General features: G+C 34.5%; 3 protein-coding genes across 5 annotated transcripts; all 3 read right to left on the bottom strand.

Moving 5' to 3' along the window:
• Positions 1 to 557: 557 nt before the first annotated feature.
• clta (clathrin, light chain A) lies at positions 558 to 14,224 on the bottom strand. Of its 3 annotated transcripts, NM_213045.1 has the most exon segments (7): positions 558 to 1,274; positions 2,300 to 2,335; positions 5,167 to 5,220; positions 7,240 to 7,351; positions 7,440 to 7,557; positions 9,813 to 9,841; positions 13,960 to 14,207. In NM_213045.1, coding segments are annotated over 7 exon segments (708 nt in total). In that variant the 5' UTR covers positions 14,147 to 14,207; the 3' UTR covers positions 558 to 1,102.
• A 1,106-nt stretch (positions 14,225 to 15,330) lies between these two features.
• nansa (N-acetylneuraminic acid synthase a) lies at positions 15,331 to 25,563 on the bottom strand. Its single transcript, NM_206829.1, is given in 6 exon segments — positions 15,331 to 15,733; positions 18,681 to 18,947; positions 19,568 to 19,722; positions 20,273 to 20,372; positions 22,620 to 22,835; positions 25,374 to 25,563. Coding segments are annotated over 6 exon segments (1,080 nt in total). The 5' UTR covers positions 25,506 to 25,563; the 3' UTR covers positions 15,331 to 15,523.
• A 1,323-nt stretch (positions 25,564 to 26,886) lies between these two features.
• On the bottom strand, positions 26,887 to 66,359 carry gne (glucosamine (UDP-N-acetyl)-2-epimerase/N-acetylmannosamine kinase). Its single transcript, NM_200883.3, is given in 12 exon segments — positions 26,887 to 28,408; positions 31,382 to 31,498; positions 31,762 to 31,944; positions 33,784 to 34,005; positions 35,465 to 35,594; positions 36,115 to 36,325; positions 38,277 to 38,364; positions 38,521 to 38,733; positions 43,085 to 43,237; positions 46,253 to 46,707; positions 52,782 to 52,990; positions 66,220 to 66,359. Coding segments are annotated over 11 exon segments (2,178 nt in total). The 5' UTR covers positions 52,952 to 52,990; positions 66,220 to 66,359; the 3' UTR covers positions 26,887 to 28,172.
• Positions 66,360 to 72,089: the final 5,730 nt, after the last annotated feature.

Below are 72,089 nucleotides of genomic sequence, written 5' to 3'. Positions count from 1 at the left end.
TTAGGACACAGGGTTACAGTGTAACCTGCTCACCTAATGCTTATGTTCAAATTTTTATATTATTTGCTAAATAATAACCTCATGTGGAACTCTGAATCTGCGTCTCATTTAGGAGTCTGCTACTGTCCACCAGACATTTGGTCACAGGCACATGCTCTGAGAGCCTTCCTGACTGAATGAATGAAATATTTGGTTTTCCACCGAGGCAACCCGGGGTGCTGAATTATAATTGGCTAAACTGGCAATGTGCAGGTTAAAAAACCCAAAACAAAGAGTCGTTTTGGCACGTAATGCACAATTATAAAAGCAGAATATCTGACTTCAGCATTGTTTTTCAGATAAACAAGTATATTTACTTGGCATGTTTCTCAAATATCTGCAACATATTATGGTATTTTGATGCTTTAGACGAGTCAAAAATGTATATACAGCAACTTTAAAATTAAACCTACATTTCTTCACTTTAAGTAAAGGATTTTTAAGAAAACTTAAAGAAAAAGCAGATCTCACGTTTTCCTCCAAACAGTGCAAATAAAATGGTGGCGACACACAAACACTTACCATTTCAAATGTGTTTAATCAAACTGAAACAGAATGGACAACATGAGTTAACGTTTACCGGGGTACAGCTCTGTTTAACAACAACAACAACAACAACTTGTGCCATAATCTCACAATGAAGTGTAGAAGACCAGTCTTTATGTACAGTCACACACACGCACACCATCTGTATACAACATACACAAGACGTCAGTACTGGATTCCCCAACAGATTCACGAGGGAAATGCATAGATCGATAGTGTCACAATGCCACACGCTGGCTCTACACGGCGAGGGGAAAAATGGGTGGAACATGGAGTTTGGTCCATAAAATAGACACCAAAAATAAAAACATTGTTATATATATTTATGTATGCATGTATATATTTATAGATGAAATATTTATAGACATAACTATATCATATTACACATACATATAATATAATATAGATTATTCATATATGGAGCTCAAAGCCATTGGGATAGGGCCACAAAGGAAATCGATGTTGTGAAACCCAATGGTTGCTGGGATTGTTGGATTTTCGTTTACTTTGAAGCTGTTTAGCGGACGAGCGGAGCCTGTTTAAGAGAGATGAGCACTGAACGCATGCGGGACACATCCTTTGCCTGCTTGCTGGATTTAGGGTTGAAATCGCAAAGACGCGCCACACGTTCCCATTCTGTGCCAGGACTGTTTTCATCCAGCTCCGACACCATGGCTTCCTCAGCCGCCCTGCCGATGACAAACCAAAATCAGCTTCAGATAGACACGGGGAACACTCGCAGACCCGTCCTGCTTGAGCGCAGCACCGCTGACCTCCTTCAAAGCCTCCAGAACTTCAAACGATCAATTTCCAAAGAACTCAGTAAGGAGTTGTCTAAAATCTGAAATGTTTCACCAGGAGCTTTTTGGTTAGGAGGTTAGAGGTGTGAGCCAAAAGCAGGAGCGTCCAGGTGCTTATTTTCCATCCATCGATACATTCAGAGACATTCTCCAAGTGACCACATCCAAAACAGATGGTAGTTTGAGCATCATGCCCCCAACCCACCATTACCAGAACTAGTCTCCATCTTGAAGGCAGGAAAAGGTTTCCAGAACAGCCATAATTAAAAAGTTTTGCAGCGATTCAGTCGGTTAAAACAATTGGTCGCACTTTGAATTAAGGGATGTTCCTCGTCTCTTGAGGGTCAGAGGAACGGCGTACGCTAATGAGCCTTCAATGTATCTATTGACAGGCCCATTGGCTTATTTTAACCACTAAATCTTTGCGCAAAGGCTGAACGTGCCATGCGTTTGGCAGTGACCAAAAGCGGGGCCTTCTGCTGAGCATGGGGGAGGGGAACTAAACCAAGTTTCTGGCAAGCCAAACACACTAAAGGTTTTTGAAACCATATTGGACTATTCCCGTTACCAACCCTTTCCGCTGCCGTGGACTCAGTCCAGTAGAGTTGCATTAGCCTCTCCACTATATATACACACACAGTATACACAGCAAAATGGGTATGAAAAGCCAATGAGGTAAATCACGGTCACAATCAATTACATCAACGCACAGGACTAGTGCACCAACACATCACCACAAAATGACATCCAGAATCTTAGAAACTTTAGAAGAGAAACATCTTGATGGTAATAAAGACAGCAATTCATTGGTGTATATCAATTTGCAGTCAGTGGCTTGTTTCCTGAGCATATTTGGATTTCTTGTCTTGTTTTAAGATTTTTTTGGTTATTGTCATTTTCTTTTTTTACTTAACTGGTCTAGGCGGTAGCAAGGATGGTTAATGTGAGTGCTTAAAGGTGCATAGAGAAAAGAAAAACAAGGAGAAACAGATCACAAGTCAGATATATAGAAAACCAAAAGAAATGAGATTTATGCAGATGACCAAAGCAGGCATGCACTGTTCAAAACCCAAGTCATCTTAGGGGTGTTGTTCTAAGTGCGCTTAGCTTGCAGCCGTCATTGAGGTGTGTGTATGTGTGTGTGTGAGCCGCTTATATGGCATTCAGCAATCTCAACTGGCGCTTCAGTTGAGAGATGTTTACCAAGCAAAAAAGAAAAGCAGCTAGTGTTTGTGCTAGTTCTGCAGAATAGGCAGAAGCAGTAAGAGGTCTGTGATGAGCATGAGGGCTGCAGAACTAAGAGGACAGTTACAGTTCTAGCCTGGGACAGCTCTGCTCAACCTATGCACAACATACTTCTAAATAAAGAAAACTGTCTAACTGAAGCAACTAGGTGTCCGGCCGAAGTGCCAGTTATGAGATAAAAGGTGCACAAAGACTTTTTTAAATAACAATAATAATAACAAAAACAATAACAACAAAACAATTTTAAATATACCTAAATGTATTAAAAATGTAATGTTAATGTAATTTCTATTAACCAAAATTTTGTAATAAATTGAAAACTAACTTTTATTACAAGCAGTTTTACATTTAACAATTAAAATTATGTTTTTATTATATAAATTTATAAGTTATATAAATTTAATTGTTAAATGTATAAAAGTTTCAATTTAAATTATAAACATAAAATTCCATACAATTATATATATTTTTTATGAAATTTGTCGTCATGATACAACTTTGCGTTCACAAAAAAAGTGGCAATAGCGTCAAAGTCGCCGCAAGTCATTCGTTTTTGATGGGAGTTGCCGACGATAAGTGAGGAGGCGCATCTTCGCTGGTGTGGATGTAAAGGAGAGTTGGAACAAAGACTATAGAAAACACAAGACGCGTCACTCATATTTTTGAATGAGGAAAAGTGTAACGTCAATATGGCAAATAAAGCCCCGCCTTCTACTACAGTAGCCAATCAGTGATCTCTATAGACTGAGGATTCTCAGAGGGAGGGGCTCGGACCAGGCGTGACTTTCTGCAGATTTTATGTGATTCAAATGTTTAGAAATGAAAGTAAAGCGATAGTTGTTGTTTAATTTTAGTGGTTATTTGTAATATGAAATTTTATCATAAGCTTGGCGAGCAATTTTGGAGAACTTAACGTTTCCCTGTTTAAACACAAAGCCCAAACATTTCAAAGATGGCCGCCAAGTGAAATGACTTGCCTTAAAAAGACTTTGGTTGAAATCAAGTGAACTCCATGGTAATGAGCTTTGACACTGTTCAGTGGCAACCAATCAAAATGTAGACAGACCGCTACAGAGAATTCAAGAGAACACAGTCATGTGAACTTTGGTTCCGACGACAATTGTTCCCATGGGTTTGATTGTCTCTGTCGCCAGATTTCTGATAGTTAACGATAATTTCTTACAGGAATTTACATTAAAACAACATTACTGGCGAGTTGGTGCATTAATGTTTTTTTTTTTTTCTTTAAAAAAGCGGAAATCTCATGCTATCTGTAATGACAATACAAAACAGTATTGCTGCTTCAAAATATTTCTGACATTAAGACACATATTGAATAAGTAGAGCAAAGCCACACCACGTGCAACAACTTGATCTTCCAGTTATGTGAATTTGATAAAGCATGTTTTTTATGCGGTAAGGTAACCGATTCGCTGCAGCGGACCCTTTAAATATGAGATCAACGCAGCGAATTTTGCCGCTCTTGCCAGTGGAGCAGTAAACCCAGACAGTGTTTATCACCAGACCAAACTAAACGCTCTCACCGCCTTCGGTGTGAACACACAGTTAATATATACAAATATACATTTTGCCATTTATAATTTGTCAAACTTGATTTAATGAGGTATACTTTTCGACTTTTGATCCAAAATTTGTACATTTATTTCATTTTGCACAGTTTTGACAGGATCTCTTCTACATTTTCCACATCACAGATATCTTAAAGCCCTAAAAGCAATTTAATTCAACAGTTTGTTTATAGAGAGAGCTTTTATAGTATATTCTAATAATAAACCCATTACTATTATTTATACTAAAAGAAAATAAAAGGCCTAGTGCACCTCTAAGACACCCAAAACACAAATATATCCAAAAACATATCAGACTTAGTTTTAGAAAGCATTAAAAAACATTTTTGTTTTTTAGCATTCAATATCTGGCTAGTTCACTGATCTGCTGGTTTTAAGATCAGCCAGAGACGTAGTTGCTTGAAAATTCACTAATACTTAGTGAAGAAATTCACTGGATTACAGATAACACTACTACTTCTACTACACTAAATAGCACTAACATATTGAATAATCTAAATTAATATTAATAAAAGACAATAAACAGCATTGACTAATCATCATCTATACAAATGTTTACACAGTATATCTTCAATATCGGAATAATTCACACAATATGAAAAAAAGCACAACACAAATGACAGAAAAATAATGAGTTAAACGTTTTATGAATGACCATGGAAAAAAAAAAAAGATCTTGATTTAAAAAAAAAAAAATGTTGGACAAGACAAATAAAAAAATCTATGAAACTAAAACAAAAATATACAAATGAACAACATGCATAGTGTGCAACAATATTGGTCTGATTAGTTGAACAAAAACTATCTGGCTTCAAACATGAAGTGAACGAAGAGTTTAGTTAGAGATGTGTGAGATTAACAGGTGATGGAAAAAAAGATGGGATGCGGGGAAACGAGGGAATGAGAGATGCATGTGAAAAGAAAGGATGTTAGTTTTAGCAACATACACATAACCAATCAGATCAGCGAAGGGTTGTTTGTAGAAATCCTCATCCAGCACCCTGGAAGTTCCAGAGGAGAGCAGCGAAGCAGGAGAGAACAGAGAGAGTGGTAAAAAGGAGAAAAACCACACTCATACAGAGCCAGTGTTAACACCAGGCCAAGAACATACAAGATGACAAACCGTGAACACATGAGAGAGACAGACAGAGACAAAGAACTCAGACAACCGTTTCACATTGACAGGAATTAAGACAGATATTCTGAAAGAGATTTAAGAAGACGTGGCATTTTCATTTGTACCAAAACATTTGTGAATTTTCCACTGGGACTGAATGGGAAGCACAAAGCATGTGACTGAAGTTACATTTGATTTCTGACTTAATACCTGTTCTTGTAATATAGTTCTCAGATGCTTCACCAACTGATAAAGAGTTTCTCATCACTTTTTCCCCCCATTCTAACACAACATCCTAAAGCGATGATGGATACAATACCTGCTCCTGATTGGACCAGCTATGATTATGTGACCTCACATGACCATTGAACAAGGTCAGACTCTCAGATCTGCTTCTTCAGTGTGCTTTTCGGATCATAAAATGGCTACAATTGTACTTGGAGTACTTGAAGGTGTGCTTTTGTGCTGGAACATTAGCTTGACCTATCCTGTCAAGGATAAATACACATGGCACTTAAACCAGCAGTAGGTGGCAGCAGTGAGTAATAAGTCATTATTATTAATAGGGCTGCACGATATTGGAAAAACATTTTGTTTTCCTGCAATATGTATTGCGATATAAATACAACTTCACCAGATAGCTTTAATAGCTCCATTTGGAACGAAATTGTTTATTTAGACTGATTGGGGATTATTCTGGGTGTGAATGATGAATAAAATATCATTTAAAAGTATGACTAAATTAAAGCTAGTGCTTTATGTTTCTTTGGGGAGTCAAACAGTATTCAGATACAAAAATTGAATAATCATATGCAAGATAACGCTGTATAGTCATTTATTTGTTGAATAAATAGGTAAATACAAGGAATCTGTATTATGGCCACTGAGTGGTACAGCACAATACAGTATGGATGGGTATGGGTCACCTTTATCAGGCTTGCTTTTTCACTTATTAACACATGCAGATGACAAACTTTGTTATGGTTCGAATCCACAAGTTTCATGTTTTCAGGATAATCGCTCTTACTAAAATATAATACCAACATATACACAGCTATGTGCAGATGCACACATTGCAATATCGATGCTAAAACTGTATGTTGTGCAGCCCTAATAAATCATTACATTAAATCTAATCAAACGGTTATGATAATTCTATAAAATACAAGAATGTAATACGATTCAAGCCTATTTTTGTGCCATAGTCAACATCAAAAAACCTACAATATTATTGAAGATGATAAATCTTTACAATCACTCATGCTGGGAGTGTCCAAAGAGTTGCATTTTATTTATTTATTTTTTTTAAACTGTCTATTTAACTTTTTACATTTTTATTTATCTTATTTATTTTAAGTATTATGGAGTTGTGTATTCAACCTATGCATACACTTGCTGTGCATTTGTATGACGATTGAGGACTTGATCAAACACCATTTGTTTGCGGACTGTTTGAATGTGCCTCTTCTGGTATAATATCTCGGCTGTGTATTTAAAAATGGAGCTTCTTTGTTTGGGGATGTTTGTTTGTTTGATGTTGATTGTTTTTCTGTTTTGTGCAAATTTATTAAAAAAATATATATATATTTTTTTTTAAATGCTGTGTAAAACTTTTTTTTAATATACAAATGGAGTAATAAAGGGAGCCATGCACTGTCTAGTGCACAGGTGTCAAACTCAGTTTGTGGAGGTCCTTAGCTCTACATAGTTTAGCTTTGACCCTTATTAAGCACACTTAATCAAACTAATGGAGTCCTTGAGGCTTGTTTTACACCTCTGGGTAAGTGTATTGAAGCAGGGTTGAAACTAAACTGTGCAGGTCTTGTGCTCTTGTAATCGCACAGCAAAAGCCAGAAACTAGGCCTGCCTTGTTGATTTCTTCTGCCCGAACAGTGTCTTGTACCTGTTGTTGACTTTGGTTTTCTCCAGCTGCTCGTTCTGCCTGGTGTGCCATTCCTCCAGCTCCAGCTTTGCCTTCTCTTTCCACTCGGCCTCCTGTTTACGCGAGTTCGCATCTGAAGAGAAACATTCGTCAACCCTAAATGAACTTCAAACTTTAAATGCATCTATATAAAAGCATCCAGGGGTCAGGTTTGCGTTTACCGAGCTCCTCCAGCCTATCTCGCTGCTCCTCTCTCCACTTCCTCAAGCTCTCCGGCTCAGCCTGCAACCGATCCACACTGGAGATGGCCGCATACACATCTGAAGGGCCATTACTCTCCTACAGAACACACACAGCCAAGCCACACAATTCCAGAACGCAAGTTAGTTGATAGATTTTAATTTTGGTATCTGGATCAGGGATTTGTCCATTAGGTTTATGAATTTTATTATATATTTGAATTGGAAAAACAAAACTGGCTTTTTAAAATAGGAGTCACTGGTAAAACTGGGCATTCAGAATTCTGCTCAGCATGTAAAGCCTGACAACTTATTTGATTTGGAGTCAAAATTATTTGTTCATCCATCAAGCATTGTATCATATTTGACACAATACATAGACATATACACACATTGTGTGTCATATATAAGTAATATACTCTTATAGCATATGAAGAGCACCAAGCAGAAGAAAATTACACAATTGGGTTGACTCTGGAAAAAAAATTTAATATCTAAAAGCTTGTCATGGAAATTAGTGAGAAGAGTGCGGAAGACAATTTAGATACAATGCAAAAATCAATCTCAGTTATTCTGTAATTAATCATTTAAATCTGATAGGTTAAAGTAAGATGATGTTTAAATGTATTATTTTATTGAGGGGGCAAATTGTGTAACTAAAGACATTAAATGAAGACTTAAGCCTGATTTTTACTTTTGCCTGAAGCGGTGTCGCAACTTACGAAATGGACAAGGTTTTTAAACTTGACGCGTTTGCCATTGAGATATTCTTTAAAACGACATGAGGCGGTCAAAAGAAACACACCGTAAAATCAGACAGACAAAACAGAGAAGTAGAAAGTTTCCGGAACCATGTCAGAGCATTAATATCATTCAAGATTTTGAAACTAATTATTCTAATAAATTATTTTAATGATTATAAAAATTTTTATAACCATTCAAGAATTTTTTTAATCAAACTTTGATGCATCACATGCTTTTGTTAATATCTCAAACATTTTTACCTATTAACGTTTATTAAAATGTTAATGACAGAGCATGCGTTGCTCTTCAAATACGTTTTATATTATGGCCAGAATAAAAGCAGAAAAAAAATATAATATAATAATATAATAAAAAAATACTGTTGATTTAGCCTAGTCCAACATTTCTGACCATTATCACCAATAAAGCCTAGTAAAACAGGGCATCAGTATATTGTAAACTGACAGGTTCGAATATTTTTTTTCCAGTTATTAAAGAAATAATTTGTTTCCCTAATTACAGTTTTGTAACTATTACATTGTTTTAAATTTAAAATTGTAATATATGCATCAGTGGAAAACCTACGAATGGTGGAAAAATATATTTCTGTAATTGTGTACCCGAGTCTTCACTTTTGCCATGGCCTCTTTTGGCTAAAACAAACTTATCCCTCAGGTTTTTCCAAACGTTTTAATAAAAACTTTCTTTCCCATGGCTGTTGCAATTTCTAGCCAATAATCATTGTCCACCTGATAATCCCTACGATCACTTATGGACGGATCATGAAGATGTCTGTACAGTCGTACTGTTTCAGACAAAATCTCTTCAAAGTGTTTCATATTCAACTTAAATCAAACGCAGCGCCGCTCAAACTGTTCGCTCGAGTGTCAAAAAAAAAAAAAAAAATTGTGCACTCCGCCAGCCGAAATTGTCACGCACCCAAAGTGAACCTACACAAACACAGAGATAACATCTCATTCATTCGCCACGCACACTCAAGCGAAGGCGGAGCATAAACCAGGCTTAAGAGATGATCAAATTAAAAACAGATGCGTCACATATGATCCAGATATTAAATATTAAATTTATTCAACACTGCTGATGCATAACAGCACAAAAGTAAAACAAACCTACAGTAGGCTTCATAAGGCTAATGATCACATATTGGCTAAATATACAAAAGTCATTTTTCAGCTATTTAAACCAGTGCTTCAACTGAAACAAAAGTTCAAAGAAGGTTTAGATTTAGTCTTTTGTTCATTTGCTATCATCAACACTAGCAAAAACTAAAACGTACTACAGATGTATTTACACTGCAGTATAAAAACATGCAAGAGAAACTCACACGTACAACTACTATGTATTAAAACTAAAACAAGGTTGGTTTGGCACTAGGTAACCCTTTAAAGGGCACTCATTGAAATAAATATTAAAAAAAAAACACTAGATTGTTGTCTGGGTTTATTACAAGACGCTGTGAGACATGCATGTTTACTTTTTTATTGTAATAAATATGAAATGACCATATATGGTTCTTATGTAATGCAGGTTTGTTCAATAGTGCTTGTACTATTGCATTGAGCATTCAAAATACAGCATTCAAGGCCTTACCCCATGCAGATCTCCATTCATTGCTCCACCTGCAAGGATAAAAGAAAAAGAACATGTTAATAAATAACTACTGTCTAGTCAAACTGTCATGCAGATCTCATAATTCATCAAATCACCCAAAGTACAGCCATAGACAGAATTTTTTAAAGAAACATACACTGGCAATTCACTTCCAAGGTAAACAGAGAAAGACATAACTAGAAAGCAATGCAAGTTACTTTGGATAAAACTATCTGCTGAATGCACAGTTGTAAAAGAATAGCCATTTTCCAAGAATGTATACTGAATTTGAGAGCAGGATATGGAGTCTTTCCGCCTGCCTGAGACTCTGGTTTTGCTGACTTCTTTTCCTTTCTTCCTGAATCAGTGGAAAACATCATGTAGCTAACTTTTCTTTACTAGAAGCGAGTTAAACATTTTCATTAGGCAATCAGAGTTTTACATCAGAAATAATCAAAATGTTCAATTCATGCAAATTGATTTTAAAGCCTGATTTTATGCTTTTCTGCACAGTGCCATGGATATTACTTCCAAGACTGCCGTCTTCAGTCATTCTAGACTCAAGTCAGACTGTGCCTTTGTGCCAGTGAAACAACATCCCTATCATCATTTATTCAAACCTTTCGACCAGGGTAACATTCAAGCCAACAGCCAGTGAACAGGGAATATCGGACACATGTGCGATTAGTAATACTCTTGTTTTTGTAACTAAACAAAAAAAGACTAAAATCTACATATTTAACATCAAAAAGTTTAATTGTTTAATGTTTGGTTACTGTAGGGCACAGGTGTCAAACTCCTGGAGGGCCACAGCTCTGCACAGTTTAGTTGCAACCATGCTTCAACACCTGTAAATTTCAAACAAGGTTAAAGAACTAAATTCATCTGATCAGGTGTTTTAATTAGGGTTAAAGCTAAACTGTGCACAGTTGTGGCCCTCCAGGACCTGGATTTGACACCTGTGCTGTAGGGACTTATTTTGCTGTGAGATGCTTGTGATGGACATTTGAGAGGGCCTTAAAACATTGAGATAAAATCGTTTTATATTCGCACATTCAGACTTTCTCCCCAAAAATATAATTTTAGAAAAGTGTTTGCAAATTCTAAATAGTGAAATCATAATAGCAGCCACTGACTCTCAAAGTACAACATTGTTTAGAGTAAAATAAATAGTGCTGTGCTAATGTTGTTTTCAGACCATACTTTCAAGTAATTTCAGACCAAATATTTGAGGTATCATGATAAAAAAATAAAGGGAGGTTGTCTCTGAACAAATGTGTGAATATAACACTAACTTTACCTCAACCATTAAGACCTAGTGCATATTCAAGCATTTAGAACTAATCAATTTTAACTAATTTCTACAATAGAAACTATGATTGAATGCTATGATTTGCTAATTATAAGACAGGGTATGGAATTACAGATGCATTTGTAACATGGTAAAGTGTAGATAGGATACACGGCTGGCCTGAAGTGCGATATATGATATAGAAGCATTTTTATGACAATAATAAATATTTTTACAATACTGTGACAGTTGGATTTAGGGTTAGGGTAGAAGTAGATGTCAAAAAAATACAATTTATTTGGTAATTTAGTAGATAAAATAATAATATTCAGTACAACTACTGTTTTTTTGTTACTGTGGCAGGTGGATTTAGAGTTGGGATGGGGGTAGACGTTAATAAAATATAATTAATAGGAAATTAAATAAATAATATAAATCATTTTCATTAACTTCCAGCCGCAACCTTCTAACATTCGTTTTGGAATCTCTATTTTTGAATCAAAGACGAGTCAACTGAACCTTCAACAAACATTTTTGGGATTACTGGTTATTCGAATCGAACTAGGGTTGTCACGATACTGAAATTTGATATAGTCTATTTCCCGCTGACATTTGAGTGCTATGAAGCACGTTCTTAAACAGCGCGGATTTGCCGTTGTTTTCACATGCTCAACAGAAATGACTGTGATTGGCTGTGAAGGTCACTGGTAAATGGAGGTTTTTAACATTGCTGTATCGATTAGTACCGAATTCCAGTACTATGCAACCATAAATCATACATTTATAATAATGACAGGCACATCTGAACCACTGAATCAAACATTTTTAGTCGTCATATGTGCGCTAAACTTTACTTATTTAAAGAAATAGAAATATCCTGTTAAGCAATAAGCAATTTAACTAGAGATGCTTCGATCGATCGGTATCGGCCAATAATCACGTTTGATGACTCAATCGGTACTCGCTGATCTGGTTGATTACGTGAACTAATCGCAAGTGTTTGTTTTAATTGGGGATGAGCAAAATATCTGAATGATCTCGCATGTATTTAGGTATTTTCAGAACTGAAAGTTCTGTGTTTTTGACAATGTTGCAAGTTCACTAAAACGTGGCTGGAAAATTAGATAAAAAAAAAAACTTTAATTATATTTTTTTACAAGAATATTTAATAACTTAACTTATGGTACTTTACCTAAACACTTTAAACACTTAACACTTGTACTTTTTCGCCATAAACAGTAGTTTATAGACCTGTTTCCTTTTAGTAAAGAAGTAATGGATTTATAGGTTTGCATTTTAACTTCTCATGCATCAAATATGCACTCCAAAGTTTTTCCTGATTGTTGTCATTTCTAAATTGCATTATTAGTCATTTTTCTTACCAATTTTTCTTGACATGTTCACATCTACATTAAATGGTTATAATAGAGGTATCTAAGGGATTATATGCATCCTCCTTAATTTATTCTCTCAGGTAAGGAGAGATCCCCACTTAATTATTATAAAGCTTAAAGCAACAGAATCGGTACTCTGTATCGGCTGCAAAAAATCCTGATTAGAGCATCCCTAACTTTAACCTTTGAATAAAGTTAAGAAACAAACATGAACACGCTTTGCTTGTCATATAAATCCAAAAATTTAGGTAAAGCTGGTTTTATATTTTAACATTCATTCAGTGACAGCTTGTGACATGCTCCCTATATTGTTTACAATAGGGTAAATTGGGTTTTATACACACACATTCGGACTTTCACCTTAATTACAGTTTTAGAAAATAATTATTTGCAAAAGCCTAATAGTGAAATCATATTGGCATCCAATAACTTTCAAAGTACAACATTGTTCACAGTCAAATAAGTAGAGCTAATGCTGTTTTGAAGTCATACTTACATGTGACAAACAATTTAGGGAGTTGTCACTGAACGAATGTGCGAATATGAAACCAACTTTACCTCAATATTGTTTACCATGATACTTTGAATATTCTGCTTGAAATCACTTGCAAGTATGACATCAAAACAACATTAACACTACTTATTTGACAGAACAACTGAGTCATTGGCTCCTAATATAATTTCGCTATTTAGAATTATGTTTCCCAGTGATGAGTTGCAGCTGGAAGGGCATCCTCTGTGTAAAAAAAACAGATGCTGAATAAGTTGGTGGTTCATTCCACTGTGGCGACTCCAGATTAATAAAGGGACTAAGCCGAAAAGAAAATGAATGAAATATGCATATTTAGAATTAGCATACAATACTTTTCTGAAATTATATCAAAGAGAAAGTCCCAATGTGCAAAAATAAAACCGAAATTTACCTCAATTATCTAAAGGATGTCTGGTCTAGCGTAATGAACTTGAACACACGAATACAGCCTTCAGTCCAAAGGTCATTATATAATAAAAAAAGCATCAGCGTTTAAGGAAGTCGAATTTCGCTGATACCACCATATACTGGAATAATCAATCAAAACAAAGAGCGGCAAATGGGTTTCAATGGAACATTCATCTGTTTTAAAACCTAATAAAATTACGATTAAACCGTTTAATAAGAGGTCTACCACTGGAATACTTATAGATAACTGACTGAGTTAACAACAGATAACGCCATTTTCCTGCTTACTTTAACAACCAGTCCAGTGTGAAGCATTAATACATTTAAGCGGCTATTTTGACGGTGTTTTGGCAGTGTTATCTGCACGCGCGACACTTCATAGATGAAGGCTAGCTGGCTAATGAGCGAATAAAGGAGTTCTTTGTTTTGGTGTTTTTTCTAAACGTTCGCATTTAAGACTATAAAGCACGCTTTTAATCTTTATCATCGATGTGGTGCAAATAATATGTCGTGTAAACCCACCGTCCTGGTCTTGGCTCAGGGACGAAGGCACATCTCCGCTGTCCAGGATGCTGAAGCCCTCGTCATTCTCGATGCCAGCGATCTCGCTCTCTTGCTGGGCCAGAAATGCCGCCGCCGGGTCCTCGTCTGCCCCGACACCGTTCCCTGCGCTTCCTTGAGGGGCACTGAGCATATCGAAATCGTCCATGGCTTGCTGAATGTGCTCAGAGGGAGAACAACCGAAAACACTAATCACCCTACTGTCTTCCTCGTCGACGGCTCCAATGTCAGTGGGGAGGGACTTAAGATAAAACGGACGCGAAGGAAACGGCCGCTCAACCAATCAGGGTTGTCCATTTTTGACGGGCATTTTTGTCGTCCATACAAACGACGAATAGTTTAGTCGTCCGCCAATGAAATGACTAAACCGTGGCTGCGCGAGTCCCGTGACCAGCAGCGTGCCCTGATAGGGCGTTGCAGCAAAATGAAATTGCATACGTATCAATCTAACGAATATAAATAGGCTTTATCATGACAAACTGACAGAATATCTTAGACACACTTATGCTGGATCTTTTCAAGGTCACCTGACAGTGAGAATTATCATTTCAGGGTAAAAGGAAAACGCCTGCTTTGTTGTATAGATAAAAAGACAAACATTCAGATACACACACAAATCACTGGAGTAAGTTACCTTTTATATGTTAATTCTTGTTTGTAGACCATTTCAGTGTGGTCATGTCATTGGCCCATGAAGATTTCCTACTTGCTATCAAACTATTTTATAACTAACAAGAGGCAATTCAGTCATAACTTAATGTTAAAACAGCTATCATACCATTATAAATCAATATGTGGCTCTTTTTGCATTCTCTTTGGAAGCTATAGAAATTAAAAATGTAAAACAGAAAATATGTTGGGGTTGCATGGGACGATAACCAATTTCAAGGTATACCGCGATTTGGAAAAATCAAGGCTTTCAAACCACCAAAATTTTCTGCCATACCGTTGTGTGTACGATTTGGTTATTTACATTGTTGTTGCTATTGTTTTAGGACAACAGTATCTCCAGTATAAAAGATATCCAAAAATACTGTTTTAAATTAAAGAAATCTGTATGGTATTTTTTAAACTATCGAAGACAGCAGAAGTCAATGATTTATTTAAAATATTTAGGCTGACTAAATAATTAGTGTTTACTGCACTAAAGTATTTTAAATGTTTTTCAAAATAAAATATTTATTGTGTTCAAATATTTTCCAAAAAAAAATATTAAATTTAAAAGAGAGATTAGTGAGTGGTGTACTCATTTATGCCGAGCACTGTATATACACTTTTTTTTTTTTTAAATACAGCATCTTATGCATTTATCTTCAAAACGAGACAGATTTCCATTGTCTTATAATCCATTATTTATTCAACAGTATTTGGCAAATAATGCATTATATAAACAAGTCTGGCTTCATACACAGTATTTGTTGTATTGTTGAATTTCTCTTTGCCTCAAAAACAAAACTTGATTTTAATCAGGGCACTGAAACATGTAACCTTTTTTTGCAGTTTGATCAAGGATCACATGCTTTCCTCAAGCTTTAGCTTTTTTGCCATAGCTGTCGACTACATCTTCAGTAATGCTCTCGTCCTCCTCCACATCTGTGGTCACTTTCTTCCCCACCAGCTGGAAGATTTCTTCTGGAGCTACACCCTTGGGTTCAGCTACTTTCACTGCCAGCATGTCAAGGGTGAGTTCTGTACCTTTTGGAATAGAGGTCTTTGCCACCACCGACTTCCCGAGCTAAAGAGGAACAAAAGATGGAGAAGAAGAATTATAGGAATGTCAGAGACGGAGCAGATATCTTAGGCCCCGTTTACACTAGTGCGTTTTAGTTTGAAAACGCATAAGTTTTGCTACGGTTACGCCATCCGTCCACACTACGCCGGAGTTCTCGAGCACCGAAAACGGAGCTTTTTGAAAACGCTGGAGAGGCCGTTTTCATTCTAAAACGCTGCTGCTCCGTCTCAGTGTGGATGGGGAAAGACGGAGACATCTGAAAACGGAGGCGGGGCTGCAAACGTTCGCCTATCTGATTGGGGTTTTTCCTCAATATTAAGTAGCCCACACACAGTTCAGTCACGCATCCTCTTCTTGTAAGTTAAGACTTCGCAAGTTTGATCAAGGCTGCAGTCTCCCCCTTCTGATATGGAAAACATACAGAGGACACGGGTAAATCTTCAAAGGGAACAGTTTACTTTATAACTTCATTCACATCACCTTGGCTACGTTGTTTTACTTTCTCAACAATAAAATGTAAACATGATTTAAGGAACTGCCTATTTTCTTTTTAATATTAGCAACTTAACAGACAGCAGAAATGTTGAGGCGCCGAGCGTCATCTTCACTGTTTGGATATTTATAACAAAACGGAGCCGATAACAACTGCCTCCTTTCAATTTCAGTGAAAATACGAAACGCACCCTCTCTTTTGCTGAATATCAGTTTTAATAATCAACAATTATAAAAGTATAACATACAATAAGTTTATACATTGTAGGAAATAAAGGCAAGCGATCAGTCAATGTACCTGGATTAATCATTAACTTATCTTTGCGCTTAACCAAAACATGTTACCCGTGAACAAGTAACTTAATAGATTCCAATGACCAAAGTCAGGGAATTGGCCTATGTCGTTAGATAAAGACAACAACATGAATGAAATATCACGTTTAGCAAATATAGCGAGATTACATCCAGCGGGAGATGCCTGATGAGCAGTCCGACAAGCAGAGCTCTCATCTGGGTAGAAATGCTGGAGCGCTTGCCCGAGAGTGTGTGTGTGTGGTCACGTGATGTGCGTTTTCAGCGTTTTGGTGTGGACGGAGAGCTGTTCAGAAACGCTGGGTAAAACGCGAGTGTGGACGCGGATCGTTTTCATTCTACAACGCCGTTTTAAAACTAAAACGCACTAGTGTAAACGGCCTTAAAGACATGGTGAGTGTGCTATACAACAAATGCCAGACACACACATGGAAAAAGAAGAAAAAAAACATGTCAGAGGAAGGAATGTTATGGGGTATGATACGAGTCACGAATGGGTGAATTTGATGGGAAAAAGAAGAAAGTGAAGACAGGATGACAGGATGTTTTGGAGAGAAATAGAAAAAGGAATGCAACGCAAGACAGAAAGAGAATAGAGCTGTAAAACATGCAGGAGGAGGATGTAAAAGGCAAATGCTAATAACAACTATGTACAAAAAAAAAAAAAAAAAAAGAGAGACAAATGTAGCAAATTAAAGGTGCAGTAGGTGATTGTCTTTAAAGACATGTTATATTCTGGGTAAGGCATAAAACAAAAAAAATGTTCATCCAATTAAATATTGTCAGGCCGACATCTTCCATAATTCCGATAAGTAGCCCAAACTGTCAGCAAATGCAGATTCGGCTTCTGATTCAGATTCGACTTCTGCGCATCTGTTCACGCAGATCCTATGTTTAGGCTAAGCTTATGTTAGATTGTGTTGTGTTGTTAATTGCTCACATGCATAGATGTGTTGTTCAGCCACTGAAATCTCCCAGCGAAAGACTGATGTGACTATTTTCCGTTTTAGAAGGGCCTTTTACAGCATCAATAATGTCAATTTTTATTCAGTTTAACAAAACATCAGTAAACAGCGCTATTCCGCATAACCTGCTTTTATTGAGCTGAAGTTGCTTTTTATTAACATTGGTTCATTTTTGAACAATGACAGCCCTCCTATACTGTTTACCGCTACTCTGAATATTCGCTCTGAAATAGCATGCAAGTATGACTTAGTAATAAATGTAATTCCTGCACGCCGCCAGTCAAACACTAACTAACTGGCAAATGATAAGAACTAGTGGGTTGTCTGCTGTTGTGACGCGGTGCGCGCGTCCGCGATTTCAAGAGGCGTGGCTTTGAGTCGGTCCCTCCCTGCTGTTCAAAGACAATATGCCAAGCGGTTAGCATTTTGGCAGATCACCTACTGCACCTTTAACTCATTTATGTCTTTAGCATAGTGTTTTTATTATTAATTGAGATATTAAATTAGAAACTTACAAAGAAATGTCACAAAATACAAGGTAAAAAAAAAAAACATTGAGACTGAATTTTTACTTTTCATAATTCTCGCAATTCTTGTAAGTCTTACTAGAGTTTTTGTTATATTTCTGTTTGAATTTGAATGGATAAAGGCTGCAATTGAAAATATGTACTTCCAATTCTGAGGAAAAAAAAATAAAGTTCCAACTTCCTTCAACTTCAATTTTCAAGTTACATTTGAGCAACTCCAGCATTATGCATTTGACATTTGCAGTAAAAATTCAAAACATAAGATTCAAGGAGATGGTATGTTTTAACATTAGATTGAAACATCTGTTTATATTCTAAGAGAGTTAGGGAGCAGAAAAATATTAATCTGGAAAAAAAATATATATTCTAAATGAGGAAGAAAAAAAAAACATTTGTTATGGAAGTGACCTTCTGTGTAGAAATTCTGTTAATTAAACTGCACAACCCAATAGAAATAATGCTATTTATTTATTTTTATTTGACATTTTTTGCATTTATGAGGGGAAAATTTTTTATATATATATATATATATATATATATATATATATATATATATATATATATATATATATATAAAAGCCATAGTAAGTTGTCTTTTAGCACTGAACAAGAAAGTGAGAAGAAAAGATGCATTTGAACTAGGTCTTATTGTACCTTATCATGGCATGGCACCTCACAGGGCAGCATGCGTTTCAGTCCAGTGCCCAAAGCTCTCTCCACAATGCGGATGGACCTCACCAGCTCAGCCAGCTCTTCTGGTTCCAGAGACGCTGCATGATCACTGCCTTTCCAGCTCTTATCCAGGGTCACGTGCCGCTCCACAACTTTGGCTCCCAGAGCAACTGCCCCGACTGTGATGTTGATCCCACTTTCATGACCCGAGTAACCGATGGGAATGTCTGGGAATTCTTTCTGATATTCCTGTTAGATTTGGGGAATAACTTGATTATTTAACGTCATTTAACTCAAATTTAGGCAAGATTTTTTTTACCTAATCTTCATTTTTATTTTTATTTTTTTTACAAAAATCATTAGTTAATCGTTCATTTTTCTTTGGCTTACTCTCTTATTTATCAGGGTTCGCCACAGCGGAATGAACCGCTAACTATTCCAGCACGTGTTTTTATGCAGCAGATGCCCTTCCAGCTGCAACGCAGTACTTGGAAACACCAATTTACTCATTCACACACGCACTCATACACTACAGCCAATTTAGTTTACCCAATTCACTTATAGCGCATGTCTTTGGATTGTGGGGGAAACCGAAGCACCCGCAGGAAACCCAGGCTAACACGGGGAGAACATACAAATTTCACGCAGAAATGCCAACTGGCACAGCTGGTACTCGAACTAGTGGCCTTCTTGCAGTGAGGTGACAGTGCTAACCACGAAGCCACCATGTCACCCCACCAGCAAATCAAATTATTATTTAATAGTAGCTCATTAGAAAAGGTCACAAAGTAGAAACTGTATAGCCAATTTGGTGGCTTTACTACACAAAATGGATTTGAATGGAAACAGAAAAGAGCTGGATTGATTACCGTGATAACCCGCAGGTTGACGTCCTCAGGTTCAAGTGGATATGCACTTGTGCACTGCAGGATGCAAAAGTTCTGATTGTGCTCCTTCACAATCTTATAAACGTTCTGCATGGTTTCCATGGACTGCATCCCGCTGGACACTACCATGGGGCGTCCTGAAATCAAACACAAGCATTGCAAGTTAAATTTGGTTCAGTACCAATAAATATACAATTTAAAAATCACATTTAAGTATATTTTTTATGCAGACAAGAAAACTCTTTAGTGGTATAAAAGTATAAACATAAATTGCAATGAATTATTATTTTGGGGCTCTACAGTCTTGTAATATATACTTAAATACAGTTTGCTCTAACTATTCTATTCCTCACAATTGTTGGGAATATATAAATTATTGTTACACTGAATGCTATTATAGGTGGTGTCTTCTGTAAATCATGTAATATCTAAAGCAAATTATTCATGTGACTTCTTTAGCCATAATGTCATGCTTCTAAAAATAAATAAATAAATAAAAATTCAAACACACTGAATTTGTTGTCTATTGACGCACAGATTTTTACATGTAACCTATTTTTATATATACAAACACTAACAATGTATTTTCTATGAATTTGTCACTAAACTGATTAGTATTGAAACCTTGTTAATTACTAACACAACTCCATCCAATGATGCAAGCTAGTATAAAGGGAAATATTGGACCTTTTTGGGCAGTTTTCTTGAGGTAAGGAAAGTTGTTGGTGTCGCCAGATCCAACTTTGAAAAAAGGCACATCGAGTTCATGGAGGAATTCTACAGCCATCTTAAAGACAGAAATACTACAATTAACATCCAAGGTTTTGTCAGCATCATCACTGTTGGATAAAGACTTTCTAAACACCTATTAATAGTGTGAGATGACTACACCAAATTAAAGATCAAATGATCATAAAGAATTGTTCATATTCAAAACTATATATTAGTGGAGAAAATATATATTATTTTAAAAGTGTAACACATGGAGTCAGAAGGATCTCAATAATGGTTCATGCAAGACACAATGTAGCCAAATTCACATGCACAAAACAAAAAAAACAAAACAACCAACCAACAAACGTACGAGCGAACAAACAACCAATCAGCGTACAAGCGAACAAACCAAACAACAAACCAACCAACGAACTAGACAACCAACGTACGAGCTAACGAACCAAAAAACGAACCAAACCACCAACCAACCATGAACCAAACAACCAACAAACAAACCAAACAATGAACGTACAAGCGAATTAACCAACAAATGAACCAAACAACCAATGAACCAAACCACCAACCAACCGATGAACCAAACAACCAACCAATAAACGTACGAGCGAACGAACCAACAAATGAACCAAACCACCAACCAACAAACGAACGAATGAACCAACCAACCATTGTGCAAACCAACGCGCAAATGCACACAGAAAACCAATTTGACAAAAGACGACTTGCACATATTTAATCAGGATGAACTTGCTAGTATGTATATATATATATATATATATATATATATATATATATATATATATATATATATATATATATATATATATATATATATATATATATATATATATATATATATATATATATATATATATACACACACACACACACACACGTGTGTGTGTGTATATAAATTTTGCACGCGAATTAGATTTTATGCATGCGAACTTGGCTACACATGCACATAGTGTCTTTTGCGTTAATTATTATTGAGACCCTTCAGACTCCATAATAATGTTCGTGCAACATTAAGATGTTTCTGCATCTCTGTGTGTGGAATGAAATTGTGGAACCACAGAATATATGATCTTCAGAATCTATATAGAAGAACAGATTTGATTGATGGAATATCAATATCACTGTTGGAATATCAAGCCAATTCCATGCGTGTTCAATAGGTCTGGAGAGCGTTTTCTTCAATGCCAAAAATATTAGTAATTTATTAGATACAAATGAATAATTCGATGACAGAGCTCTGGGTTACGTTACCCCAATGCAATACAAGAATTACCTTCAGGAGGTTTGCAACTAACTTTACAGACCTGAAACTTGCCTTTAGTACTTATTCATTGTTGCTCTTAGTTGTGTAAATTGCTTCCTTGTCCTCATTTGTAAGTCACTTTGGATAAAAGCGTCTGCTAAATGACTAAATGTAAATGTAAACTTACATTTCCTGAATCCAGCATATATACACAACTGATAATAACAGGTGGAGTTTTGGTTTAACATCACTGATCAGTCATTCTGCAGGTCCCTTGGCTCTTTGTAACCCCTAGACATACTTCCTCTTTCTGCAACCCTTCTCTGCATACCAGAACTGAACAATTACGTGCATCTTTAATATATTTTATAACTTCTAAAAAGATCATGCTCCTTGAGACATGTCCAGACAGCAGTCTGGAACAAACCTAAATTTATTCTTATTCTGCTTTTTCCACTAGTCAGCAGTTCTTCTAAAAAGTGAGCAGCACAGTAAAAAAGAGGAAGTGTGTCTGGTCAAGATGTGTTATAATACAATAGAAAAGATTGATTAATCTGTTGTTAGTCTAAACTTTTTTCTAATAAAAAATAAAGACACAAAAGTAATAAAAATAAATTCCTTTTTCCCTACACCACAAAAGTGTATCAGAATAAGAGATGACAGAATCATGGAGTAAATTTGCTGATTATCATGGATAGTTATTAATTGTTATGGATTTTTATTTATAATTTGATGTAGATTGGAGAAGGGGAGGGATTAAACAGCATTTGATCCTTTTCATTTCTTTTTGGTCATGGATGAGCAAAAATTGTATTGTGCTGAATTATTTTGCTTTGTTTTTTTTTATTGTAGTTATTTATGTTTACATGTTCGAAATAGAGTCTAAAGTCTTCTTTCCCACTTAACAGCAATTCTGAAGCAAAAAATAAATAAATATATATATATATATATATATATATATATATATATATATATATATATATATATATATATATATATATAGTGGTCTATTCTGGCTTAGTATGTCAGCAAGGGGCTCACCTCGTCCATTCCAGACGCAGTGAAGAAGATGCCCACTTGTTTAGCGTACTGCTGCAGCTCCCTGTACTGCTCATGACTGAACTCCAGGTGTCGCTTATGCTCTCCGTATGTTTTCCCCCAGGAGTGTTTTGAGGTGTATGGCCGTTCAAGAGCTTTCTTATTGAATTTATACTCCAGCTCACTCTTCTGAAACTTTGCACAGTCCGCACCACAGTCCTAGCAGAAGAGGGGAACAAATACACAAACAGAAACATAGATACACACAGAACAATATATAAAATAAAGCCTTTAAACCAGGGGTCTCAAACTTGCGGCCCGCGGGCCATTTGCGGCTCTCAGTGCAATATTTTGTGGCCCGCACCGACCGCTGTACACTGACAGAATCAGCGGAGCGGGGAGAGAGAGAGCGCTCCCCGCTCCGCTGATTCTATCCGTACACAGCGGTCACTGGCATTCCCCGCCCGCCGTGTAAACAAAGGGGCGGGGATGCCGGTGACGTCACCACGCCCCTTTGTTAGACGCTGTGACGGGCGGGAAGTGTTAGGAGGGAACTCGCGCCGGCCAGAACCAAGGTAAGCTGCCCCTGCCTGCCACTTAGCTACCTATCTGCAGCCTGCCACCTACCTAGCTACAGCCTGCATCTTATATATATTATAGGTAGATACAGACTGGTACAGACTGATGTGACTGGAGTGGGGTGGGGGTGTTTTATTTATACATATATACGCCTTTTTTTTTTAGGTGAGGGAATGGAAGTTTTGAGTGTGTGAGAAGTGTGTGAGAAGTTATTCTCCACCTTGAACTTCAATAAGTCAAAGTACAGGTTTAGACTTGATGATCATCTTCAAGCCATACTGAGGGTCTCAACTGCTTCCGCTCTAAAGCCAAATATGGTTCAGATTTGTGAGAAGAAGCGCTGTCAAGTCTCTGGCAGCAAGGAGTAGGCAAAAGATGCCATGTTCAGAAGAACTGTTCATAATCTTCACTCAATGTTTTATTAATGTTCAGGACACTTCATGTTCAGAAGAAATAATTAAAACTGTTGATAATGACATTTGAGGACTTTTTTTTTTTTTGTGAAATCCCTTATGCGGCCCAGCCTCACCCAGACTTTGCCTCCTGCGGCCCCCAGGTAAATTGAGTTTGAGACCCCTGCTTTAAACAATCCTTAAATATATTGGTGACAGATAACTAATAAAAAATAATTAATAAGTATTTTTTTATTTAATTAATTATGCATAAAGGGTGACGTGGTGGCGCAGTAGGTAGTGCTGTCGCCTCAAAGCAAGAAGGTCGCTGGTTTGAGCTTCGGCTGGGTCAGTTGGCATTTCTGTGTTGAGTATGCATGTTCTCCCCACATTCGTGTGGGTTTCCTCTGGGTGCTCCGGTTCCCACCGTCCAAAGACATGCGGTACAGGTGAATTGCGTAGGCTAAATGGTCCATAGTGTACGAGTGTGAATGAGTGTGTATGGATGATTGCCAGAGATGGGCTGCAGCTGGAAGGGCATCCGCTGCGTAAAACATGTGCTGGATAAGTTGGCGGTTCATTCCGCTGTGGCGACCCCAGATTAATAAAGGGACTAAGCTGAAAAGAAAATGAATGAATAATCATGCATTTAAAAAAAAAAAAAAAAAAAAGTAATCATCTGTCTTTTTTCACACAATTAATAGTACCAGAGTTTTGAAATTAGGCATAGCTGTATTTGGGATAGATAAAGGGATAATTTACCGGAAGCTGAAAAATAATCACCCTTTATTCACCCTTGTTCCAAACCTTTTCGACTAACTTTCTTCTGTTAAGCACAAAAAAGACAACTTGAAGAAAGCTGGAAACCTGTAACAAGCAATAGTTACATGTTTTCAGTTTTCTACTAAATATCTTATTTTGTGTTCATCAGAATAAAAAGGATCCCCTTGAAGTGAATAGTGCTGTACCCCTTTAAGATCACTCTCATTCGATTAAACATACAATACAACGGTCATTATTGCAGGTTAAAATAACTATTTTTATGTGAAATAATTTTCTCCCGAATAGAAAAAAATATTAAACTAATACATTTTATATAAACACTCACCGGCCACTTTATTAGGTACACCTTACTAGTACTGGGTTGAACCACTTTTTGCCTTCAGAACTGCCTCAATCCTTTGTGGCATAGGTTTAACAAGGTACTGGAAATATTGCTTAGAGATTTTAGTCTAACTAAACGCCTTTATTGTAAGAGTTATAATATAGTAACGTAAATGTCAAAAAATACTCTGGTAAATCATGTTTTGGATTGAGGTAAATTTTGTTTTATATTCACACATTCAGACTTTCTCCTTGATAATATGATTTTAGAAAAGTATTCTTTGCAAATTCCTAATTGTGAAATCATATTAGCAGCTAGTGACAATCAAAGTACATTGTTCACATTCAATTAAACAGTGCTAATGTTGTTCTGAAATCATATTTACATGTGATTTCAGTTCGAATATTCAAAGTAACGTTACCATTGTAAAAAGCACAAAGAATGTGCGAATATAAAAACTTTATCTTAATATGTTTTGAATGACCATTTGAAGTATTTATTAAATGTCAGTATTATATTAAGCAGTCTCTATGGACCTGTCGAGCACTTTAAAACTCACTATTAACTTACAAATACAGACTAAACAACGCAATACATTCTGCTAAACCCTTGTAGACTTACAGAAATAAGCAGATATGATGCATCACGGTTTATAAATGTAAAAAAAAAAAAAACTCTCACCTTTGCCATTTTGATCATTTTCTTGGCAATCTCAATGTCTCCCTGATGATTCTGTCCGATTTCTGCAATAATGAAGCACGGATTGTTTCCTCCGATCATGCGGCCGGGACATAATTCAAATTTAAGTGGCATTTTTACAACTAAATGCACAAACACGACAAGAAAAGCTACAGAAAATCGAGGAGTCAACAGACAGTCACACTCCTTTTTGACTACTACACGCGTCAAACGCCGAGTTGAAGTAGTGACTCGAGCTTCCGGGTTTATTGCGTTTCAAAATAAAAGACCATTCATTATAGTTACTTTTATTTTCTTACATTTATTATATTACTTTTTATTTACTAAATATTCAAGGAGTTTTTAAATCAAATGACACATGAAATAAGGTTTTGTGGCTCTCAGTCACCTGAAATACACATTTCAGTGATGTATATTGTTTCTTTATGCAGAATAATGTTTGGAAAATAAAAATGACTGTAAATCATAAACAAAGCCCTGAGCTTTTCAAAGTTTTATTTATTTAAAAATGATTTAAGGGTAAAAATGAGAAAGCTATAATAGTAAACAGTGTGGAAGACAGTACTACTAAGTCTGAAATCATAATTTTCTTAAATAATTTATATGCACACACCAAGGTCAAAAGAATGTGAAAATGTGTTTTAATTATGAAATTATTTAAAGTCCAAAAATGTATGTATTTATTTATTTGTTCTATATAATAGAAGGTGATTTATTGTAATAATATCAATAGTATCCTGAGAACCCTCTGAAATATAATTTGGTATTTCAATGGTTTATATAAGTTTTAATAGTTTATATTTACAAAATTACAAATAAATAAATTATTATTATTATTTTTAATAAAATACTGTCTGGCATGATTAAAACAAGAATAATTTTACTCTACACTCCCCAGCCACTTTATTAGGTACACCTCTCCAACTGCTCATAAATGCAAATTTCTAATCAGCCATTTACATGACAGCAACTCAATGCATTTAGGCATGTAGACATGGTCAAGACCATCTGCTGCAGTTCAAACCAAGCATCAGAAATGGGAAGAAAGGTGATTTAAGTGACTTTGAATGATGAATGGTTGTTGGTGCCAGATGGGCTGGTCTGAGCATTTCAGAAACTGTTGATCTACTGGGATTTTCACCCACAACCATCTATAGGGTTTACAGAGAATGGGAGGAAAAAAAGAAAAAATATCCAGTGAGCGGCAATTCTGTGGCCTCCACCGTCACCAGAGCTCAATCCAATAGAGCACCTTTGGGATGTGGTGGAACGGGAGATCCACATCATGAAATCTGAAGCAACAGTGTAATGCTATCATGTCAATATGGACCAAAATCACTGAGGAATATTTTCAGTACCTAGTAGAATATATGCAATAAAGGATTAAGGCATTTCTGAAGGAAAAAGAGGGTCCAACCTGGTACAAGTAAGGTGTACCTAATAAAGTGGCCGGTGAGAGTATATATTAAAAGAATCACACAGTGTGGCCCTAAAATCTGAATAAATGTCATTTTAATTCTTTATATTTTCCACAATCCTTCAAACCACAAGGCTTTACCCAAGTGTTAACAAGCTTTTCCAATATAACAACATTATATACGATTAATTATTCTTTTACACATTTCCAAAAGCATAAGTGAGACACTAAATGACAATGGAAGATAATTTTTTTCATACATTTGACATTTAATTTTTACAAAATAATTTCTACCTCCATTTACTAAGCTTTCAGTGTATATAAAACAATTGCATTTGATGTGGAAACCATAATGAAGCATCTCATCTTTGGCCCACGTATATTCAATAGGTTTACAACTGAACTCTTAATATATTAAATAAATTCATTGGCAATAAAAGGTAACAGTGTTCTCATTGGTTTTAATATAAATGTTTGTACATGATTTTAAATATTAAATTAAGGAAAACACAGTGGACAGACATTTTTCCCATTCATACAGCTGAGTGTCTTTAAAGGCATTGTTCAACCAAAAATGAAAATGTACTAAGCGTTTAGTCATCCTCGAGATGTTCAAAAACTTTATATGAGATTTAAAAAGATGAAATCCATAGTAAAATAAAAATACTATGATAAAGGACCTTATTTTGTTCAAAGCGAAAACTAAACTCAAACATGTTTAATTTAATATAGTTGAACATAATTCTGGAAGACAAAAAAGGCTTGGCAACAAATAAGCCATAATTTTACCAACATTTTACATGGTACAATTTCTAAAAACAATTAAAAAAAACAAAAAAAAACCAAAGCAAGACACAGAGTGTGTTTTCCTTTATACAAACATTAAATAAGAGCTTTCTCACAAAAATTTAATTTATCCTTCAATACTTGTTCCCAAATAATAAAAGTACTAGTGCTGTTTAAAAATTAACCGAGACAAAAAACAAAAATAAAAGTTTGCATTTACATAACGGTGTATATTTATATATGTATTAATGCACACACACATATATAACTTAAAAATATTTACATGAAATGACATATATAAATATATGTTATATATAAATATTGTATATATTAATATAAATAAGCATTTTCTATACATCTACAAACATGTATAGATGCACGTGTGTATTTACATATACATAATAAATATAGCTTATACACACAAAATTATTATGTAAATGTAAACTTTTATTTTATTTTTTTATTAAAAGTTATTCGCAAACAGCACCTACAGAAATAACTACACATTTTAAAAAAACCTTCAGAGCAAGGATGCTGCACATGATTGGCCTTGGTTCTTTGAGTCTGTGAGTGATATTTCAGTAAGTTCTGCGGGTGGTGTAATCCAGCACCATACTAGCGGCTCCTAGCAGCGCTGGGTCCTCCAGGTCGGACACCATGACTTTGGTCCCCTGTGCGGTGAGCAGTGCCCGCTGGCCGATCACCTGGCGGACCGGAGTCTCATAATGCACCGCCAGAACCCCAGACAGAATGACCAGAGACGGGTTGATCATGTGCAGGATGTTCACGATGCCCAAACCCAAAGCTGTACCCGCTGTGGGGAAAGATAAGAGAAGATGGATTAAAGCACTGTTTCAAAAGTGATGAAGGTTTGATGTGTATTGATACTAGGGCGGTCGTTCAATAGATCAATTTTGATTTCAATGAATGCTGTAGCAATGATTCTGAATATCATTATTCTTTAAAGGGCGTCTATTTTCCCTCTTTTTCAAGATTTAAGATCAGTCTTTTGTGTCTCCAGAGTGTCTGTAAAGTTTCAGCTCACCCATCAGATTATTTATTAGACCTTTTAGATTATTGGATTTTCTGCTTTGAACTCTACGTAGCTGTTTTTGTTGCCTGTGCCTTTAATGCTAGCTCTCCCCGCCCCACCATTCCCACGTGCCTGTCAGAGTATGCCTCAATCTAGCGATCTGCGTAACACACATCACCAAGCAAGCGACACACAAACAGCATCACACTCTCACTCATTCACACACATACACGGCACCAAGCTCTCTCTTTCTCTCATTCACACACAGACGCACACACATAAGACAGCAACAAACAAGCTACACACAGCATCGCGCTCTCTCATTCACACACAAACAAATGCGTGCTCGCTCGCTCTGGAGTCAGCAGCGATATTGTTAGACCGCCCGCTCCCGTTCAAATTACACAAGTTACCGACCACTCCTGCGATTTATTCGAAAATTTATTCCCATGCTGCAAGAAATCTGGTCGGGTCCCACGGTTTCTGCGAGAATGCAGACCTCTACCTCAATCTCTGTCTGCGTCAGATAAACAGCACAGTGACAGACATGAAGGAAGCAGATTTCAAGTAACGTTTGAGAGAAATACTACAGTAAGTATTTTCCCAATGATTATTTGATGTATTTGTTGTGGAGTTAGTTCAAGCCTTTCTGCAACGATGAATCACACACAATGCCGTAACAAAGTTCACACACACACACACACACACACACACACTCAGTTAACTTATGTTTTTGCACGGCAAATGTGACAGGACACATTTTATTTCCACTGCTATATGAACATTCGTTATGTTAATGTACAAAATAACCCTGATTTACCATTTACAAACCGGGATTGAAGCGTCTTTTTATAATTGTCCTGACGTGCGGCTGTGCTGATGAATTACATCAAGTTTATCGTCTTTAACTTACTTTATTACGAACTTGCACTGGTTTAAAAATGTTTTAAACTTGTAAAACTCATTTTTTAACAGATCTTTTAATCACAGCTGCTTTGTGCACGTCCTGTCCTGTTGATATGATTAAAGTCGTTACTACAGAGACATGTTAATACGCGGCTGCCAATCAATTCAGTGGGTGAGGAAACCGCACCCCTACGTCCTGTTGCAGTGGGCCTCAAAATGGGAGGGATTTGGATCCTATTTTAATGGCAGGAAATTAAAAAAAGCCACTTATTGTCTTTATTTCACCCCAATATGACTGTGGACACACTGTAACTACACACAGTTCTGTCCAAACAGCTTACAGAAGATGCTTTTCATCATAGATGCCCTTTAATGTCAGCATGAAGTGGAAGTTGCTGAAACTATTATTTCATCATGTTGATGTACTTCCAAAAGAAAGGGAATACAGAGTAGGGTACAGGGTTTTCTCTTGAACTTCATCCCTCATTGAAAACTAATGGTAAGAGAGGGTATTTATTTATATGTCGTTGCTATGGAAACCCTTAGGTTAATGCCAACAGAAGGACCACCACTCCAAAGTGGAAGCCAAGGGTCACACTTTGATTGAAGAGTACCAAAACTAGGGATGTCCAGATCCAATCACGTGATCGGAAATCGGGCCTGATCCACGGTTTAAGACTTGATCGGAATCGGATGTTACCTCCCGATCAAGACTCAAATATTTATTCATATATAAATATTCATCTGTAGTTATGCTGTGGTACAGAGTTAGACCTCTTTCTCGACTTCACACTGAAACAAAAACATGTGCGGCATGACATCACTCTGTTTTAGAGACGCTATTGGTTAAATTCTGGCAAAGTAGAACACGAAAGCAGCTTGAAGCAGGAAGCGTGAGCATGTAAACTTAGGATTGCCTGCCGGGTGTTTTAAGTTGAGGAGGTATTAGTTTTTATATTTACTGTTGCACTAAAGTCCAAAAGTGAAGAATTGATGTTATTTATGACTTGATTGCTCAAGCTACCTCACAGAAGTGCTGTTTGTTAACAGAGTTGTTGAATGGTAAAATAAGGTCAATTAAATAAAAAATAAGGAGCATCCTGTATTTATTCTCTTATTAATATGTATTATACTCTTCCTTATTCTTTTTTTTATGTATTATAGAAGTATCGGGTTGGGTTTCTGTATCGGCAAACACTCAAAAAACCCTGATCAGGACATCCCGAACCAAAACAAATAAATATTTTCAGTGGATTAACTTAAATGGACTAATAAAGGAGACCAGTTATGCCTCTTTTTAGAAGATGCACAATAAGTCTCTGGTTTCCAGATTTAAGTCTCTGATTTAGAGCATGTAGGTAAAAGTTTAGCTCAAAATATCAAACAAATAATGTTTTATAACTTTTTTTAAAGCCACTTTTAGGCTTTGACCCAAATTGCACCAGTTTGGTGACTGTAGCTTTAAAATTCAAATGAGATTGTGCTCCCTTCAAAAGAAGGCGGAGCTACAAATGCCTATGTGTCAACATAGTGGCAGATTCAAAAACAAGACTAAAGACTTATGCAGAAATGTCAGTCAAAGTGTTTCTGTTTTTGTACAGTTTTTATGAAGTGTGATTATAAAAGCTAATTATATTTACAGACTTCTGACACACAGCTGTGTATAAAGCCCTTATTAAATAGTCTTTTGTGTAATAGGTCCACATTAAGAATAACAATGTGAGCTAGCAAAATAAACATTATAAATTTTGATTACACCCGACTTGGGCGTACTAAGGTATAGGATACAGCATTGTGACAACTCAGCTCAGATGTGTGTGAGAATGACGTGTATATGAAAGATCTCACCGGTGTGAAGGACAGTCTCTGCTTTGGAGTTGCCGAGTCGAGCAGCGTTGATCAGATGAATGGCGTTCACCTGTTCTTTGTTATTCAGAGTCATTCCCTCCACCAGCAGCAAGTCCTCTGTCAGCAAAGCCAAAAAAAGTGTCATTAAAACACAGACTCCTTTTGTTTGCCAGCACATTAGAGATTCACAGTGATTTCTGCTTATAGAAGCTGTAAAAATCATGTTACAGTGTTTATTCTATTCAGGTAAGTTTTAAAACAACTAATAGAATTGAACTTAACAGGAAGTTGATTTTTACCTACCTACACACCTGAGTGATTGAGGCTGGTAAGAAGTCATTCGGCTTTGTGTTTTTTTTTCTCTTTGTTCGTTTTCTTACCGTCATGGAGTCTCTTGGCTTCTCTCTGCAGAGCGAGACCTGATGAATAGGCCTCTATGCAGCCGTGGCCTCCACACATGCATTCTGGTCCTTCCAGCGACACCACGATGTGTCCCAGTTCAGCTGCGCAAAATGTGTTGCCATGGATCAGCTCATTATGCTGGATTATACCACCTCCAATACCTGCATATAAAAGACACAAAGAATAGCAGAATTAGCTTATTACATCAAATAACCACAATTCCATCAGCTTTCATCTTGATTTATTAGGACAATTAAGAAATCTGAAGGTTCCCAATGTAAGAAACCTGTATTTCATGAATGCTGTTTACACACATATATCAATTATATAATTATCAAATTATAAAGATAAAGTACCTTTGACGTACTATATAATTTTTCTTATATTGGAAATGTTGGAAAACAGTTGTGCATTAGCATTATTGATCCATTATTATTATTATTATTATTGACATTTTTATTGATAGGATTCAGTCACTGTTTGACTGTTCGTGTAAGGCAAAATAGTTGTTCTATAAAAGTCTCTTATAAAACTTTGCAACTTAGCACTGGGATAACATTTAGGTAATTATTTAGAAAGAAATAACTTAAAAAATACATGTAATAAGTTGCTTTTTGTAAGATTTAAGATACACAGAATAAAAAAAAACATATATTTTTAAAGTACAGAAAAATACATTTATTGAATTGGGAATAAATATTTTCTAGTGAGATACGTTTAAAAGCCCAATTTATTCCTATGGCAGCTAACATTTTTTATATTTATTTCTCATTATAATCAATGCTCAAAACAGTTGTTCTCATTAATATTTTTAATACTATATTCCCAAAAATAAAGTTTATAGGAACGCTTTAAAATCAGTAATCTCCTTTAATTTTGAAATAATTTTACTGTAACTTTAGATCACTGGAATTGGAAGTGTGCTGATCTAGAAAAAAATAAAATAAGAGTCCCATTTCAGATTTACAATGTATAAAGTTATTTGTTTGAGTAAAACATCATTTGTTTTATTGTGCAAACTACTAATGACATTTCTTCAAAAAAAACAAAGAAAGAAATAAAATAAACAAAATAATAAACAAAAAAATGAATGAAGAAATAAAGAAAATAACAAAAATATAAATAAATATAAAAAAATTAAAATACAAATATTTAAAAATAAAAAATTCAAATAAATATAAATAATAATTAAAATAATTTGATGTAAACACACACACACACACACACACACACACACACACACACACACACACACACACACACACTAACCTGCGTAGTTAACCTAATTATCCTAGTTAAGCATTTAATTGTCCCTTTAAGCTGTAAAGAAGTGTCTTGAAAAATATCTAGCCAAATTTTATTTTCTCTCATCATGGCAAAGATAAAATGAACCAGTTATTAGAGATGAGTCTTTAAAATTATTGTTAAGAAGTGTGTTCTCTCGGTTAAACAGAAATTGGGGAAAACATAAAAAATAATTCTGACTTCAACTCTATACCTATATACTTTTATTTAAAATAAAAATGTCATGCAGAGCATTGGTTTGGCTTAAAATAATTTAAGGTGTTCAGATAATTTTTATTACCAACAATATTTAGTGGGAAAACCTTGTAAATCTTCAGTCACAACAAATAAAAAAACTGTTATTCTGATCAACTATTCTTTTTGGACAATATCTTTATCTGAAATGTAGACAAAATGTTATCAAACCTATGTATAATTAAACAAATATTAATATTGTACTCAAATGCATAAATCCAAAGAAACTGAAAGTGGACTCTCAATTTTTCTATAGCAGTAGATTCTCATTTGACTTTTAAATTAATACATACAGATACATAAATACATGGATGCCAAAAAGAAAATGACAGACAGGTTGCGTGCCTGCTTGACAAAAAGTTAAGCTTGGATGATTGTGGTATAACTTTAAATCCACTGTCACTCATGTTTTTTTTCTGTGCAACGATGCATAAAAAGTAGAGCTTAAAAAGGGAACGAACCGGTTCCAGTGATAATGGTAACAAAGTTCTCCACGCCTTTGCCATGGCCAAACTTCCTCTCAGCCAGAGCAGCGCAGTTCCCATCATTATCGACCCACACGGGTAGATGCAGGGCACTGGAGAGGGGCGTGCGGATGTCCACCGAACTCCACTCCTTTATTAGCTTGGTGGAGTGAAGAACGACACCATCCTGAGGGTTCACACGGCCCCCTGTGCTCACACCTGAAACAGAGACAAAAAAAACACTGCATTAATGAGAGAGCGAATATATCGACAGATAGGATACGATATAGCTATTTTATTATACAATACAATAGAGCTATTTTCAGATACAATACAACACAGCTACTTTATGATACGATACACTACAAAATGGCTATATTCTGATACAATACAATACAGCTATTTTCTGATATAATACGACTATTTTATGATACGATGCACTACAGCTATTTTACAATATGATACAATACAGCTATTTTACAATGCGATACAATACAGCTATTTTACAATATTATACAATACAGCTATTTTACAATGCGGTACAATACAGCTATTTTATGACACAATACATTACAGATATCTAACGATAATAAAATATGGCTATTTTATGATACAATACAATACAGATATTTTGCAATACAATACACTACAGCTATTTTACAATAGGATAGAATACAGCTATTTTACGATACAATACAGCTATTTTACGATACGATACAATACAGCAATTTTACGATACAATAGAGCACAACTATTTTACGATACCATACAATATAGCTATTTTACGATATGATGCAATACAGCTATTTTACGATACTATACAATTCCATATGGCTATTTCATTATATGATACAATACAGCTATTTTACGATAGGATACAACACAATATGGTTATTTTATGATACAATACAATACGGCTATTTTACTTTACAATACAGCTACTTTACGATACAATACAATACAATATGGCTATTTTACGATACAATACGAAATGATACAATACAATACAGCTATTTTACGATATGATACAATACGGCTATTTTACGATATGATACAATACAGCTATTTTACAATACAATACGATACAACTTTATTCATAGACTTCTATTTTTCTTGCATAGCAGCATGTTACATGCCGTTTACAAACAAATAACACATAATGCAAGTAGATAGACAAAAAAATACAATGATAAAAACAGTTAATTAAAAATAAACACAATAAAATCCAAAGAAAAATAAATACATAAATTTAAATAGGGTTTTTAACGTAAATGTATGATAGACAGAATACTTGATGAATATCTCTCCAAATGAGTTCATTTCATTAAAAAAACGTCTGCAGTAAAAATCGGAACAGTCCACAAACAATACTTTTACAGGAGGAGGAATATAGCAGAACAAACATTGAGAAGAGTCTTCACTTTAAAAAAAATTACACTAACTGTTCAATATGACATCTGGTAAAAATCACCTAATCAAATCGCATCTTAAAAGGTTTTAATATGGGTTTAAAATTTCAGAGTGAACTTCATACAATTTAATTTTCTTCCATGTATCCCATTCCTTTTGCCACTTGTTTAACGTAACCATTGATGATAGGTCTGATCTATGAGGGAGGAATGGATCATCTGTTTACTTCTTAAACAAAAGTTTAAAGCATGGAGAAGAGCAGACATACCCACACCCAGGATCCTGCAGTTAAGGTGAACGGCATCTGCCATGGCCTGTTTACACATGGTCAGAATCAGCTCTATCCTCTCCTCAAACGTCTTGGGATTTAACTGTACGTACTTCTTGACCACTTTACCCTGAAACACAAAAGCACATCGTCAATACATTTTAAAGCTGCTGTATGTAAGTTTTTGTTGCTTCTAAAGCATAAAAATACCATAAAATGTTTGCAGATATTTTTTCAATATCGTGCAGGCCTAAAAATCAGTCCAAATGTATGCATTAAGATTGGCCAATGCTTCATCCATCAGCAAATATTAAAAGTGAAGCGCATCAAATGGCTTTTCCGTCAGTTTGCAGTCAAAAAATCTTGTTTGCCGATTACACAACCATTCTGATCAAACGTGCAGTTTGCTTTATGTCAAACGATTGAAATATTGACATATCCTGCTACATTAAAAAAGCACACACACACACACACACACACACACACACACACACACACACACACACACGCGCGCACGTCACATTCAGGCAAACACTCACATCCTGGCATAAGCAAACACAGATGTTGAGAAGGGCCCACATCTCAGAGTTCACGTCTGCACTTTTACGGGTGAATTATGATATCATCATATCATATGTGCCTCTGTGTACCTTCATGCTGACGATGCCGACACGCAGGTTTGTTCCGCCCAGGTCGACAGAAAGTGCGCTCTGGGTCTCCAAAATGTGGTCGATGTCTTGCGAGATGCACTCCTTCACTGGAGGAAAACAGAACTTCTTCTGCAGAGGCTCTGAGAGGTCGATGGTCTGCAGGAACTTTAAAATGCGCTGGACTGCGTTTCCATCTCCATAGATCTTGGAGCTAGCAGAAAAAGACAGAACATATTTGACAAGTTTAGACTCTGAGACATTAAAGAGAGTTTAATCTAAATCAAAAGCGTTTTATTGATTGACCAATTGAAATCTGAATTGAAACAAAAAAAATTTTAAAAAGACATTTAAAAAACACAAAAGCAAAAAATAAATGTACAGTGATCCCTCATTTATTGCAGGAGTTACTTTCTAAAAATAAGGGATGAAACCCACAAAGTACTCAGCTTTATTTTTTAATTACTATAGATGTTTTAAGGCTGTAAAACTGAATGCATTTATTCCGTAATGGCGCCCTACAGCTGCGTAACTTCTACCTTTCTTTAGTATGTCCAGAACTTTTTGTGTGATGGGTAGCATCTTTCACTGCCCTTTGGAGTTTTTTGAGGAGAAAACCTGCTATCATACAGTCCAGCACTTCAGAGTCACGCGGCTAGCGTTCGAAGATTTATGTAAAGTTGGAAAGATGAACACATTCTGTACTGTACAGGAGACACGGCATAAAAGAGATAAGTTGACAATGGTCTACAGCCAATTAGGACAAGGGTTGGGAATCGTTTGGGGTTATTTCAATACCGGTGCTGAATCAATACTTTTAAAACGGTACCGGTGCGAAAACGGGGCCAGAACTGACACACTTGAGCCACAAAATTATGGTGGACAACTCAACAACAATCTTTTATTTGACAAAAAAAAATATTTGAATCATTTTAATTGAACAACATAATTAAAGTATACATCAACTCATATTTTATATATTTGAATTAAATTAATATATTTCTTTTGATCATTTGTTTGTTAGCGTGAATTTAAAATTTGCTATTAACATTACATTAGCTTATCCTGTGAAAAGGCTGTCATCAAAATCAGTGTACTCCTTTTTTGTAGGGTTGGTGCTTGTGACTGTTTACATGCACATTCATTCATTCATTCATTCATTCATTCATTCATTTTCTTTTTCGACTTAGTCCTTTTATTAATCTAGGGTCGCCACAGCGGAATGGACTCATTCAGCCCCTTTCTACGCAGCGGATGCCCTTCCAGCTGCAACCTATCTCTGGGAAACATCCACACACACACTCATGCACTACAGACAATTTAGGGTACCCAATTCACCTGTACCACATGTCTTTGTACTCTAGGGGAAACCGGAGCACCCGGAGGAAACCCAAGCGAACGCAGGGAGAACATGCAAACTCCACACAGAAACGCCAACTGACTCAGCCGAGGCTCGAATCAGCGACCTTCTCGCTGTGAGGCGACAGCACTACCTACTGCGCCACTGCGTTGCCGTTTACATGGACATTGGTGATCTAATTATTTGTCATAATGGCACTGGGTTTCGGTACCCAACTCTAATCAGGACGCAGAACACAATGCTCAGTAAAAAAAAAAAAAAAGTGTCGAACTGCTCTAAAAAAATCTGCAAAACTGCAAGATCACAAAAGGTGAACTGCGTTATAGTGAAGGACCACTGCAATGTAAAATTTAACTGAAAAAGAAAAACTTTAATACAAAATGTTATAATTCAACAGTATATAAATAATACTAAAATCACACGATTAGAATGATTTTTTCAGAAGCTTAAAAAGCTTAAACTTAAATATTAAAAAAAATGTTTAACTAAAAATCTAAAATTACTGAAACAAAGCTAAAGATGAAAGAAAAACATTAAAACTAAATCCTCAAATACATTATATCTGAATAGAATAAAAGCTATTTATAAGAACAAAAAATTATTGCAAAAAGCAAAAAAAAACAAAATGACAAAAAAGAAAGAAACCTGTGCAATACAATAATATCCACAAATCTTAAAGTTAAAATACTGATCCCTACAAGTGAATAAATAATACTAAAATAACATAAAATTTTAACTGCTATTTAATGTGTGCAGATATAAGTATACTTAATTGCAAATGTTTAAGAAAAATAAAAAACATTACCAGGGGTAGCGTTTTCCAAACTGCAGCTCGAGGGCATGATAGATTTTATTATGAGTGTCTGCGTCTCGCACATGTAGAACATTTTCCCCTATAATAAAACATATATATATCCATTGGTAAACCAGATCCACAAAAGTTTACTGTACTTTCTAAGCTTAAATGAACAATCACTATCAACATATCCTACCACACTGCCTAAATTTCTCTCCAAGCATTGATGGGTAATATTTGTATCCATTCTGACCTGTTTCTCTGCCTGTCTGCCGAGTGCCCAGATTTATGACAGGCGTCCCGAACGCTCCGGCTTCCCGAACTCCACAGCTGCTGTTTCCGATCATGCAGCCTGCGTGAGCCACCAGCTGGATGAACTGATCGAACGGCACATGCTTTACTGCACGAAAGTTCTGATGCTGCTCGATTCCCTTCCGCCGCATCACACGAACCATCTCCTTACTGCCTGCAGGACACAAACACAGAGCAGTGTGCCATTAACACAACTCAATATGCACAATTACTATATACAGAGAGGTTGAGAGAAGATCTGAGATTGTGAGAGGAGATTTTGGGGATTAATCATAAAGAATTTTAAACACTTTTACTTAAAATCCAAATTATTACAATTCAAAGACTTAATTAGTTTAATTAGGTCAACTAGGCAAGTTATCAGTTAAGTAGACAAGTCATTGAACAACAGTGGTTTGCTCTGTAGCCAATCTGGGGCTAATAATATTGACATTAAAAATGGTTTTCAAATTTAAAAAACTATTTTTTTTGCCTCTCTTGATTTTCCCTCTTTTTTTAAATGTGTATTTAATATTTTTCTATGACATTTAAATTTGGGTACTAGATTTTGGACAGTTATTATAGGTTATTTTGTTAGATAGGCTCTAGATTTAAGATCGTTTCAGTACTGATTATTAATATAATGTATATGCACAAATATAATATTGTATAGCTTCCTATTAAAATAGGAATTTAAAAGATAGCTTTTGCGAGTTGTGTGTATATATATATATATATAGTATATATAGTACTTAATATATGTAGTATATAAGTATTAAATATAGATGGGCATAGATTTTTTTTTAATCTAGACTAATCTCACTGTAATCTTGAAATTAATCTAAATTAAAATGGCTCATTTAAATTCTACTAAAGGCATTCAGAATATGTGTGCTACCCAAATAATGACTAAAGGTAAGTCTTTGAGAATGGGTTTCTCAAGCCAGGTGGCGCATTAGACCAGCAGCTCATCTCCTGTTTCCAAAATGAATCACAAACTGCTTCAGAAACTGTTCTACTATGATAATTGGTGAAGAACATAAATGATGTTCAATAAGATGTACTTATGTTTACTAACTGTTCATTCAGGTAAACATGACTTTTAAACTGTAGGTCTACATAAGCTCAAAACAGCGATTTTTGATCACCTTAATCCGACTAAAGCCATAACTGAACTAAACAGAAATGGAATTAAGACGGGGAGAATGCATCAATTAGTGGCATTCTTGAAGTAAACACCACGATCAAACTATGATCATGAGTGAATGTGAAACTGCCGAAGAGCCAGAAGAGCATCCTGCTGATTTGATCCAGAAGGGCACTTTTTAGTCAGACGGCTTACCGGTCAGGTATACATCCACGCTAAAATATCAAGTTGAAAGTCACCATAGCTTGCGTAGAACAGACCCAGCTCCCAACCCAACTTTGAGAATAGATTAACGGCTATCTTATTTTTTTAAGACTATAGGATATACTGGGAAAGTTTCCTCGCTCTATCAAACATCACTTAAGAAAATATTGGAAAATAAAAATCTAATTTTGCAGAAGGGATAATAATTTAGACTTTTTGAATTTTGACTGTGTGTGTGTGAAATACATACATCTGATAGATACAGCAATACATACAGGTAACTATAAAAAAATTAAATGCTACTTGAAAGCTAACATTAAATATAATATGAATATTGATATTGAATATTGAATTATAAAAACATGAAAAACAAGAAGAACATAAAAAGAATGTACACAATAAATTTAAATTAAAAGTAAAATAAAAACTAACAAAAATTAAAATATAAATATTTCAATAGTACATAATTATTAAAAAATACATAAAAGTACAACCACAGTAAAATAGTTTCTAATTAACACACATTTATATAACAGAAAAATGTCAAATGTTGGCTACAATATACGAGAAAGTTATTAGATCAGAGCGCTTGACTGTCTATTTAACAGATTTTTTACATTTTTAGGAGCACTGAGGATTTAACTTTAGGTAAAACCCAGCACTCATCAATACAACTCATGTGCAGCCGTCAAATGAAAGTGAAGGAAGGACAAATACCACTAAACTGTCACTACATAAAGCACAGCAACCAAAAAATATAGAATATTTTTTTTAATTGCCCTCACTACAAATGATCATATTACTTATTAATACTAATGTACTGCAGATATTCTCTCATAACAGTTAAAGCTCCTCACTGTCAAGCTGGCACAGCTATGCGTTTTTAAGGAATCACTACATTTTCAGGTGCATCAAAACACTATGGCTGACAGAGATATCTCGGCGTCAGTGCCCTTGTGATGTTTAGACTGGTGGCGTTTCTGTAAACAGACTGGAGATTTATTTCAATGCAAGACAAACAGCTCTGCTTTGACTGCTTCTCCAGTAGCGTCTACCTGTCATTAACTTGCACTCAAAACCATAACTGTAGCCATAACCGTGTAGTCTATCTCCTGAGCCCTTGCTTAAGTTATTTTATAACTCACTGATGATAAACTGGCTGAGGGTCATGTGAAGCTTTTCAATGTGAGAAAAAACACACAGACACACAAACTCTCAGGGCAGAAGACAGTAAATATATAGCCTATAGAGCACTTTGGGTGCAGGTGCAGCGGCTTTTTTATATATATCTGCAGTCTAAACTGACTGCTTTCTCAAAACAAATGGCGTTTGCTTCATTTTTTGTGTTTTACTGTGAACAGAGTTCCCACTCTTTAAAGAAGAACAGGTGCAAGGCCGTTTTAAAGCACCTTTCATTTCGAATCAAGCACCGCTGTAATTCCCTCAACAGCATATGTAGTAGAGCTACACGATTCTGGCTAAAAGATCACGTTTTTCTCACGATTCTGTAGATGTAAAATAAAGGTTAATATGAGTCTGCTATTATTATTGTTATTCTCTAACATATGGTAAAACAACAACAATAATATTAGGCCTATGTGTTGGTCTGCTGTTGGTTAAAAATGTGAAGGTTTGTATATACTTTGAATGGTGGACCTGAATAGACAGTCCTGGTCATTAATGCACAGTAAACTGATGACATCAGAATACAACTATTCATAATTCTGAGGTTGAATTAATATGTTTGAGACATGTGCTTGTCATTTGTCATTGACAACAACATTACCATTTTTTTCACTTGTAAAATGAGACATTTGTCATAATCAGATTCCCTCTTGCATTATATTCAACATTATATAGGCTGGAGTAGTTATACTGATCTAGTAAATGTTTATTTTCATGCAAAACACTTTGTGTTCGTTATGAAAGAAAAAACATATCAAATGCTTGTCATAACACATCATTACATTAAGACAAAAATTATATTTTTGAGTGAATTATACCTTATACAGTTTGTGACATTTTTAACAATTTGGGAGGTGTCCATGTTGCTAAGCAGTGTATATAAAACGACATGAAGACTTGTGCGACCGCCTTTATGCGGTCCTTACTGTGCTAAACACTTCCCTTACACTTAATATTGACATTCAAATATCAGAGTAATGATGATATTTTGAGCATGTCATTTTCAAAAATTGTAATAAAATTTGTTGAATTCAATACTGGTAATCATTGTTGGGGGAAACGCAATACAAGTAATGTAATAATATTACTTTTCTAAGTAAAGAGTAAAGTAACACATTACTTTTAAAAAATAAGTAACGTTTGAGTTAATTTTTCAAAAATGTAACTTAAGTTACTTTTTTGGTTTAAATAATTAGCTTTTAAAAAATGCTGAATTAAAGCTAAAGTAGTCACAATGAATCATGCTGTGAATGAGAGAATGGGTTCATTATTTCGAATGCATCAAATAAAAGGAAAAGGGAATTGTCATAATGTACAGTAATTTTACTTAAGACAAATAAGACAACAGTAGCAAACACAGCAAACACTGTAAAAATATTTTTTTTAAGGTAAATGATGGTGTCGATAATACAGTGCAATGTTAATTGCAGAGCTCCTCTATTTAAAAAAAAAACGGGAAAAAAAGTTCTGAAAGAGATCAAGCCTTCGCTAAGTATTAAAAAGTAATTCAAAAGTAACGCATCGCATTGCTTACCAGAAAAAGAAAACAAGTTACAAACTATGTTTACTCAGATTTTTGCAACCTTTTTTTACTATACTTGCATTTACTGGCATCCTTGTTTTTGTCCTTTTTTGTTCATTTTGTTCTTGCTTTGTTTTTATTTATGTTAATTAAAACCAATATACAAAGATTTATTTTAAAAAGTGCAGTATTTTTAGTACAAGATTTAAATTTAGTATTTTTAAATTATGAGTTTTTTTTTTCATTCTTTTTCTGACAGCTATGCAATACAATTGCTGAAATAACACCATTACAAACCATTTCAAATTTAATTCAAGCACTTTCAAGGACCCATGTTTGTTTTTAAGTATTTTCCAGGCCTTGAATCCATATGTCTGAAACTCAAGTACTTTCCTGGAGGGACCTTTAAAAAACAAGAAACTGAGAGAAATTAATAGAAAAAAAAAAAAAAAGGGAGCAAGAGCTGACCTGCGTCAATATTCGGGAAGAGAATGAGAGTTTTCTTGTTGAAGGAAATGAGAGCGTCCAGCATTAACTCGTAGATCTTGATGGAGTTCTTGATATCTGTGGTAACAGGATGCTGGAGGGCTACAATATAGTCCTGTTCCTTCACGTCGTCCCCTATTCAGCAAAAAAAAAAACACACACATTAGCTCCAGGTCTAAATCTGGATATTAAGATGTGGTTTTATAAATACAATAATAAGTGGACAATGCTTTCAACCATTTACAGAGATAGTGCTTTGTAGAGTAAACTCTCCTGTGGGGTAAAGTGTATTCAAACAGCCCACTCTTGTCTACTGACCTAATTGTTAAATATTATGCAATGTATTGCTGAGGCGTGTTAATCTGAATCAATTGAAACTTTGTCATCTGTAGAATCATTAGCTTGGTGCCATTAAAAATTCAAGAAACCCGAGTATTTTTGAGATTTTAAAAGATTTGTGTGTGTTGAGCATCAGTTAAGACAATGTTAGCACCTGTTAGCTGTAATTGTGGGGTAAACTGGATAATTTGGTGCTTTTGTCAGCTAATTTCATCTTCCGCGTTTAAAATTATTTTGGGGCCGGATCAAAATCGGTGATGTAGCACAAAATTGCAAGTGCAAAGATGACGTGTTGGTTTCTCATCATTATTCATAGCAGAGTTTTCTTATCCAATGAGAAGAGCCTGCTTCTTAATTATTCATGACCACATGTGCTTTCCAAAGGCAAGGCAAACCTGCCAGTGCCTACTGTGGGATCCTACCTTGATGACTGGGTGAAACCACGTCCACGGACCCACTGCAAACTGTATTTAACTGTTCATGAAGGGTCATGTGTTAGTTTCTATTACCCACGGGGTTTGTTGCATGTTTTCCCCGCGATGCTGTCAAAGCAAAGAATTGTTTAGATTACCAGATTACCAGCAGGGCTAATGGTTAAAATAGACAGGACAACAGCACAGTCTGCATTCAGACCCGGGGATTGAGGTAGAAGTCCTCATTTGGTGTTCATATAAACACGAATATCTTTAAAATGATATAAATTATGGTTGTGTGTATTGAAATTACGAATAACAAATGTAGCAGGACATTAAATTACTGTTTATTTCTTTACATTTTAACTTTGTAAACTATAAAATCATGGGTGTCCTCATGGTTTGTGTCTCATTTTGTGAGTCGACTGACAACAGTTGTTCGCTCCCCTCCTTCTCCCCTGCTCTGCTGGCCACGCCCACTCCTGATAGCAGAACTCAACGGCCATTAGGATGCATTTTTTTTTTAATTCTGAGGTAGACTTGAACCGAAAGTGGGGAGTGTCATAGCCCTTTAAAGGTGCCATAGAAAGGAAAACTGCATAAACTTAGTCACAGTTGAATAATGACATAGCATAAGCCCCCAACTCCATTGTTTGCTCCTTTTTTTCTCACTTGAGTAAAAGACCCCAGAAAAATAGGCAAATCAGAACATAACACTGACTGTTATGTCACACTCGGGATCATTAATACGTACGCCTCAGGAGAATCTAATTGGCTACAATATTTCCTAGTGAGAGTACAACAGTGATAAAAATGTTTCCTTGTCTTCTAAGTTTAACACAGCTTAAAATATTTCCTATTTTTCATTATATGTAGGACTATTATTTTAAAAAAGAGGCAGCCATTAGAAAGCCATGGGTAATGCAACAGACATCTCATTACCAGAACAAAATAATGAAATACAGACTATATGTTTACTCATTGCCACCCAGTACATTTTATGGTACCTTTAAAGGTATATTTTATGGATGGATGGATGGATGGATAGATAGATAGATAGATAGATGGATAGATGGATAGATGGATAGATAGATAGATAGATAGATAGATAGATAGATAGATAGATAGATAGATAGATAGATAGATAGATAGATAGATAGATAGATAGATAGATAGATAGATAGATAGAGTCTATCAGGGATAGGCTAGGTTGGATCACTGAAACACTGTTGTTTCCTACTGGTGAATCCTGCCAAGTTGACCATTTGACATCACATCAAAGAAGAAAAAAAAAACGGTGAATATACACTAAAGGTGTCACGATCCTCCAAATCCTCGATTCAATTACATTTTCGATTCGATTTTCGATTATGAATAATTAATTAATTAATGACCAATTAATTATTTGTAGCCTACCGTTTAAACTACCTGACCTGGATGGTCTTTGTTTTACCCATAAACAAATCATACAATAAATGAATAAAGGCAAGATACACACATAATTACCACCTGTCAATCACTTTTTCTGCGGGACTCGTGAATAGGCAGTGATCTGTGTCGTTATAATGGCGTCGGTAAAAAAGACGCACAACCAATAGGAACCAGCCAACAGTATCTGAGGTGTTCACTAAAATGACTAAGTACAAGTGAGTGAAAGATTGAAGCAGTCCTCTGAATGCCTGGACCTGCTGTCTTGAGCGCATGGCTGTGTGTGCGTCTGTGTCTTTGTGGTCATGTGATGTGCATTTTCGGAGGTAGTGAGGAAGGAGGGCTGCTCAGAAATGTTACACGCCACTGTGGATGTCAAATCGTTGTCGTTCCAAAATGCCATTTAAAAAAACAAAGACAGTGTAAACAGGGTCTGAGTGTGTACTTTTCGCAAGCGGATTTGCAACGGGGGCGGGCGGAGGATCGCGATGCCGGTGTTGTCTATCGGACGAACCGTACGTAATACGTACATAGCAGAGCTTGCAAAACTGTGTTTTTTTTGTCGACAACACAAACGTTGTCAACATAACTCACTGGAAATCCAAAATGCTTAAACACCAGCGACTTCATTGAAAGAGGAGTGGGTTTAAGTTCTGACGATGGGTCTCCTGCTTCTGCAGTTTAACAAGCCTGTTTTTTTCCCGCTTGGCAAGCCAAGCTGACGTGACATGGGGGCGTGGCAGCATCGACAATTCTATTTTTTGATTCGATAATCGAAATTGAGCATAAATTTCGATCGATTTTGATTAAAAATCGAAATCGTGACACCCCTAATATACACACACATATATATTTATATATGTTAATAATGCAACATATTATTAACCTTGCAACATCTAGAAATTAACAGTTCATCAAAATAGCACTTTGTGCTATCTTGAGGTTTTGTCCGTTCCATTCATCTACATACCGATCCACGACTTGATGATGTCCGCATAATCGTCTCGTTTGTAGGCGGAGAGCAGCTTGTCGTACGACGGGCAGCCGGCCAGTAAGATGCGAGAGTGATCTTCGCACATGGAGATGAGGTGTCTCTCGGCAGAGAGCGTGCACACGGCGTGGTAGTGTGCCAGTTTGGAGATGGCATGGCGAATGGAGTCGTCGATGGTTCCGCTCACTTCTCCACCCTCCAGATGCAATATCCGAATGTTCATCAGAGCCGCCGCCGTCGCCAGAGCCAAAGCATCAAAACGGTCACCATGAACCAGCAGAATGTCGGGCGCGAGACGTTGGAGGACATCGGGAAGCTTGACGAGCGCCAGGCCGACAGACTCCACCATGGCAGCCTCATCCTCACCGCGAACTATGGTGTGTAATTTGGAGCCGATGTCAAAGTCATCCTGCTCAATCATACGGAACGTGTTTCTGGGAAAGAGAGAGGCATATTGTGATTAAATAGGACTAACCATTATTTTGAGGATTAATAAATTTGAGAATCAATTAACAGATTGAGAGGGATCTATAACTCCTCGTTTTACAAGATGTAAAATAAGTCTGTGTGAGTTTGAGGTTTTGGCTTAAAATGCCACACACCCTTTGACGAAAACTCTAGATCTTCGCAATAAATTGTTACTTTAGGTTCAAACTCCTAATTTACTGGTTAGTTATTAAGATAGCAGTTGGGTTTAGTATGATTGGGGATATAGAATACAAACATGCAGAAACTCCACTTTATAAATGTTAATAAACAACAAATATCTTAATAATAGGCAGGGAATAAACCACACTAGTAAATAGACTCTAGATGCACAATCTCTTCCACGTTTGCGGTTATCCCACACGAAAATTTCCGGTGCAGCACAGCGATCACTTTAAGCGGATGGCGCAGGTGAGGATGATAGATAACACTCGATGCTTTTAAGAGTTTCTAAGAGCCGTTTAACATCACCAAAAGTAGCATCGAAGCAGTCTCCTTTCAGTCACGGAGACTGTCAGCCAAATCTGGTGTATTAATCATCTACCGGGTTGTAGAACTGAACAATAATGATGTTCCTGATGCTGAGCATCTACTAGCACAGGATCTTCATCAATTGAAGAGTAAATCTCCCCTCTTTGCCATGCTCCGATGCATTTAAGTTTCACCACTATTAGATTTCGCTGTAGAACGCGCTATGTGGAAGTAGAGAGACTGACTAAGCTCCTCCCAAAAACACGTCAGCAGAGTTCCTGCATAGAGTCTATTAAATTCAAACAAGCGCTATAAATTTGGCTATTTCAAAAAGTCATCTGAAACTGGTGCATTAAAATAATAAAGAAGACCCCATATAGAGTCACAACAGCTACAAATAAAGACACAATAGATATATACACTGCATAGGGACCCTGAGCATGCTTTAATAGCGCCGCCACATTTGTACAGTGCTCCCATCACAAATGTCATTCAACAGCACTAGTCAAGGCTAAAGCCAATGTGAAGATGCTGGACTTTAGCGCTGTGTACGGGTGTGCAATAACGAGCAAACAAAGAAAACAAAGCATAAAGGCAGAACTTTTCATAGGTAATATTTCGTTTTTTATGTTTTTATATGTGTTGAACTCTTGTGCTAAACAAGTAACGTTACTGATGATAACACAGTCACTTACTGCACTGACCATAAGGCAAAGTAGTACCAACTCGCACTAAATATTAGGCTTATGCTAGTTTGGTTGAATAAAATCAGCAAACAATGTAAATGAAATATGACAACAAGATGCTGTGGTGCTAGAAACTTGTATTAATGTCGGCTAAGTGAAGAAGTCGTTCATGACGGAGATTCATTCACAAACGAATCGCTCCCTCCGTTAAAATGAGAAGTGAAAGCAGGAAAGGAGAAGTGTATCAGGGCATAGATTAGATCAAATTTAACAGGGAGGGAGGATAATACATGTCCATGCCAGCAATGCCCGTGCCGTCACTCATCCATCGATGTAGAAAAGTGATGTAAAATTATAATTATCATGTTTTAAAAAAATATTTGAGTACTGACCACTGGGAAAACTCCCAATCATAGATATGTGTATATATGTGTATATCTCTGGCTCTGGATAGCCAGTCATCCACTGCACCTTGGTCCCACATAGATTTCAAAGGAGCGCTACCCTGTACTAAAATGGAGGCTCTATTGATACTAATAGACAATAATAGACAACAATAGCGTAGGCAACATCTAATGTAAATATCTATGGAAAGACACAAACAACCTGCACAGCTAACCTGCTAATGCATTTTAATAAGATATAAAGAAAACATAAATCTGGAACTCTATAACAAATCACAAAGCACATCTCAAAACACCTTGCAGTACCAAAGACTGAAAAGATGTAGACTTTTCCATTAGCTCCGAAAAATAAAAATAAAAAAAGGCTTTGCTCCATGTAGGTAATGTCATATTTCACTGAACCCAGAAGGAGCAAAGGCTGGTTTGGCTTCAGTGATAAAACACAATGACTTCTGGTCACAGAGAGAGCTAAACTCCCACTGTCAAAAGCCGCATACCAACATTTCCAAGGCAACGGTGAGAAATAGTGCTGAATCATGTAATGAAGCTCTCGAACCTAGACGCAGACAGTGTTACTGGAAACGACTTTGCTTGTTTGTTTTACATTACCGCTGTGAGACGTTATGACCTTACAGAGAGAACAGATCAGACTGTTCACAGATAAATGAAAGACTCAGTCAACATTATAAACCTGTATGAACAACTGTCTTTTCTCACACAGAAACTAAATTAATTAAACGTCCCGACCCTTTTCCTAACCCTAACTATATTGATCATTTCAACTGTCCCTACAGTACATATGAATATAAGCTAATAATACTGGTAAAGCCACGGTGGTGCCATATAGACAGCAACAGTCAGGGTAAAACAACTTCTCCATAGAAATTATTATTGTGATGTTGTATAATAACTGATAAGCATATAAACACACACCTGTTGTGATCTCTGAGGTTGTTTTTCAATTGTAAATTTTGTTGAAATAATCTGTTCGCATTAATTCAACTTTATTGTTTAAACATCTATTTTTTAACACTAGAATTAGTATTAAAAAAAAACACCAATCAGAGAGTCCCAGCTAGCAAAGTGTGCCTTTAGCTCCACCCACTCCTCTGAAGTGTGGTAAATATTAAATAGATCTCTACATTCTTAAAATATTATATGTTTAAACATTTAATATACTAGACATTTATTTTTACCAGCCTTATCTCGAGGAAACATAACTATTTTATGTTTTGTCAGTTTAGTGGCTAATTTGAGAGCAGAATTGTAATGCTGCATTCACACTAGACGCGGATGAAGCATCAAGTGTGAGTGACTTACATGTTAGGTTAATGCAAAAACGCGAATAGACATCCTGCGGGGCGATTCTCATGGATGAAGTGGCATGAGTTCAGCATTTTGCACGTTTTAAAAATCTGATCTCACTTGAGTTGAATAATCTGAACTTTAGCGGACAATTGAGTTGTCAACCAATCATAAGCTTACTCTTGTAGGGGAGTAATTATGACGTAGTGCCTGTTGTTGGTGTCCCAAGGGGAAATCCTCTTCCTGACACCAGACAAAAGCTCTTCAAACTGGGCTCAGCTCAGTCTGAAGCTCCGCTGAAAGCTTCGATCATCCAGGTATATTTTCTGAACTCACAGAGCTGGGTGCACCTCAGAAAGGGTCTGGTGGACTCAGACACAGCGCCAAACGAATCTAGCTGTTTTTCAGCATCCCTAAAGCACATAAACACAGCTACTATCTAAATAAAATCCATGTTAGCCATTAAGCAATGAAGCTAGTCACGAGGCAGACGGAAGCCCTGCCTATGATGTGAATCTGCATCTATTGTGAAGTGAATTTGACGCTCGAATGAAGCGAGTAAACTCAAACTGTTCATGTGTCTATTTGGGGGGATAAGCAAATCGTACTAAATTGTACAAATGAGATCATAAGAATTCATACGAAATAGCCACCAAATAAAAAAATTACAAACTGCTGTGAGATTGTGTTGATGGATTTTTAAATGTGATTTTGTCAAGATATTTTCCTCATTTTAGACACCAAGTGGACACTAGATAGACATTGACCAATGTTCATATAGTTTTGTAGTGTTATGATTGTGAAAATCCATAATGGCTGGTGGGCAGCATGTTTTCAAAGCTGTTAAGGCTTTAACAAAGACATCTGGGGAAAAAAAAGAATGGGGAAATACTTTCTAAACCACTGCTAATGAACAAAAGTCGGCCACTACTGTAGAGCTAATAAGATCAACTGAACCCATAAAAACAGATCAGATTTTAATGAGAAAACAGATTCTAAACCTAAAGCACCACTCTATATTCTTACATTGCAAATATTTGAAACAAGTAAATTGTTATTTTCATGAAGAATTTTCCCGACTCTATAGAAAGTTGATAACAGCACAGAACAGCAGACATTACAAATGTGAAAGAGTTCATGAAATCTGAAACTATGCACCTTTAGAATAATATAAACATAATTATAAAACCAGAATTACCACTGTACAAGGTAAATTACTGTATGTTGAAGTAGCTACATCATATTTATCCACACAGTAATTGCAAATAGATCCAGCAATTATTATCAATTATATATATATGTATGTATTTTACACAGTTAACATGACAGTTTACTGATAGTTTTTACACTTAAATACTAATATGCAAACTGCAATGTTAGTAAAAGGTTTTCCAATTGGTGCTGACATTTTCTTTACTGTTTCCAAAACCTTTCAAAAGCGGATCTGGAAGTAAAATACACACTTAATTTTAAACATTTTGTACATTTTACATGGCGGGGAAAAAATGTAGTGTGAATGTGTAAGACTTAAATTCATTAGCCACTACAGGGAAATAATGAGAAAAGATAACACTGCAAAATGAAGAAAGCCAGCATAAGACAATACATTGAAACAACATGGTAAAAACTGCTGATATAACTGCATCATCGGGCAGCAAAATAAGATGTTTTGTACATCTAAAAATAACTGCAACTAAATGAGGCCAGAAACCAAACATACAATTGACAAACACCTGTGGCCGTTCTTAATAGATAATGCTAACTGCATATGCACTAAAAGACTGATGTATTTCCAAAATTACACTGTTGTTTGAGCACAATGATGAATTATGTAATGTAAAACATTAAAATAGAGGCTTAAATTATTATATATTAATTTATAAAATTCTAGATTTTTAGCATTTTTTCCCGCATAATTACATACAGTTGAAGTCAAAATAATTAGACCTACTGTCAATTTCGTTTTTTAAATATTTCCCAAATGATGTTTAACAGGGGAAGGAAATTTTCACAGCATGTCTGATGATATTTTGTCTTCTGGAGAAACCTTATTTGTTTTATTTCAGCTAGAATAAAAGCACTTTTTAATTTTTTAAAAACCATTTTAAGGTCAAAATTATTAGCCCCCTTAGGTAATATTTTTTGCAAACAAACCACTGTTATACAATGATTGCCCTAACTTGCATAATTAACCTAATTGAAATAGTTAAACCTTTACATGTCACTTTAAGCTGTATAGATGTGTCTTGAAAAATGTTATGTGCTATCATCATGGCCAGGATAAAAAAAATCAGCTATTAGAAATGAGTTATTAAAACTATTATGTTTAGAAAAGTGTTGAAAAAAAATCTTCTTTCTGTTAATCACTTTAACAGTACATCAGTATATTTTGCGAGTGTACATTAGACACTCCTATTCTAACAACTTCGATATATCCCTTTTTATCTGCCCGACAAGACCATAAACGTTACAGATAAGCAACAATTCATTAACATCCATACATATATCCTCTGTGACCCGACACACTTCAAGACGAGTGATTCAACACATGGACCAAATCTTTTCCATTTCACTGATTAAATATAAACAGTTGTGAATACCTGCTACAACACACAATTTACCTTTTCAAAATATACACAGAAATCGACTTTTACTGCTTGTTTAAACTAATTAATAAAATGAGTTGAAAAATGCTAATTACTTGCAGACTACTTATTAAAATGAGTTGAAAAAATGTGCTTCAACAATAGGTACATTCAAATCAAGACTTAAAACTCTTCTGTTTAGCTGTGCCTTTACTGAATGAGCACCGTTTTATCTTTCTTTTCTTTTTTTATAAGTCTGTTTTAACAAATTTTACTTAATTATTTTTAATTCTATTTTATTTTATTCTTGTTTATGTAAAGCACTTTGAATTGATATTGTGTATAAATTGTGCTATATAAATAAGCTTGCCTTGCCTTAAAAACAACAATTCTTAAGGATTTTTTGGGGAAACTTAATTGTTTTATGTTCAATCCACTTAAATTTATCAAAACACTTTAATCAATTTATGTCGGGAAAACATGAAGGAATTGTACAAATCTCAGCATTTTTAACAGTGTGCAAGTTTGTTAAAGAGATGACGCAACTTAATTTCTGCTCAAGCTTTCTTACCCGTAATCGTCAATGAGATGTGAACCCAGCACCACCACCTCCAGGTCAAAGATGTCCGGGTGAGATTTGATGCCAAACATGATGGGTGCCAGTTTGGAGTAGTCCGCTCGGTTGCAAGTGGCCACGCACACGCGGAGTCTTTCTTTCTTTGGCTTCTCCAACCGCTCCATCTTCTCCTGCGCTCGCTGCATTCTCAGATAGTAAAGCTCCTAAAAGAGGAACACGATTAGAAATATAAACCCTGCTTTGAGACGGCATAAAAATAAAGAATTATTGCGAATTAATCACTGCTAGAAGAACATAACAGAGAGCTTTACTATTTAAAAATTTTGTTATAAACAATTTAGAATATGTATTTAGCGTCTTACTTCCGCTGCTACAAAATACAGTCCCCGACATGTTTGTTTGTTTGTTTGTTTGTTTATTAATTGCCACATCAGCCACTTAAAGATCAATATTAGGGCTTCATGAAAATCTGAAATTGAGATAAATTTAGCGATATGAATAGTTTCCGAAGACAGTTTGAATAGCACAATTCTTAAGGGAGTCTAATAGTATTTATGTACAGAAATGGAATAATCACAATGTGAAAAAAAATATGCTTTTCTTACTTTGCTTTGTCTCATTTCTAGACCAAACATCTGAACATTCTTAGGTCAAGAAAAAATATTGTTTTGTTTTCAACTTGAGAAGAAATAAAAGTCAAATTTAAGAGTTTTTCCTTAAAATAAGCAAAATTATCTGCCAGAGGGGCGAGTAAAGTTATCTTGTTTTTGCTTGAAAATGTAGATATTTGGACTAGAAATAGGACAAGTATAACCATTTTTAAATAAATTCCTTATAATTACAGTAAATAAATATAATTCTTTAGCTTCAGGTTAACTACAATTCAGAGTCAACATTGCATATCTTGCAATGCGACTATTGTGTGTGCGTACATTGTGATATCGATGCTGATATTGTGCAGCTCTAATCAATATACATAAAAACATAACATAAGAAGAACTATATATTTTATTGAGAGATGATGCACAGACAAATATATAAATAGAAATAAATCAATCAAAACTGTACATTAAAAGTTAAATATGATTGTTCACTTCCATGTTTGATAAATAACGTAAAATTGTTCCTGGTGATACTGTTTTAAAAGCATTAAAGTGTTTTCATCATAAAATCTTGTCTAATGGTGCTTATACTTTCACATTCTCTGTCCCCGACATGTAAACTGAAGTGTAATGAGATGTTTTCAGAAAGTATAATGCATATTTAAGCACAGCTTGAACTCTGTATTCACCAATCAGCATTCACAGATTGGAACTGAATCGCCTTTACATACACTAAAAAGAAAAGTTTGGGCTCAGTAACTTTGAATTTTAATTTTTAACACTAATAATAATGATGATAAGTCTTGTGATTTAAATATCAGGAAAAATATGATTATGACGTATTTTTCTTTAAAACGATGTGAGCAACACAGGCTATTTTCATGGCAAAAACCTTTAATTAATAAATAAACAATTAAAAACAACTAATGAATACATGAAATTTAATGTTAATACATGAAAAAAAATCCACATTTTTTTAAATTTTAGAAAGTAATGATGTGTAGTAAAAATGGTGTTATAACAACATACATTTTAAAATACATTAAAAGCCTTTTAAGTTCTATAATATTTGTGTTTTCCAACATTATATATTATAGAAAACTTTTACCTGCCAACAGTCTATTGTTTTAACTGCATTTAAGATCACATAAAATTCTACCATTTTAGAAATTGCTTGTAAAAATATGAAAGTGCACCGATCCCAAACTTTTTAATTACCGGTATTTATTTAAACGAATGCAAAACAAAGAAATCATAACCTAGTAAATCAGAGCAAGCCTTTCATGCCGGGGTTGCCAAATTGAGAAGGATCATACTTACATGAGAATTCCTGACCTGAACACTCTGAGGCATGAAAACAGAATAAGGAAAGAAAAAGAGGTATATATATTGCGACGTCACTTTGAAGAGGATTATAAGACTATATTTCTGTTATGAAAGCGACCTGCCAGACTAATAATGCCTGAACAATTCAATGAGCTAAGGCACCTTCAAACGCTTACTTCTGTGTTTGGACATTGACCATTCAAACGCACTTTTTTTAACAGGTGGAAAAAGCAAACAGCACTGTAACTAGAAAGTACAGCAGTAGCAAAGTACATGAAATATAGGGGCCATCATTATGAGGGCCAAAGTCCCACTGCATTACGGGGCAAAATCAGGCAAACTGCATTTAACCCAGTATAACAGATTAAATAATAGTCAGATGTAACCTACTTATGTTTTAAAATAAGTAAATTTTTGTTCCAATAATATTTCTGTTTCTATATTACTATATTAAGAATTATAATTTACATACATTACTGTTGCACAATTTTTACAGTTCAGTGAACACCAAAAAACGATTCATTTAGCAAAACTACAGTTGTTGTTCAAAAGCACACAGCTGAGGTTTTCTGATTGGTGTGCACTGAGATGAGCGCACTGTCATAATATGATTTCATTCAACATTCCTTGCATACATTCAGCAGATATATCTAGGGGGTTTTTAACCACTCGTGTTCAATTGGAAACTAGCCTAAACACAGGAATGCCTCAAGGGTGTGTCTTGGGGCCGATGCAAATAAGTCAAATATGAGCTGAAGTCTTTCGTCTTAAAACAAATGTGACAGTTCATGTCCCACGTAAATTGTCAGAACTAAACATCACGACAAACCAGCTGGCACAGAAAGACAAACACTTAAAGAACTTAATGGATTCAATGAAAAATTAAGATGTTCTTGAAAACATTGGCTGCTTCTTTTTTTTTTTTTTACAAATATGTATCAGATAAACTTATTTCCAGCATTAAATTGATATATGTCTAAGATATTTCAGTCTGTATGCTTTGTTAAATAATTAATAAACAATTATTAACACATCTATAAATAATATACATGTATAAATAAATAAATAAATATACATGCATAAATATATATATATATATATATATATATATATATATATATATATATATATATATATATATATATATAATTAATTTATACAATTTTATACAATTTATATTGAGACAGTAAAAAAAATCATACATTTTTCAAGGTTCATAAAAATAGTGGAAATTCCAAACAGTTTTCTGCACATTATAAAAAAAAATCAATGCACTTAGATTCAGCGTTTATAATGCAATATCTAATTAATGAATTCACAAATACTGTACATTCAAAATCCTTTTAAAAGCTTGAAAAACTAGATACTTTTCAAGTTGCTAGTTTAATAAGACAGACGAGTTATACAGTACTCTACATTCAAACTGTACTGCAACACTTGACATGTCACAAGGATTTAATCAAGCTGGAGAGCAAAAACTGATGGACACAAATGAACATTTTCACTGTCGTGTACTGTGCGTGCAAAAAGATGTACACTACCATTGAAATACTGAGGTCTTTAAGATTTTTTTGTGTGCTTAATTAAGAAAGGGATGCAATTATTGATATATATATATATATATATATATATATATATATATATATATATATATATATATATATATATATATATATATATATATATATATATTCAATTTAATCTATTTTAATGGATTTTAAATGTAATTCAGTCCTGTGATGACAAAGCTACATTTTCAGCATCATCAATGCAGTCTTCAGTGACACATGATCCTTCTACAATCACTGCAATATGCAGATTTGATGCTCAAAAATATTTATTTTTATAAACGTTTGTGCTGCTAAATATTTTTCAGGAAACAATAACAGTTTATTTCACAAGATTCATCTTGGAGAGGGAAAATGCATTTATTAATCTACACTTATACAAAATGACTTTTGCAGCTTGTTCAAACTACTTATTTAAAATTAGCTGAACCAACACAATTCTTAAGTTTTTTGTGACAGCTTAATTGTTTTATGGTAAATCATCTTATATTTGTAAAAACGAACAAATAAACTTAATTTCTTAATTTTCTTAATTTCTTCATGTTGCCCCAACACAAATCAAATGTAGAACCAAGCACTTACAGTATATAAATTTTATAGCAAATGTAAATCAATTTGATGCATCTTTGCTGAATGTCAGTAATAGTTTCTTTCAAATATAAATCTTACTGACCTCAAAACTTTCAACATTAGTGCTATTACTTTACGTTGTAAAAAAAAATCCCGGTTGCCTTAAATCTGTAAGCTAAATCAAAACACCCTTATAAGTCAATTCAACTCATAATATGTTAAACTGACTTAAAACAGCTTGTGTAACTTATACTGTTAAGTTAGAACATGATTAATTTAGTTTAATAAGTTACAGTGAATTAAAAACATAGGCTGTCATGACTAATTAATCATAGCATTTCTTACAGTGTATATTACACTCGAGAAAATTAAGTTTGCTGTTTACTCAAACTACAAACTTGAAGAAAAGGAGTTCTATTTTGGTGACAACTTAATTTTGTTCAATCCACTTATATTAAAACAATCTTTATAATTTATAACAAATATAAATCAATTTGACGCATCAATGCTGAATGTCGGTATTCATTTCTTTCAAATATAAATCTTACTGACCCTGAAACTTTCAACATCAGTGCTGTAACCTTATATTAAGACACTCCAGAAAAAAAAAGATGTCTGCAAAATTGTTACAAACTATTTATGTGTGTTGAATTTAAACAAACAAATTCATTTTTGTAATGTTCAACTTAATTTGTCTGTTTAAATTCAGCACAAATAAATCATTTACAATTACTGAGCATGAAGAAATTTAAGGAATACAAGGAATCATCTTCGAGTCATTTATTTTCAGTGTGCAAACTTCTAAATAAAGCTGTTTTCTTTTGGTGACAACTTAATTTTGCTTAATCCACTTAAACTAAAACATTTTATATAATTTACAACAAACGTAAATCAATTTGATGCATTTGCTGAATGTCAGTATATTCGTTTCTTTCAAATATAAATCTTACTGACCTCAAAACTTTCAACATAAACTGTAACCTTGAATACACTCTAAATAAGCTTGCTCTTCGTTCAAACTACAAACTTAAAAAGAAAAACTGGTAATTGGTAAAGAAAATTGGTAATTTTTTGTGTTCAAACCACAAACTAGTAAGCTTATTGATTGTGTGGAACGCAACATGTTTTGTGTGTAGTTCACCCATGAATGAAAATGACCCCTTCATTTACTCTCCATCGTGTGGTTTTAAACCTTTATGAGGATTCTTCTCCTGTTGAACATGAAAGATGAAGTCTAAATGCTGTTTGCTGAGAACTATAAAAAAAAAAGATATCTTCCTTAGTAGGACTGCACAATATATCGTTTTAGCATCGATATTGCAATTTGCGCATCTGCAATAGTCCCATCGCAAAGATATGCAATGTCCAGTGTAAATTACAGTTGACCAGGGGGTAATTGTATTTAAGCACTGTATTTATATGATTTATGCAAAACAAAAAAACATTTCTTACTTATAATTTTTGTCTTGTTTCTAGTCCAAATATCTACATATCAAAGTAAAAACAAGATTAATTCACTTCCCCCATAGCAGATCATTTCTTTAAAACAAGCAAAAACTTCTTTCTTCTGATGGTGAAAACTAAACAATATTTTTACTTGATCTAAGAATTGATTTAATTTGATATTTAGACTAGAACCAAGGCAAAACCAAGTAAGAAAAGCATTTTTAGAGCTATTTAAACCATCTTCTGAAACTATTCATATCGCAATATTTATCGCAGATAATTATCATAACATCATGTGACTTTTCCGATATCGTGCAGCCCTAGTCTTCACTGTTCAACAGAAGAAAGAAACTCAAATAAATTCTGAACAAGTGAAGAGCGAGTAAATAATGACAGACTGTTCATTTTTGGCTGAACTATCATTTCATCTGACATCACACTGAAACACCCTGCAATAAAATAACCCAACTTCGCACACATAAATATGATCCCTCGTGGTTTCTGACATTACCAATCTCTCAAACAGTACATAATCGTTTCTCTACTGCCAAAAACAACCACCAACAGGAAGAACTTCAGACTCAACTTCCATATATCTACCCTAAAAAAAAGTGCATATGGCACAGTTAAAAGCAGTGCATGGCCTTATGGGAAATCTTCATCACTGTTGTCCTACACTGAAAAAAAAAATCATTGGACTTACTTAATATTTTACAGGCAAGTGGTTGTAAACAATTAATATTGGCTGAATTTAAACAAACAAATTAAGTTGAACATTACTCAATTTAATTTGTTTGTTTAAATTCAGCCCATATACACTGTTTGCAACCAGTTACCCTAAAGAAAATGTAGTAAACCCAATGAATCTGCCATCTGTCCAATGCACCGGCTCCTGATTTTCAGCTTTAAATAAAAATAGAAACCAGAAGTTGCCCTACGAACATCCCTCTGACTAAGAATCCACATCAAGATCCTACTAATTCCACCATGTTTCCATCACACACACTCACTCCTCCTCATCATCATCCTTGCTAAAAGGCATCACAAGACTCATTACAGACGGGGGAGGGAGGCAGGGATGGAAGGAATGAGCAAAAGCACATGACAAAATGGCATCCGACTCACGTGTGGGTTTCTAGCATGTCCTGGCATCATGGTGTGTGTGTGTGTGCACGCGCCGTTTTCTTATCCGCTGCTCAATGAATGAAATGAATCAAATTGCTGCTCTGCTTCTTTTCAGCCTCTGACAGCCATTAAAGCGAGTGGGAGGAGAACAGAGGCTCCTCAGCATGCTTCACACAAAGCAGCTCGGCCTGGACCGCCTCAGTGGGAGGGTCATATAGGCTGATGCGTACTGACTGGCTGGCTGGGACAGAGGAGAGCAGGGAGTCTCCGCCCACTGCATCATCTTTAGCACAGAAGTGATATGGCACATACAGCTGCCAAAAAGCCATTCATTTAAAAAAGTAAATCCATCGCGACAAGTTGATTTTACTTTTAATAAATGAAGTAATTCTGTTAAATTAGAGCTGTTAAGTTCACTTAACTCAATTTTTTGAATAACGCACAGTTCATTTACTTAATTTCAAGGCTCAATTTTTTTTAAAGTAAACTAAACACGTTTGCATTGCATGTGTACACACTTTTGTTTTAACTGTCGTGTCACTTCCTTTTAGAAGAAGAATCAAAAGAAAGTGCACCTTTGTACATCCTTTATACATTCCATAACATTACTGCAATCCCACAATATGCTTTCAGTTATCAATTGCCTCCATCATTCAGCTTGATCAGGTTCAGCAGCTGAATGAGAAATGTGTTGGCAAACTGAACCGGATTTTTCAGAAAGGTTTTTTTTTTGTTACATTTGATCAAGCTTTAGGACTGCTGAAGCAATCAAAATCACAAAAATGGGGCAAAATTGAATGATATAATTCATTCATTTTCTTTTAGCTTGATCTCTTTATTAATCTGGGGTCGCCACAGCGGAATCAACCAACAACTTATCCAGCATATGTTTTACGCAGCGAATGCCCTTCCAGCTGCAACCCCTCACTGGTATATATCCATACACACTCATTCAGACACATACATTACTGACAATTTTTTAGCTTACCCAATTCACCTGTACCGCATATCTTTGGACTTGTGGGGGAAACCGGAGCACCTGGAAACCCACGCGAACACGCAGAGAACATGTAAAATCCACACAGAAATGCCAACTGACCCAGCCAGGGCTCGAACCAGCGACCTTCTTGCTGTGAGGTGACAGCGCTACCAACTGTGCCACCGCGTCGCCTTAATAATATAATAAATTATATAAATAAAATTAAATTAAATTATATTAAAATTATATAATAAAAAATATCACTGAAAAAAAAACAATTAAATAACAATCAAAATACATCGACTTTTTTCATTTTTATAAGCAAATTTAGAAAATGTTTTAATGTTACTAAGATTTTAGCTGCTTTTATAATCATAAAGAATTATTTTACTGAATATCTTTGGAATGAAACTAACGTCAACCAAATGGCAAACGAATAAAATATTTTTAGATATTTTATGCCAAAGTATATAAATCAATTAAAATAAGATTGAAATATGAAACGACAAACTTTATAGACAAACACAGTTTTTTGTGGTTTTACTGACATGATATAGATCTGAACATATAATAAATTTAATAATAAGTTATAATTATAATAATTATTTTACTTTTAACTTATTTTTATAAGTAGTAGTAGTAGTAGTTGTAGTAAAGTTAATAATAACAATAATTTATTATTATTATTATTACTATTATTATTATTAATAGTAGTAGTAGTACTGCTGTTAATAATATTAGCTAAAATGTATTACTATAATTAGTAGTAGTAGTAATAATGATAATAATAATAATAATAATAATAATAATAATAATTAGGTTATAATCGTAACATTAATTTTATTTATAATAACTTATTATTATTATTTTTTAATAACAGCAATAATAATAATAATAATATCAATAAGTTATAATAATAATTTTATTTATAATAACTTACATTAGTAGCAGCATTGGTAGTAGTAGTATTATTTATGAATAATAACAACAATTTATTATTATCATTAATAGTAATAGTAATAATAATAATAATTATTATTATTATTATTATTATATTAATAATTTTGTTTTATAATAATAAATTTTGATTATTATTAGTAATATTAGTAGTACTGTTGTTAATAATATTAATAATAACAACAACAACAACAACAATTTAATATTATTATTATTAATAATAATAGTAATAATAAAGTTATATTTATAGTAAAAAATGTATTAATTACTTATTTTTATTATCATTATTATTATTAGTAGTAGTAGTATTAGGCATGGGACTATAACCATTTTTAAGGTATACCGCGGTTTGGAAAAGTCAAGGTTTTAAAACCTTTAAAATTTTCTGCAATACGGCTCCTTAGGTATGTGTACGATTTTTTATTAAGTTTTTTTTTTTTTTTTAGGACAACCTCCAGCAGAAAAGATGCTGTTTTAAATAGTGAAAAAAAACATGTGTTTGAAACAATTGAAGACAGCAAAATTAAAAAATTAATTTAGCCCGAGACGTTTACTGCTCCAAAATATTTTAATGCTTCTCAAAATAAAATACATTGTGTTCAAAAGGGAAAAAGTTTGAGTTTTTTACCCAGACATTTAAAAATAATATATTTTAGAGCAGTAATCACAATACCGTCAAACGGTGATAATTTTATCCAAGGTTTCCATACACCGTCAGAATCTTATACCAGCCCATGCCTAGTAGCAGTAGTAGCATGTAGTAGTAGTAGTAGTAGTAGTAGTAGTAGTAGAAGAAGTGTTAATAATAATAACATCAATTTATTTCTATTATAATTATTAATAATAATGTGTTTTTACTAATATAATATCAATGTATTGTTATAACAGATATGCTGACTTACTGTCAAAACTGTTAAATGATATACAATGACATTACAAAAACTCTTTAGCTCAGTCCGTCTTTGAAGAGACCATGAAAAAAAGAGCCACGTCTTCATAACCTGTGCCCTCCAATCAGGTACACACACCTCTAGGCGTCATTACATGAGCCTGCATTCTCTCATCAGACACACAAGTCTCTTTACACACATATAAGGGTGTGTGTTGTGTGCAGAACATTAAACCTATAGGTGCGGTGGACAAGGATCTGTGTATGTGTATGTGTGTGTGTTTACTGTATGTGTGTGTGTTCTCAGGCATTGCACTGACACTCATATACATTCAGTGATCTGCTTTAAGTACTGCAAAGAAAAACGTTTAACTTATTTGCTCTTAAAAAAATGTTGAAGCTGCCTATAAATTTATACTTTTCACTTAATTTAGATTGGTTATTGATTGTTATATTGACTAAATATCACAGATTAATAGCAAGATGCTGAGTTTATTATGAATGGGAGCTTCAAGTTTGTCGAATTTTTTAAAAAGCTGATTGGGGAAGAGACTCAGAAAAATAAAAGGATCAAATGATAGTTTCAAGCAGAGGCGAAAGACGAGTCAAAACCAAAACACACAGAGAGCAAATGGATGCAGGCTGTTCCTGAAGCTTTCAATGATAGCGGATACAATAATACAGGCCTGCATGTGTAAGTTAATTTGAAGACAAATCAAAAAATAATAATAATAAATGAGAGAGAAATGGTGCCACCTGTTGGCAGAATAAGTGACAAGCGAATGCCCAGGACCACCTGATCACAATAGAAATGGATGAATGAATGAGTGCATTATAATCCTCACTGAAAAAAAAATCAAGCAGTGCTTCATTTTACTTTCATTTAGTTTATTTGTTTTATTTTTCAAGTAATATATTTTAAGTTCAAATGATAGCTAAACAAAAATGTATTTGATTAAGAGCTCAATTAAAAAATATTTGTTTTATCCGATGTAAAGTTAAGGTTACTCACATAAGCCTGTGCATGTGAATTAAACAGAAACTCAATATCCTGTGTACTCTCAAAAAAAAAATGTTTTTTTTTTTTTAATTCTTATTTAAAATGAGCTGAAGCAACACAATGCCTGAGATTTCATTAGGACAACTTAAATTTTTTAATGTTCAATCCACATCAATTTGTTAAAAGTGTTAACTTAATCAATTAGGGTTGCGACAACATGAATGCATTGTGTGGATTTTTTACAGTGTACTCTCATGGACTTAAAAAATATTGTTTAAGGCAAATTATTTATTTTTCATTGGCTCAAGTGATCAAATTCAGATGTGAAACTAGGCATTGGACGAGAACCGCTTTCAAGGTTTACCGCAGTTTGGAAAAGTCAAGGTATTAAAACCGCAAATATATTTTGTTTTACCGTTTTTAAGGTATGTGTTTTTTTTTTTTACGTTTTTTTATAATGTGTTGTAAGGGAATTTGTGTCTTTGAAGCTAATGAAGACAGAAGGGTTGAATTATGTAGCCTGACATGTTTACTGTTCCAAATTATTATAAATGTTTTTTAAAATGTAATATATTGTGTAAATGAGGAAAAAAGTTGTTGTTTTTTTTAAGAAATTTCAAAAGAAATTGTTACAGCAGTAAACACAATACCATGATACTGTGGTATTTTTTTTCAAGGTTCTCATACCATCAGAAACTTATACTGGCCCATGCCTGCGTGAAACCATTACCCTATTTTATGGGAATTTTTTTTAAGTCCTTTGGTAATATTTGTATGCATCATACATCTGTGTGATCACTAAACCCGTTCTTTCGCTCAAAAGTATAAATGAATCAAAACTGAGCAAAAACAGTACTACTGCGATTTTAAATCCACTGTTTTCTACGTGAACACCTACTCTTTATTGTCACATGATCCTTCTGAAATTACTTGTTGCTCCAGCACATTTATTATTATTGATGCTTAAAATAGTGAGCATATATAATTTTTCATAAGTTTGTCTTATAAAAAGAAAATAAAAATAACTAAATAAAAACCAAACAGTCTTTACAGTCACTTTTAAAAATGTTTTTGTCCTTAATAAATAAAATTATTTTCTTTTTTTAAAAGCATGAACAGCAGTGTGTAAAATAACAAAAGCTGTCTATTTCAGATAAATGTAATTTCATAAAGCTTGCATTCATCAAATACTCAAGAAATAAATGCAAACAACTGTTGTCAACATTAATCATTAATACATTAATAATTATCATAATAATCTCATTTGAATGATTTCTTATATGACTCTGAATAAAAGTAATGACACTGAAGATTAAATTGCAGGAATGAATTGAATTTTATATGTATTAAAATAGCAAACACGTATTTGAAATTGAATAAATTATTCACAAAATTATTGTTTTATGTTTTTAGGGGGCAGTAGGGGACCTGACGGATCTATATTTTTTAAATGTTAACTTTACTTATATCAACATATGTATATTACAATATAGGGTTGCACTATATACTGTTTCATATATATGTGCACATTCTCAATAGTCACATCGCAAAGATATGCAATGTTGATTGCTGAGTGTTAACCAAGAGCTAAAGAATTGTAATCACTGTATTTACAGTTGATGCCAGAATTATAAGCCCCTCTTTTTATTTATTTTTTTCCCTTTTTAAATATTTCACAAATAATTTTTAACAGAGCAAGGAAATATTCAAAGTACGTCTGATAATATTTTTTCTTCTGAAGAAAGTCTTATTAAGTTTTATTTCGGCTAGAATAAAAGCAGTTATTAATTTTATAAACACAAGGTCTTTAAATGTCACTTTAAGCTGTATAGATGCGTCTTGAAAAATATGTAGTCTAATATTATTTACTGTCATCATGGCAAAGATGAAATAAATCAGTTATTAGAAATGAGTTATTAAAACTATTATGTTTAGAAATGTGTTGAAAAAAATCTGCTCTCTGTTAAACAGAAAATGGGGAAAAAATAAACAGGGGGGCTGATGATTCAGGGGGGCTAATAGCTCTGACTTCAACTGTAAATCGAATTAATATGATTTATGTAAATAAAACATTTCTTACTTATAATTTTTGTCTTGTTTCCAGCCCAATCATCTAGGTTTTTAAAGTGAAGACAAGATTATTTCACTTATAAGAATTTTTTTTTTTTACTTAAAACTCTAAATTTTTACTTATTTCTTCTGATGGTGAAAACTAAACATTTTTATTTTGTCTATTCGTATTAATAGTGTACTAAAAACAAGACAAAACTAAAAAAAGAAAAGCATTTTTTTTTGCATTGTAATTATTGAATTTCTGTAGCTGAATACTGTTAGACTCAGAAAAACATCAATTAGAGCCATTTAAAAAATACATGCAATACAAATTCATATAGCAGTATTTAAATGGCAGAAAAATAATTTATAGCAATAGCAGCTTTGTTATATCATTGTTAAAATGAATTATAATGATTACATTACCATTTATTATTAATGTTCTACAGTAACATAGTGCTTCTTTTTATTGTTGTGTTGTTGCAACTGCAAATCCATGTGAGCATATTCTGAATGAAAACTGTTTATAAAAAGGTTTATTCAAAAGTTAAAGGCTTCCTTTGTTTATCACAAAAAAACTAAGACTTTGATTTGTTAAGTTTGTGTGGGCGTAATATTTTGTAAAGAAATCTAACATACTGAATGGACAGATTTTGTCGTTATACTCATCTACAGATATCATAAGCAATCACTTATAGCGACTGTACATTTTACCCCGCATACTGAAATACTGTCTACACAAAAAGTGAGATACAAGTTAAAAACAGAGCTGACGAGAAACGCCAGCAGGCGAGTCAACAGTAGGATAAAGGTACATGTAACGTGGCGAAAGTTTCCTATGTGTGTGTGTGCGTGAGTTTACACACACAATCCACCGGTCAACTGAATGCTAGAAAGCCATATTAGCACGTTACTTACGTCCGACGCGATTATCTGTAGTTCATTCCCTTGACGAGTTTATATAGTCGAATAAGCCAAATGAGATGAGCTTGATTAATCATCAACAGAGGAAGATTGGTCGCGTCGCGCAAAACTAGTGAGACTCTTCTTCTGCTGTTTCTATTGGAGGAGCGGACTCACACTCAGCTCACTGCTGCCACCCATCGACTGAAGACTAAGTTGTTGTTTTTTCTTTTTTTTTACATATTCTCATATTTTTGGCTGTTTTGACATTAAAAGGAAAGTTTTCCTCTTTAAAACGTTCAGCTAAATATTAATATATTTATTAATAAAAAATGAATGTTATAATACTAAAAAATTCAATATTACATCTAAGTATTAATAATGATTATTATTATTATTATTGATAATTAAAAACTTAATTATTTAAATAATGTATTTATTATTCAAATTAAACACAAAAATATGCAAAGAGGTTTAATGATTGACCATAAAATCCGTTTACTGATACAACCATTAAAAAAACCTTGTAAAGGCTAACACTCAGATTTATATATATATGAGAATGTTTTTTTTTAATTGACCAATTTCAATACAATATTTGGCTCAGATATTTGAATTGAAAATGGAAATGGAAATCATTTTTGATTAATTGATTGGGTTGATTTGAATGAATGAATGAATGAATGAATGAATGAATGAATGAATTAAATCTATCATCAGCCTACTACTTAAGCTATTAACAAATTAAGAAGAATAAAATTTAACACTTAAAGGAAATTTATACAAAAATGAATAAATACATTAGAATTATTTAAAATTAGGTTATTTATATAAAAATACAGAGGATATTATGCATATAAAGTAATTCTTAGTATCTCAAAACAGGCTTATTAATTATGAAACACAAAATAAATTATATGTATATATATATATGTGTGTATATATGTATGTATATATATACTTACCCAACTGCTGGGTTTTTTTTATTTTTTTAATTAAATGAATAGGATCAAATTTAGCCCAGTCTACTTTGGGTTAATCCATATTTTACCTATATTATGTTTAAAATGAATAATTGAATGATTGAATAAATGAATGAACGACTGCTTATATATATATAAATCAAACTAGATTGAGGGTGGTGGGCCGAAGGTAAATAAACCAAACTATTATAGTAAAGTTGGCAAGGTAAATTCCTAATTTATTCATATATTAAAATAAATAGAAAAATACTTTAATATGGATTAACCCAAAGTACATTGGGTTAAATGTAATCCCATCCATTTGGTTTAAAAAAATAACCCATCAGTTGGGTAAGTCCTTATTACATCCAGAATTGGGTTGAAATAACCCATCAATTTTAGTTAGGATTTATTAAAACATATTATTGCAGCAGATAAACTGCAGCAGAAAATTCAGAGAAATTATAATTCCACTAATAAGAAACAAGAGTGAGAACAACAGGGATTTGTTATATTTAGAGGCCTCGCTCTGTTGCTCAAATAAAGGCTATAAACAAATGCTACTGTAGGTTATTTTAACCCACAATGGGTCAATTATGGACAAACAGTTGGGTTAGTCCTTACACCCAGAATTGTGTTTAATTAACCATCATTTTTTACAACTTGGATTTTTTTAGAACATATCAGTCCATTAGCTAAACTGAAGCAGAAAGTGCAGAGAATTATTCATTTATTCATTTCCCTTCAGCTTAGTCCCTTTATCAATTAGGGGTTGCCACAGCGGAATAACCCACCAACTTATCCCGCATATGTTTTACACAGCGATTGCCCTTTCAGCTGCAACCCAGTACTAGGAAACACCCATACACTCTCACATTCACACACATACACTAAGGCCAATTTAGTTTCTTCAATTCACCTATATCTTTGGACTGTGGGGGAAACAGGAGCACCCGGAGGAAACTCACACCAACACCAGGAGAACTTTAATCAGCGACTTTCTTGCTGTGAGGTGACGGTGCTAACCACTGTGCCACCATGTCGCCCCCATAAGAAAATACTGAGAAATTATAATTCCACTAAAAAGAGTTCACAACACAGTGTTTTATCTTTTTTTCTTTTATGTTCAGATGTTTCACTCTCAAACATAGGTACTCTAAAAACACTGGGTTATTTAAATCCAAAGTGGGTAAGTATGGGTTAATTTTGGTTCAATCATTTTGAAAACTAACCCTGTAGTTGGTTTAGTCCATATTACACCAACCAGGGGTGGATTTAGTGATCTGGGGGCCTTAAGCAATTCATGGGATCTAAAAGTTGCCAACATGGTGGTGCAGTGGGTAGCACAATTGCATCACAGCAAGAAAGTCACTACTTCAAGCCCCAGTTGGGTCAGGTGGCGTTTCTGAGGAGTTAGCATGTTCTCTCCATGTTTGCCTAAGTTTCCTCCGGGTGTTCCGGTTTCCCCCACAGTCCAAAGACATGCACTATAAGGGAATTGAATAAGCTAAATTGTCATAATGTGTGTGAATGAGTGTGTATGGGTGTTTCTCAGTGATGGGTTGCAGCTGGAAGGGCATCCGTTGCATAAAAAAGTTGCTGGATAAGTTGGTGGTTCATTCCGCGGTGGTGACCCCAGATTAATAAAGGGACTATGCCGAAAAGAAAATGAAGGAATGGTTTATTTTGCAGTTTTTTTTTCTTACATCACTTACATCACTCAATCTCCTTATCTATATTGTGTCTTAATGCAAAATAACAACACGTAAAGCATCTTGTAAAACTTTTTAAATGATTGGTTTTCTTAAAATGAATTTACTATTAAAATAATATATAAACTATTTTGTTTTAACAATAAATCCTGAACTAATTTGACTGCTGGACTGTTCCATGATTGAGGGTGGGGGACACATTTGCGCAGAAATTTTAGTCATTAAACTTTTATTTTTTTGTTAGACCCTCGTCACACAAAATATGATAGAAAACTATGTTATATATAATTATAGGTCAATTTATATTTCTATGTATTTATTTGGAGGCCCTAAGATTTCCTGGAGCCCTAAGCAGCCGCTTACCTTTGAATCTGCCCCTGACAGCAACAGTAACCCATCATTTTTTAGAGTTTGGATTTTTTTAAAACATAATATTGCAGTAGCTAAATTATATTACATTAGAAAAATATAATTCCACTAAAAAGAAACAAGAATTCACAATTAACAGTGTTTTCCCCTTTATATTAAGAGGTTTCACTCTCGAGCTCAAACAAAAAGGGTCATGCCGCAGAAGCAGATTTACAGGCATGATCATCAGCCCACAGACAGCAGCAGAGAGATGGATGATCACAGGCCCCCTCTCCTCTGCATCAATCTGCCTTATCGATACTCCACACACGCCCAGTGAATCCCGCGAGATGATGATGGAGATAAAGAAGGAGAGGAGGAGGATGATGGTCGTGCGGGAGCGGTGAAGCCGGCAGCAGTGAGTGCGCCTCGCTGCTGCATTGCGGTGCAGGCGCTGCATGATGTGCGTTCAGCTGGACCGGATTGCATAATCGAAAGCGACTCGTTCTGCAATCTAGGCTTTGTGGAAGGGGAGGGGAGGGAGGGGTTTCTGGGGTTTAACGGGGTGTCGCAGTGAAACGTGAGAGAGAAGGGAAGGGCACTTTGAAAGCAAACACGAGCTCCAACACAGACTAATGAGGCGATCTGTCACTTCACAAGCATGTGAAGACAAGGGCTGCTTTGCTTCTTTTTAGACTAATTAGTCAGGACTACATTGTGTCAAAGCCAGATATTGTTATTTCATTTGCTACTAGCTTACATTGCATAGTTTTAGTGACCTACACTGAAAAATAATGTACTTTAAACTTTTTTATTCATTAGCCAAATGCACTGTGGGTTTTACTTTTTGAATGAATGGTAATCCAACATAGGCTATATTTCCTCCTAAACAAAAGCATTTTGTGCGTTATGTTGATAATTAACATAACCGTTTTAAATGTAATTTAGCCAGGAACAAAAGCTACAAACTAGTCTATATGTACCTACAAAATTAAGTTAAATTAAAATAGAAAAAACACCAGTGCTGGGCAGAAGAGATTCGCGACTACACATCCAAAACAAAAGTTTGTTTTGACATTATATGTATGTATATATATATATATATATATATATATATATATATATATATATATATATATATATATATATATATATATATATATATATATATATATATATATATATATATATATATATATATACACACACATTGGGTGTGTGTGTTCTGTTTGTTTATGTATGAGCAATTCCAAACAAATGTCAACCTTGCCATGAACATTAGGTTTTCGGCATAAAATCAAAACCATTTTTGCATTTTTTGTGTAAGCAAGCAAGTATTTTACAGTGCTTTAAAATACTCAAACACGTCTCTGTTAATGTTTTCAAACTGTTATATTAGATTTCCTAAAATCTAATATATGGCAATTTTATATCCATCACATCCATAACAGAAAAGTGTAACATCCATAACCAAGCTTTTTCCTCATAAATGCAAAAAATGCCAAAATTAAATCAGTATTTTTTGCTCTGTAGTGAGTTAACTCTGATTCATTATATGAGCATTGTTTCAGTTGCTTGTGCAGTTTAATTCACAACATTTCTACACTTTTTTGTCACATCCATGACACATTTATTTTCCTCATTTAAAATATAAAACATGTTTACAGATCGATATTTTTCTGATCCCATAACTCTGTGGTTAGTTGTTTTGGAAAATGTAAAGAGATGTTTCAATAGAGATATTCTCTGTGAATTTATGTTTTGAGATTTTACTGCAAAGTCACATCCATAACGCTGGAATTGTTCTTATATACTGTAGATACACACATACAAGCATTTGAGAAAATGTTTATTTACATTTAGATATAAAACGTATGTGATACAATGTTTAAATATATATGGACTAACCCAAACATTGGGTTTAATTTGGTCCCTATTAATTTAAAACAGCTGTGCCCAAACATTTTATGAGGGCCAAAAACCAAACTTAATTGTAAATGGTGGGCTGAAGGTAAATAAACTACTACAGAAAAGTTGTCATGGTAAATACCTAATTTATTTATAAATAAATATAAATAGAAAAAATAATTTAATCATATTAATAATTATATATATTTTTCCTTTTACATTGAACTTATTACAATAAAAACAATCCCATTTATAACAAAATGGTGTTCAATACGGAGGACACGAGTCAAGCTGCATCTTTTGCTTGATTTGCTCATCCATAACTGCATTGTCCTCGATCTGTCGAGTGACAGATCATATCACAAATCTGATTCATTCACAGCAATAACAAAAGGTTATGTCAATTAGAAATGATGATCTCTGTTAAAGGCATTCACTCCAAATCTCCCCACCATTCTCTCTCTTTTTTCAGATGGGATGGCGGACCAAATCAAAGGTTGCCATGGGGCCAACTATGGCCCACAGGCCTTAGTTTAGGCATCTCTGATTTATACTAATAAAACATAACCCAGTTAGGTTAGTTCCTATTACAGCCAGAATTGGGTTAAAATAACCCAAATAATTTTTTAGTTTGGATTTTTTTAAAGAGTATTATTGAAGTAGCTAAACTGCAGCAAAAATACAGAGAATTTATAACTTCAAAAAAAGAAACAATCGTTCACAACAGTGATTTTTCAAAGATTTTTGCAAAGATGCACTAAAAAGCTGGGTTATTTAAACCCAAATTGGGTAACATTTGAACAAACCCAAACATTAAATTAAATTTGATCCTATAAATTTATTTTAAAAAAATTAACCCTGCAGTTGGTTTAGTCCATATTATACCCACAGTTGGGTTGAAATAAGTTATAACCCATCATTTTTTAGAGTTTGGATTTTTAAAAACATCAATGCA

Source organism: Danio rerio, chromosome 1 (assembly GCF_052040795.2).
Source record: "Danio rerio strain M-AB ecotype USA chromosome 1, GRCz13ab, whole genome shotgun sequence".
In the NCBI taxonomy this organism is placed as follows: Eukaryota; Metazoa; Chordata; class Actinopteri; order Cypriniformes; family Danionidae; genus Danio; species Danio rerio.
The sequence above is the reverse complement of the archived record's forward strand: the minus strand, read 5'-3'. Positions and strand labels throughout refer to the sequence as shown.

Bases quoted from the DNA above. Each gene is read 5' to 3' on its own strand.
- clta (XM_087235403.1), bottom strand. From the start codon at position 14,146: ATGGACGATTTCGATATGCTCAGTGCCCCTCAAGGAAGCGCAGGGAAC. The intron at 7,352-7,439 runs GTAAACGCAAAC...GTTTCTCTTCAG, and splicing joins AGATAGGCTGGAGGAGCTCG to ATGCGAACTCGCGTAAACAG. The intron at 1,275-5,166 runs GTATGTTGCTAA...TGTCATCGGCAG, and splicing joins GCTGATCTGATTGGTTATGT to GGCGGCTGAGGAAGCCATGG.